Genomic DNA, 67608 nt, shown 5'->3' on the forward strand with positions numbered 1-67608 from the left:
GTTTGCAGGGAGGTGACAAGTGCCAGCCCAAGCCTATAAAAATCTCCCAGCCCCTGTCCCGGCTCAGTGACCTGGTTCCCCCCTCCCAGCACAGCCGTCCTGCAGCGGAGACTGTCCGTCCGGAGTTGAGACACCGAATCCAGAGTGGAGACGCCTGGTCTGGGCCAGGAACCCCATCTTCAGCGTCAAGATCCCACGTCTGGAGGAGAGACTTTAGGTCTGGAGCCGGGACCCCAATCCAGAGCAGAGATCCCAGAGCAGAGACCCCAAAACACCCCCTAGGCTTTGCAGCAATGACTGGCAAAACCGCACCTCCAGCTGCAGACCCGGCTCCCGCAGCCCCAAAGGAAGAGCCAGCACCAGCCCCAAAGGAAGAGCCAGCACCAACCTCAAAAGAAGAACCAGCACCAGCTGCTGAAGAGGCCCCGGCCCCCGAGCATCCCCCTGCTGCGGAGCAGCCCCCGGCCCCCACAGATGAGCCGGCTCCCGTCCCCACGGCAGAAGCGACTCCAGCCCCCAAAGAAGGTTCCCCAGCCCCCCCAGCTGAGCACCCTGCCCCTGAGCCTGAGAAACCCAAAGCAGGTGAGGAGGGGACTGGACACTGAAGTGGGGAGGGGGATGCATGAGGATGGGCTGGGGGGTTAGGAGGTGGGTGGGCTGAGGCCCCGCTGCCCGGGATCCTGCCCTCACCACTGCGGGTTTGTTACAGAGCCGCCCAGCTCCCCCTTGTCCCTGACTGTGGAAGAAGTGAGCGAAAACTCGGTTACGCTGACCTGGAAAGCCCCTGAGAAGACAGGCCGGTCAGGCCTGGATGGATACCTGGTGGAGATCTGCAAAGATGGAAGTAGGCTTGGGCTTTCCTGCCTCGTAAGCATGGAGCGCTGGTGTGGGATGGAGCTGGGCAGAACCTGGCAGTGTGTTTCCCTGTATCCTGTTCCCCTCTCTTTGCCCATTTATTTTTTATTATTTTTTTTTTCTGTGGAGGAGAGGGGCTTCCTGTTTTCTTCAGATAGCAGTGATTTCTTGATCAGGGGGCTGGACCACAGCATCTAACATCACTGCTGCATCCACCTAGAGGGTGGAGGAGAGGCCAGCATGCCCACTGGGGATGGTCCCTGATGGCCACCAGCTCTGCATGGACTTGGGGTGGGATAGGATTATGAGACCTGAGAGGATAGAAGACACATTTCTCCCATGCTCAAAAGGATGCACAGACGGTGGGAGGATGAGGAAGGAAAGGGCTGGGCGGTGCGAGAGAGGCTGATACAAGGCAGCAGGCAAGCCCAGCCCAGAGGGAGATGGGGCTCGAGGAGCCTGGAGGGACGATGGCTGTGGTGGGTTGAGATGGGCTGGTGGCTGGCAGCGATTACCTGTGGCTCTCTGGTTGCATTGCCAGTTGGTGGGATGAGGTAGGCATTGAGAAATGTTTTGGGCACTCTCATGAAGTCCTGCTGGGTCTTGGGGTGAGAGTGAATGAGCTGCGAGACTGGGGGGGTCAGCGAGGGGCAGCTGGGGTTGGTGGGCTGGGTGCTGCATGAGGCTGGGGTGCTTTGGGAGACCTGGGTGGTCCACAGGCCTCGGGGAACTTGAGCTGTGACCCTTGGCTGTTTAGTTTGTGGCAGGCACAACCGACACAAGCTGAGCCACGAGCGTGGCCACGGGAGGCTTTCACCCTTGGGCTGGGGACCGGGAGGTGACCACGGCGGGACTGGGTGTGTGAGGAGGCCCTTGCTGGGAGAAGCCATTCCTGGAGGGAGCTGTCTAACAGCCTTCCAAAGAGCACGGTTTTGGATGCTTTCCTAGCTTGCTTTGGGCTTGGCTGGGTGACAGAAGAGCTGTAGTCATTCAGTGGTCACCACATGGACTCAAATTGCTGTATCTGAGCTCGTACAAGACCATGGTTGGGGGGGGGGGGGGGGGGGGGGTCAAGTTTGAGTGAGGGCTGGTCTGATTAATGCCATTTGCAGGCAATGGACAGACCTTGCTTGAGGATGAGGACGGTCTGGGGACCGTGGTGAGCCCCAGCAAGGTATCCTGGAGCAGCTGGAGGAGAGGATAGGCTGGCAGGGTGGTCAGAGGATCTTAACTACTTCCAGAAATGCACCTAGAAAGTCAGCAGAGACCACGTTTGTTGGCCTAACGCCTTGCAAGCAGCCTCCTGCTCAGCAGTTGAGCATCTGCCAGCATTCGGTAACCCACACCCCTTGCGGAGGGGAGGCCAGCCCCCTCCCTCAGATGGCTTTTTCTCTCACTGCCCCAAATCCAACAGGATGACTCTTTCTGCTTGTGCCTGTGCAAGGAAGCGGTTTTCTGCCTCTGGGTTTCACCCGTTGGGGCTTGATCCTGCTGTTTGGGGGATGTGCATCCATCCGCCTGGCCATGTCACGGCTGAAGTGCTCCGCTGGGTTTGTTCTAGGCACAGACTGGGCAGCAGTGAACAAGGAGCCCTTTCTTTCCACCCGGTACACGATCCAGGACCTCAGCTCCGGTGACAAGCTCCACGTGCGGGTGAAGGCTGTCAGCGCCAGCGGCACCAGTGTCCCGGCTACCTTGGAGCAGCCGGTGCTCGTCAGAGAGATCACCCGTGAGTACTGGGGACATGCACTGTCCCCGTGTGCCCTATCAGCAGGCAAAGGAGTCGCAGCCCATCCCTACAGCCCCAACAGCCTCTGCCCTCTCATGTGTCGCAATCCAGCCTTTCACCGAGATGTTGTCCTCCAGAACTGGGCCCAGTTCCCTTGGGGTGGGATGGGGACGACGCTTCCTGACCGCAAGGCACCGGTCCTGTAGATGGTGAGGCTTTGGGGGAAAAGCGCTGCACCCAAATTGCAGGGCCATGTAGAACATTGCAATGGCTGGGAAATGGTCTCACGTCTCCTCTCCTTGGGCACGCTCACATCCCTAGTATGCCAGCACACGCGTGTCGGGCAGCGGCAGCTTTGTTTGTTTAGCTCAGGAAAGTCGAGAGCGGGTCATCAGGAGCACGGGAACTTTAATCATGCTGAACACGCTAATGAATGACTTGCTCCCATGCTTAGGAGGACTCACATTCCTGCTGGGGTGCTGTGAGAGTGCTGAGGCTGATGTAGGATTGCAAAGTTGGTTTTCACTTATCCAACAGCAAATAGAGCCTTATTTGTCCTTTACAAGGAATTCTTAATGTGCAAATTTTCCTATTATTCAAAGAACAGATTTTTCCTTCTGCTTAAAAATAGTAATAATGATAACAGAAGTTATTCCAGAAACTGTCAGCTTTTCTTTTTTTTTTGTCAGAAAGGGTTTGGAGAGGACTGTCAGTGTCTGGAACGGGTGCTGCAGGGGCTGTGGGCATGGCTCAGCAGGTGCTGTGTCTGCTGCCTTGTCCAGACCCTGGCTCTGCCTGGCAGTGCCGGATCCTTCGGTGGCTGAAGCAGAAATATCAGGGGTGTCTGGCAGGTGGCACCTCTCTCCTTGCCGTGTTCACCTCCAGATCCCAAAGGCATTGCTATTTTCCTTGCGGGACTGGGGAAACCAAGCCATGGGGGACTGGGAGGAGATGCCAAACGCGTGGCTCAGGTTTCCCACTTCTAGTCCCGTGCTGCGCCCCCCAGGCCAAGCTGCCTGTCCTTGCTGCAGACTTTTTCCCAACCACGTGCACCAGCTGAGAGGTGTAAAACTCCAAGAGCTGAAAGACCCACGTGCAACTTGCTCTTCCTCTAAGATTTCTATTTTTATTTTTTTTCTGCTGACTGAAACTCTTTATCAGCAAATGGCACTTGCCAACTTTTGTGTTTTATCTGAAATAGAGCCCTGCGTGTCCTTCCTGGCTTTGCTGAGTAACAAATGACCCCTCCAGGCTGCTGCCGCCCCGTGTCTGCCCCAGCGGTGCTGGTGCATGCTGGGTGCATGAGCCTGCTCCTCCCCGCCCTGCCCTTTACATGCTGGTCTTTACATTTTATTCAGGACTGCATTTTGTACCTCTCCCTAGTTCATTTATAGCGTCACAAGGGATTTTAAATAGCAGCAGTACGGGCGGCAGGGAGCTTGAGAACAGGTGGGTCGAGGGAAGGCGAGTGGGTTTGGGAGGTGGAGAGAGAGACGGGGAGAAACCAGCCAAGGATTCGGCGCAGGAGTTGTGTTGTGCAGGGAACAAGGGCAAGAAAAACACTTTCTCAGCCACGGCCACGCTTCACCTGGGCCACCAACCCCGACCAGCCCTCTCCAGCTGAGCTGGGGAAAACACCCATGAATTCATGCCCCTCCATGGAGGTTGGGTTTCTCTGCCCCGCTGGGATGGATGAGCCCAAGTGGCAGCACCGAGGCATGGATTCCTGCAGCGAACGGCTGCGTGTACGGAGCAGAGCCCACCCCAGCTGTCAGCAGGGCCATCTGGGACCGCCGGGCATCTCCTGGCCCTCCCCAGCCCTCTCACACTCACAGCTGTTCAGGCATCACTCGCTCATGGTTTAATTCTGGCCTCCCCAAGCCCCCTCCCAAGAGCTGAGCTCCGGCACGTTTAATCCAGGCAGAGACACACGGCTCTTTTATGAGGGGCTCACGTAAACCCGATGCCTCCCCAGCAGGACTGTTGGCATCACGCCGGTCGGGTTACGCGGCTGCTATTTTCACCCTGGGAAGGAGATGCGCGCTCCATCGGCATTCTCTGGTCTTTTTTTTTTTTTTTTTTTTTTTTTTTGGCTTATCTTTGTTATGTTCCCTTGGGGATGTTAGCCTTCCTTTTCCAGCCTGGGGCTTTTCCGACTCTGCTGTGTGGACCTGTGAGCCACCTTGGTCTCTGGGCAGCCCTGAGCCCACAGCGATGGAGCTCACCAACCCTCGTCCTGGCTGGAAGCTGGGTTGTGAGTCTCTAGAAAGTCTGCTTTCTTAGCTGGGGGAGAAGTATTTCCTGACCAGGAGATGCTGTCCACTGTTTTGCTGCCATGCGGGTTGTGCTGGTAAAGCCCATGTTGGTCACCACGGGCTCAAGGATGGACAAGGAAGTAATTCTGGGGGTGCTGGCAAAGGGGTTGGCTGGTGTGGCCCTGCAAAGAGAAGCATGGTCCTGGAGATGAGAAGGAAGAGGTGGCCATGGTTCAGGACAGGACATCCTGATGGCCAAGTGGGGGATGTATGGGATGGGCTGGCTTATGCAGGAGTGTGGGACATCTTGGGCTGTGAGCTGGGATCTCTGATTTCCTGGCCCCACAACTTCACTTTCTGGTCCCCAGAGCTCCCGAGGATCCGCATGCCTCGTCACCTGCGGCAGACTTACGTCAGGCATGTTGGGGATGCCGTGAACCTGATGATCCCTTTCCAGGTAGGCGAGCAATTTGGGATTTAAGCTCTTGGGTTTTCTCACCGCAGGTTGCTTTCCGCAGTGACTTTTCTTGCCAGCGTGATATGCCTGGGGCCAGCTGAGGGCTGGCTTGTCCTGGCCCCCATGTCTCATGGGGTCCCATTCCTGCTCAGATCCCATTTCTGTCCTGCAGCATCTTTATTGATGGTGATCCCAAACAGACTAGGGCATGAACTGGATATTGCTGCTGTCTTGGCCCATGAGCCCTGTTTAGATCATACCCAGCTCAGCAGGGCAGGGGCCCAGCCACATGCTGCAGGACCCAGAAGCACAATTTCGGGGCTCCTCCCAGGGAGGGCAGCTGCATTTGGAGCAGGGTAGCCCCAAGGCTCTGTGATGGAGGGACCGAAGCTGATGCTGGTGGACCAAGCTGGAGTTTATCTCCTGAGCTGATTTATTACATGCTGTCTGTGGCATCCCAAAAGCACCTCCACCAGGGCATCTATAAAGTGAAAAAGCCATCCATGAAACACCCCAGCCAAGCAGGGAGAAGCAAGAGGCAGAAAGGTCCCCCTGCAATGTGGGATGTGTCTATCCCATGTCTTGTAGGCAGCTGGGAGCCTGTGCTGGCCATGTTCCAGGCATGAATCAGCCCTGGATGCCAAACTCAAGCCCCTGCCACTGAGTGCCTGGGCGACATGAGCACAGCTCTGTCTGCAAAGCCCTGGGCAGGCAAATGGACTTGCTCCACATGGACTTTGAGGACCAGCATGTGTCAGCATCATCCCTGGAGCCTGACAGATTCCTGGCAGCGGGGCTGGCAGGGATTGGACATAGTTTTTTCCCTGGCCCTTGCTGGACAGGAGAGGCCATATCCAGGCCATGGCTACCTGGACGTAGCGGGGTGGCTATACCCACCCCACCAGGACCATGCCCTTGAGTGGTTCCCAACCTGCCTGCATGGGTTGCTCCAGGGAAAGCCACAGCCCCAGGTGGTCTGGACCAAGAACGAGCAGCCCCTGGACACCAGCCGTGTCAACATCCGCAACACAGAAAAGGACACAATCTTCTTCATCCGCGAGGCGCAGCGCAGCGACTCGGGCAAGTACCAGCTGGCTGTGAAGATAAACGGAGCAGAGGACAAGGCCACCCTGGACATCCGAGTGATTGGTATGGCCCTGGATGGGGTCCTGTGGGGTTGTGCCGTGGCTCTGGGGCTCATTTCTGCCCTTTGGTCAGGAGTGGCACTTGGTCTGGTGGGATGGGACAGGCCCAGCAGCAAGGCAAGGGGCTTTTGGGTCCTTCTAACATGTGAAGGAATTGCTCTGGTGAAGGCTGCAGGGTTTCTACCGGCCCCTTCCCATCGCAGCTTCTCATCCCTCATGTGCTGCAACAGGGTGAGAAGGCATTAAAAGCGAAGCAAAAGGGATGGTTGGGGTGCAGAATTCGAGGGGAGCAAATAAGGATGCAGCCTTATGTGCATTTGTGTGTGTTTGTAATTGCAGAGCCGCCAGGTCCCCCCCAGAACATGAAGCTGGTAGATATTTGGGGCTTTAATGTGGCCCTGGAGTGGTCCCCCCCAGCGGACAATGGGAACTCCGAGATCAAGGGCTACACCGTGCAGAAGTCAGACAAGAAGAGCGGGGTGAGCACAGCCACTCCTGGACCCCTGCTTTCTGGGCTGCCCCATGGGTTCCCTTCCTTTGGACAACCTGTCACTGCTCTTTTTTCCCCCTCAGAAATGGTTCACAGCACTGGAGCGCTGCACCCGCACCAGCTGCACCATATCCGACCTCATCATGGGCAACACCTACTCCTTCCGCGTGTTCGCGGAGAATGCCTGCGGGCTGAGCGAGAAAGCAGCCGTTGCCTCCGGGGTGGCCCACATCGAGAAGACAAGTGGGGACAGAGACACGGCTTGGGGGTGGTGGGGTGGGCAAGAGGGCTCCTGTCCCCACTGGGATTTCCTCAGCATTGGGTTGGTGGTGATGCTGCCTGGGATGAGCCCTGTTGGGTGAAGGCTGTGCATCCTCAGGACAGATGGATAGATGTCCCCTGTCCTCCTTCTCCACCTCCTTTCTCCTTCGGGGAAGGCTTGTGCCATGGGCAGACCCCTGGGAGGGATCAAGGAGTGAACATCCCTGGGGTGAGATCAAAGCAGGTCTCTGCCACCTCCAGAGCCTACTTCCAGCTCCTGTTTCTGTGCACTTAGTTTTGGGGATGGAGCAGAAGGTCCAGCGAGGTGCGTGGCCTGGATACAACCTTCTGCACAGAGCAAGCATCATGGTGCTGGTTTGCAGACGGGTATCTCCCCTGTCACCCCTGGGACTTGGCACAAATGTGGTGTGGTTGGATGAGAAGGGGTCTGTAGACAGGGCTGGTGTGAAGCCAGGACCTCAAGGCCACTCCAGATGCTGTCTAGCTTATGTGAGGGAGAAGGATTTTGGGGTACCTTGGGCTGAGTTCTTGTGACCATGTGGTGGTCAACCCAGGATCCCAAGCTCTGCCTCAACCTACACTTAATTAATTTCCTAGAAACTGTTTACCAGCCAGAGAAGATCCCCGAACGGGACATGATGGAGCCTCCAAAGTTCACCCAGCCCCTGACAGACCGAGCCACCACCCGGGGCTACAACACGCACCTCTTCTGCTCTGTCCGGGGCTTCCCCCAGGTCAGTGGCTCCTCCATGGGCAGCATCACCCCTGCGTGCAGGCAGCCACCAGCTGGGCTCTTGCAAGGTGGCTGGAAGTGTTGGGAGATGGCTGGTCATGTTGGGTTGGGGTTGAATAGGGTTGGGGGGCAGCAGGTGTCCTCCAGGTCAAACTAGGGCAAGCCTGGGGTGTTTCTGCATGTAGAGCGAAGGCTGGTTGCAATTCAAGCTGTGTCCTGTCTCCTTCTACACTAGGAGAGCAGCTGTGGGTGGTGGCTGGGGCTTCAGAGTAGGAGTTCTTGCTCTTCAAATGGCTTCTGACTGTGGATCCCACCATGGCCACCAGCTTCAGATGGAGCAGATGGAGGTGGCTGCATTTTGGGGACAGTCAGATTTCTCGTTTCTCTCCCTGCTTAAAAAAAACCATCTTGCTGCCTACCAGCCCAAAATCATCTGGATGAAAAATCAGATGGAGATACGGGAAGACCCAAAATACATAGCGTTGATTGATCAGGGTGTCTGCTCCCTGGAAATCCGCAAGCCCGGCCCTTTTGATGGGGGCATCTACACCTGCAAAGCTGTGAACCCCTTGGGAGAAGCTTCGGTAGACTGCAAACTTGACGTGAAAAGTAAGATTGGCTGAGGCGAGAGAGGAGCAGGTCTCCCTGCCTGCCTTTCCCTGTCCTTGCTTTCACAGTGGTTCAGTTTGTCCCTGTTTTCGTTTGAGTCCTGGTGGTGGGGGAGCCTTAGGGCACTGGGCAACCCTGTGGGGCTGGAGCTTTGGGCTTCTTGGGTTGACAGTCTTGCATCGTTCCTTGTTCCTGAAATTACCTTCCCACATTCATGGCCAAAGGGTGGGGAGGAAACCAGAGACTGCAGAGGCAAAGGACCAGAGGTGCTGGTGGGGGCTGGGACAGTCGCTTGCTCCTCACTGCATCCACCACCACTTGTGTCTCAAGTCATCTGCAAGCCACACGTGCCAAAATCACTTCACTTGCACCTGGGGTGCCTTGATTTATGTCTCAGGGTCCTGCCCAGGCTTCCCAGCTCCCATTTCCCTGCCTCAGCAGAGCACCCAGCCCTTGATGACAAGCTTGTCCTTGTGCTGGGGACACAGAGCACCTGGCCATCGCCTAGGTTGGGACCTGGGGTCCTGGGGACAAACTGTCCGGGAGAAGGCAGTGCATGCACGTAATCTCTTGGAGCATGTATGCACAGGGATGGTGCACATAGGTGTACGTTGGTGTGCACACGGGTGGATTTGTTGTGCCCTGGCTCACTTTTAGATGTCAGAGGGGAGTGAGGTGAGGGGAGTTCACGGGTTTTACATCTCCCATTCTCTCCTGCAGTACCCAAGTGAGGACAGGTTGGAGGGTGAGACGAAGAATGAGGTAGGTCTGGGCTGGGGCTGTGGGTGGGAGGGAAGGAGGATGGATCACTCCATCAGGGCTGGGGCAGGCTGGGGTCCTGGATCAGCCCTGGTCAGCTGCTGATGGAGCCCCTGCTCAGGGCTGCCTCCTCCCATGGCTGGAGGTGCACTGGTGGGGTGGGATAGCAGAAACCTGCCCCTTGTACGGGTGGAGGGGGGCTGTAAATGGGGCCGGGAGGAAGGAGGACGTGCATGGGGAGACACGTGAGAGGCCAGTGGGCAGAGCCCCTGGTTTGCAGGCAGAGCTTGGAGATGTGGGGCTGTTTGCACATGGGGGGCAATACTGGGGCTGGGGGCAGGTATAAAGGGGTGTGAGACAGAGAAGCAGAGCTAAAGGGTTATAGCTGATTTTTAGGGGGCAGGAATGAGTGGAAGAGCTGGGCTGAGCTTGTCTTGCACTGGAGCCACAGCTGGGCCATGGTTTCCCATCTCACCCTTGACCAGCGGTCTCAAGGCAGCTTGCAGGGCTCAGGGCTTGTTCCTTTCCCCAGGCGGATGCTGCAGCAGCACAGCACACAGCAATGCTCCTGGCCACAGCCCCCCTGCCTGCGGGCCTGCCCCTTCCCCGGCAGTGTTCCCGGGGTCCCGCGCATTGGCCTGGCCATGGCATGGCCCTCCCTGGATGTGTTCTTACCTGTGACAATAAAACAAGCCTGTCTGAGCTTTGGTCCTCAGCAAACACCGTGTCCTGCTTGTTGTGGGGTTGGCAATGGGGGTGGGGTAGGGGGTGGGTGTTGGGGTAGGGGGGAAAGAGCTGCCGAGGACGCTATGGGGTCTCATAGCATCCCACCCAACCATGGGTGGAAGAGGTGGGTTTTGAGCCCGTAAGGAAAGGACCAGATTTATGAAACATATGAAGATGGATAAACCAGAAGCAAAACAAAAAGGGGGAGGAAGGGGAAAAGTTTCCTGCTGCCACTGGAGAGTGATCATGGCTGGGGAAAAAAAAAAGAAATAGCAAGATCAAAACACAGTCATGTTGATGTGTCTTCATCCAAGAGCGATTTCTTTATCCTCACCAGGGACGCAACGAGCCAGCCACGCGCCGTCACCCTGCCAGCAGCATCTCCTCCCCAGGGCACGAAGCCGCGGGGTCCGGATGCGCCCATGCATTATCTGGAGGAGGAATCGGCCCCGTTAGCTACCAATAGCTCATGTGCAAGAAGGCGGCCTCATTACTTACAGCTCTGAGACGGCTCAGGTCAGATGCTGTTTAATAACAGAGAGCCCAGACAGATCCATCAGGGTGAGTGAACGCGCTGCTAACCGGGGGTCAGCAGCGCGGGGCAGCTCCTCCGTCAGCACAGCCCTCTCGGGCTGATGGAGCCAGCACTGGGGCAAGGAAGGAGCATTCCCAGCTCGGCTGTGGGGCCAGACCTACAGCCTGCCCCCGCATAGACATCCTGGCTATCCTGGTGGGCCCTGGCACTGCAAACCTATGGCTAAAATGCCCGGTTCCTCTGCAGCACCCCTCCATCAGCCCTGTGGTGGGAACCCTCTGCCCCAGGTCACCCCGTGCCCTGAAGCCCAGGGGCTCAGCACCGGCACGGCACTGCCCACACCAGACATCGCCTCCACCATCAGAGGGCATTGTCGGATTATTTTTTATCCCAGCTGATGGTCAGGCTGGTTTATCGAGGCGGCTGGGTTAGTGATGCCACCGGGGTGGAGGCTGAGGTCCGGCTGTCCGGGCGGTGGGCCAGGCAGCCCCATCTGGCCGTGGGCACTGACAGGGATGTTCTGCACCCGCCGCAGTGCCCCCATCATCTCAGTGTGTGGCTTTGGCTGGGGAAGGATGGGGCTGGGAGCGGGCTGCACGAGCAGGGGGTTTGCAGCCCTGCTGAACAGAATCAGCATAGCCAAGCCTAGGCAGTGCTGCACCCTGTGCCCTTTTCTGGCTGTTAATACAGTCCTGCAGGGCAAGGAGTGCTTGCAAGCCCCCAGGGGACCGGGGAGGGCAACAGCATCCACTTTTAGTGAGCTCTCCCGGGAAAGGTCCGGAGGGCACGAAGCGGAAAAATCTGCTAGATTTTTTTTTTTTTTTCTGAAAGCAATCATCCAAATGCCTTTTAATTTATGAGCATCCCAGTTGTTAGGTTTCTGGGCACCTTAGCAAGGATCAGGCACAGGCATCATTTCCAGGAAAGCAACCTCTTGCAGAAACAAGCCGCAAGTGGAAAGCTGCCCTGTGCTCGGCAAAGAGCAGCCCCAACCTGCGGCCAAGCTCCTGCTGGGCAGGGAGCAGCGGTGTCTGCTCGGTGCAACCCCGGGGCTGCAGCATCCATGGGCACTAGTGATAAGGGATTTTGGGGTTCTGCACCTAGAGGGGGCTTGGGGGTGGTTGGGTCCCCTTTGCTGAGCTGAGACACAAAGGAAGGATTCACCCCACTCCTTGCCGTTGCTTTTCCGCTCTGCTCCCATTTTGGCCAGCGTGGTCTGAGCCTGGAGGGATTGCAGCTGGCCTGAATATGTTGAGGCCCCTCGTCTCCTCATCCTTCCTCCCACCCTCCCTTGCTGACTCCTCTTCCTCTCAGCTCACTGTATGTTATTGGAGCTCCCTCCAGGCTACATGGGGCTGGCTGCAGGGGTTGTGTGAAGCCAGCTAAACAGCCACCCATAGATCTGACCCGTAAATCCCACGCATATATCCCACCCACCTGAGGTCCTTTTCCTCCCTGCAGCCCTCCAGTCCCTGCAGGAACTTGCTGCGGTCGCTTCGCCATCCCTGACATCCGAGGGGCACGACCCTCCTGGGGCAGGAAAAGGGCCATAGGAAGTGTGCTTCCAATGGGAGATGGGCAAACAAGGGATGCTGATAAGAAAGGAATCCCCATTAACTCAAATTCACTCTTCCCACCACCACTTCAGCCCTGGAAGAAGAGGGCCATCCCCCCGTCACCCCCAGATGGGTGCGAGCTCCTCTGCTCCCCTGGGTCATGGAGGTGGCTGCATTCACCCCAAAACCACAGGCCAAAAGGGTCTGGTGCAGGTGGAGGGGGTAGGGAGCAAGGTGGGAGAGGGATGATGCCAGTGGGGGCTGGGGGAGACTTGCTTCTGCCTTGCACAGAAGACACGGGAGAGAAGAAAGAGCCAAAGCCATCAAAGCAGGAGGAGAGAGAAATCACGTGGAGGGGACACAGCGCCCTGGGTGCAGCTCGCAGGGGTCTGTGGGGAGACATACTGGGGCAGCAAAGGGTGCTCCTTGCTGAGTGTGCTCTGGGGCCACGCTAAAGGTTTCTTCTCCCCTCTGCGGCAGCCTTGGAGTTGGAGGCTGACCCTTTGCTCCGTGGGGATGGTGCAGTCATCGCCCTGTGGGTGCTGGCATTGCAACGGGAGACGTCTTCTCCTACCCCCCTGGCTATAGAGGGGAAGGGCTGGGCATGGAAGCTCTCAGCACAGCTGTGGAAATCACACTGCTCTGAGCTCCCCCAGCTCTCAGCAGCTTCGCTCCCACCAGGGCATCCCCCTGCCACAGTGCTCAGGCAGCCCACGGGCCCACGGATATGGTGACCACCAGCTGCTCCAAGGAGCCAGAGGTTCCCATCGATGTCAGAGGACCCCCTGGGTGATTTTTATAATTTTACTTTATTTGCGTTAAGATAAACCGCGCCTTTGTCTGTACAATTTCTCCTTAAATACTTGGCAACCCTTAAAAATAAAAATCAAACCAAAAAAAAAAAACAAAAACAAATAAAAAGGGAGGAACAGTGCAGGCTACAATATCAAAACAGTACAATGCTTGTGAATAAATAACCCCTGGGCAGCTCGGGGACTCGGCTGTTCAGATTGCACGGGGCTGGCAACCGCAGCCCTGCTGGGTCCTCATCACCCCTTCCCCCGATGGCAGGACCAGCAGCTCCCCCCAGCTCCTAGTTGACTGTCTCAGCTATGGTGTTGCTGTCATTTTTGGTGGTTTTGCAGCAGAAGTACTGGTTCCAGATCTGCAGGAAGGCTGTCCGGAACTTCTTGATCCTGAAAGCGTAAACGATGGGGTTCATGGCCGAGTTGCCGTGGGTGAGGAAGATGGCGATGTAGGTGAGGATGTGCGGCGTCTCGCAGGATGGGCAGAACAAGGTGATGCAGTTGAGGACGTGCAGAGGGAGCCAGCTGAGAGCAAAGAGGAAGAGGACCAGTGCTAAGGACTTGGCGATCTTCAGCTCCTTCCCGTAATACTTCTGGGGGTCGTTGGAGCTGGAGGAGACCTTCTTGTTGAGCTGCTTGCGGATGAGGTTGAAGACTTCCAGGTAGATGAGCAGCATCAGCAGCAGGGGAGGCAGGACCCAGACAAAGAAGTTGAAGTACACCATGTACTCCATGCTGATGACCGTCTCGAACTGGCACTTGATGACAAACTCCGAGTGGCTGGCGTTCAGCTCGTGAGTCCTCCTCATCTTGTTCAGGTTGTTCCAGCCAAACATTGGGGTGAGTCCCACCAGGAAGGAGACTATCCAACAGCAAGCAATGGCCACTGCTGCCCTCCGGGGTGTCACCACGCTCTTGTACCTGTGGAGGAGACAACAACCACAGGGAAGAATTAAACACAAGCGGGAGGTTTGGTCTGGGGGTTAACACTCTCCGTGGAGCCCCGCACTGCCTCCCAACACCTTCCCCAGCCCCAGGGATGGGCAGAAACCTCCGGGGTGGTGCTGGAGCTCCTGGCATTGCTGAGAAGCCAGGAAGTGCATTAGCAACCTGGCATATGCCCGAGCGTTCACTCGATAGGAAGCCACCCCCATATCTAAGGGGGGGGGGAGTCCCCTCACTCTGGCAGCCCACCTCACACCCGAGCACAAACACCCACAGCAGCGGGTGGCCTTTCCCTCCTGTTGTATGCTTTCTCCCTGCCAGGCCGATTCCCTCTGTGCCAGGGGAGGAAATCGCCAGCAAAAGCTCCCCAGAGACCTGCTGGGTGGAGGAAGCATCCAGCGGTGCTAATGGTCCCCTGGGGATGCTCCTGGGCACAGCCTGTTTCATTTCCTAATGTGTTGGCCCCATCGACAAACCCCTCTTTCCTAATGGGCTGGTGCCAAGGGGTGGAGGCAGGAGGCGAGCAGAGCCCCAGCTGGGCTCTGTGCCCTCCCCACTGCTGTGGGCATCGCACTGGGGCTGGTCCCAGCTCTCCAGAGCTTTCCAAGCGGGAAGCAGAGCCTGCTAGATTGATTTCCCCCCTGGCCCTCAGATGAAAGCTTCTCATCAGAGGCCAGGTGGATTCGCAGGCCAAGTGTTACTTTCCACCGGAGGGGATTGAACCAGGAATGGTTTTTTTTTCTGGCTGTTTGTTGGGTTTTGCAGTGATGCTGGTGTTAACCTGGCCATGGGGATTGCTTGGAGGTGGCTGGGGAACCTGGAGCCCTGTCCTGGTGCTCAGAGCTCCCTGCTGCTTGTCTTTAACCTTTAGCTGAGGTGGAAAAATAGAGCATTTGGGAGCTTTTTAATAAATCTACCAAGGACCCAAACCCACTCATTCTGCCTCAAAGGTCTCTTCTCAAGACCCATCTCATGGGCGGGGTGTCAGGGTGGGAGCAGGATGGAGAGGGGACATCAGTCCCCAGGAGCACGGAGGGTCCGGAGCCGCCTGCCCCCAGCGGTTTTCCCAAATGACCCCTCTGGTCTGCGAAACAATTCCCAGCATCTCAGAGGCAGGCAGGTCCCATGGGAAGGAGGTGGCAAGGCAGGCTGCTGTTTCCTCTGAGAGCCGGAGGGTGATTTATTCCTTGTGGGGAGGAGAGAGGGCAGGAGACCCTGAGAAAGCCAACGGGGCAGGGAGAGCTGGGGCACCGGGGGCCCAAGGGGTGGTGGGAGAATGCCAGCACTGTGGGATGAGAGAGGGGAAAGAGGGGACCCATGGGAGCAGCGGGTGGCAGGAAGATGGGGAGGTCCCCATAGGAAGGTGTGCTGGTCTCACATCACCCACATTTGGGGGTTTCGAGAGGCTTCCACTAATTTTGCTGAGGTCCTGGGTGTTCCCCCGGAGCTGGGTGAAGACAAGGCTGCAGGGTGGCAGTGATGCCCCTGTTGTCCCCAGGCACCCTCCTGGAGCTTGGAGACAGTACCCAGGCATGGAGCTGCTCCTGGAACACCGACCCCCATCTTCCCGTGCCCACACATTTGGGCCTGGGGGGCAGAGGGAACAGAGTGAGCACTGAGACCCCAGTTTTAGCCATGAGCTGGATCAGGGGATGCAGGATTCGTGCTTGCAGCTGGAGCAGAGGGGATGGGGAATGGCTGCAGGGGGCCAGTACGGACGGTCCCGGCCCCCCACAGCTCCAGCACGTGGTGTGCTGTTGCAGATGGCTATCAGGACAGCTGCAGAGGTCGCGCAGACCTCAGGTCCCAGGGTGCGTGCAAGCCCGCGTAGTGCAGAGGGTGTAGCACACGCTCAGCAGAGCAGCTGCCCCACAAGCTGCCAGTTGCTTGTCCACCTCCCCATGTCAGTGCACGTCCCTCCGTCCTCCCTGCACCTCCATCTATCCTCCCTGCACCTCCATCTGTCCTCGCTGCACCTCCATCCGTCTTCACTGTGCATCCATCCCTCCTTAACGCACATCCATTTGTCCTCAAGGCACCTCCACCCGTCCTTCTTGCTGCACCTCCATCCGTCCTCGCTGTGCCTGCAGTCCTCCTCAGCGCACACCCATCCTGCTCCCTGCTGCATACCCAGCTCTGTGCCGTGCTGCACACCCAGCCCTCCTCGCTGCACGTCCCTGGCCCCACACACATGATGGTCCAAATGTCTGGACCTCGCCTGCCTACTCCTCGCCCTGCTTACGCGTGGCACTGCAGAAGCAGCCACCGAGAGCAAAACCCCTCTGGTGCATCCCCCTGCACATGTGCCAATGTCATCACTGTCACCGGGGCTGAACCCCAAATCAGCAAACCCATAGAAATCAGCAACATTTGGAGCTGGGGCTTTTGTTGCCTTCGCTCCTTCAAGCAACAAGCCGAGGGCAGTGATGTCCACCAAGCAGAGCACCCTGCAGAGAAATGAGCTGGGGGCTCAGGGTGCCCATGCCGCCCGTCAGCCTGCACAGGAATGATAAAATCTATAAAATGACTCCAAGTTCCTCCTCCATACACCCCATAGGGTCTGGCCATGGGGATCCCATGGGGCTCAGCCACTCTGAAGGCTGCAAACCCTACTGAAAAGAAGGGAAATGCAAGATTCTGCCCATTGCTTGACCCTGCTGCACAGAGTGATTTGTGGGGGCACAAATAGCAGAGGGGCCACGATCAAGCTCTGCTGCTCCCATCTTTCTGCTTTGATCATGCCATCAAGAAAATGCCTTTCTCATTTACCTCATTTTGTATTAATGTGATAGAGACGGAATTCGGGATGGGTCTGGGAGGCAGAAGTACTAGTAAATGCTGATAATGGCTTACAATTAATAAATTATTATCATTGTCATTGGAACAGTTGCTACCATCATTATAATTTTATTGCTACTATTACTTTTATTAACAGCTGTGCCTAAAACATCCAAGATAATGGTCACTACCATCATCATACAATTTTGGTTTATTTCCTTCATCTGTGGGGTTTTGAGCCTGGCCATAATTGCCAGTTTTCCGCCTGCCCTCCCTCACTGGCGGCCTCTGTGCCATCCCTTCCCCACGGTGATGGGCATCACCCCAAGCACTCCTGGACACACTGCCAAGGCCAGGAGAAAGGAATGTGGAGAGACCACAGTGGTTGTCTGTCCTTACTGATATCCCAGTGAACTGATCCCAGTTCAGGAGCTTTGGTTTGGTCCAGAACAAGGATGTCTGTGAGGGTTTGGAAAATAATACAAAGAGCCAAAATATCAATTATTGATAAGGTGCTGTCTGCATCCCCAGAGGAAGCACAAGTGACAGGTGGAGGCAGAAAAATTAGTCTGACTGGTCTGAAAATTGGTCTGATTGAGCTGGAGCAGACTCCCCCGGGAAGAGCCACTGCCCCGTGCTGGGGTGCTGCAGGAGGTGCTGCAGGCAAGCTCTCGAGCTGTCTGGCAGTGGGTGGCCCCATGGCCCTCTAACAGCTTTCAGGACACATCCAAAAAATGCATGAGGAGTGGTGAATTTGTTGCTCTCCTATCAATTTGACTTCTGTCCTGGGGACTGTCCCTCAGGATAGAGAGGAGGGCCTGTCTCCCAGACCTCTAACACACAGGTCAATCCAAATCTAGCACTGAGGAAACATCTCCTCTTGGCTTGATTGAAAAAGCTTCAAAGATTCCAGGTCTGGTTTGAATAATCTGTTTTCTTAGTATTTCTCTGAATACCTTTTACACCAGAAAATACTTGCAGTTGCCCAGCCAGCCCTGAGATGCATCTTTGCTGGTCCTTGCTCTGCTAGGGTTTATTGCAGTGCAGTTCCTGAGGAATTAATTCACTAATGAAGGCAGGTCATTGCTAACGAAATGAAGCTGGAGCCAAAGTAGTAGGAGGAATGGAGACCAAGCTGACATGAAGATCATCTGTATTATGATTGCAGCACAGAAAAGCAGCCAGAGCATGTCCTGATCTAATTGAAAATCTCTAGATAAAACCTCCTCGTATCTTTGCTTCAGATCTCTCAGTGTCCTGGAGGCTGCTGGATGGGAAGACATTGGGTGTTCGAAGCGGCTCAGAAATGTGATGCTCAGAAATACAAGCTGAGAAATGCAAAGCAGCGTACAGCAAGGGGCAATCTCAGCTCATGGCTGGATACGGAGGTGCAAGGTGGGAAGTGTTGCTGAAGGGACATTGTGTGCCAGAGGGACCATGGTGACAGCTCCTTTGTCAATTATAAACCTGGACATGAGAAGTCATTCCTTCTTTTGCCTCTTTTCTTGACTATTTTCCTTCTTCTCTTTAGGGAAGCCCTCTTTTGGGCTTCATTTATTTTAAAAACCTTAAATTCAAGATCTTGAAGCTTATCGAGTATTTGAAAGTATACCAAAACGTCTAAAAAAAGTCAGCTGGCATTGGCAAAAACATCTCTTAGCACCCCTTGCATCGCTTGAGTGCATCTTCCATCTGTTCACATCCCCCTTTGTGCGATGGCTGGGAGCTTTGTGGCTCTTCAGGATCAGCACCAGCTGCTCAGTTCTTCCTGCTCCCAACAGCAGCTATCCAATGACCACAGCAAGCCAACTCGAGAGCCCATGTTGTTTGCGAACATGGCTGGAGCTGCTGGATGAGGTGTAACAGGCTCTCCCTCCCACCACAAATGTATTTCACACCCTCCTGCGTCATCCCTGCAATGCTGGGGATGGAGGTGACAGGTGGCACTGACACAACCGGAGAGGTAAAGTGAGAAAACATCTCGCAGGCAGACAGGTACCAACACCATTTCAGCCCATTGCTCTCGTGGTCTGTCACTTCTAGTTCTCCACCTTGGAAGAAACAGGGGTTTGTGACGTCTGGTGGCCGTGTGGATGGTGGCCTTGGGAGGGATGGATGTCAGCCAACATCAGCCGAAGCTGGTAGCTAGATGGAGCTCTCCATGACAATTTGTTCCTACAAGCACTCCAAAAGGGGGAGACTGGCCCTATCACCATTTCCTTGGAGTTACTTGGGAGATTGTCCCGACCCCAAACTCCCAGACCCGTTGCTTGTTTGATGCTACCTGGCATCTAAAGATCTACAACCTCCAAAGCCCATGGAGAGTCTCTCAGGGGAGCCCAAAGAGTGTGTCCTGCAGACAGGACATTGGTGCTAGGCGGTGATGGAGCCCCTGTCCTGCACCAAAATGGCCCAGCAGCCCCCATAAGCTTGGGATTTACGATGTCCTACTACAGAGCTGCTTTGTAGTGCTCCTAAGGGACCAGGAGGACCCAAGGCGCCCTGTGCACCGTCCCCCCCCAGCATGGCTGGTTGGCTGCTCCATCAGAAATTCAATCTGGGGGAGAAACCTGAGAAGTGCCAGCAAGCCCCTGGAACAAGAGGGAACAGCAGGACATGGTGGGAGAGGACAGGCCAGGTGGCTGCGGCAAGGCAGCTTCCAGCGAGCTGGCCTCAGGCTCCTTGTGTGACCCTGGAGAAGTGATTGAAAGGAGCCGAGGAGGAAAATCCCAGCCTGGCACCGAGCCCGCGTTTGTTTGCTGAGGGTGAGTGTGAGTGCAGCTGGAGGGGGCGGCCGGGCAAGCACCAGGCCGCGCTCGCTGCCGGTGGCGTTTTGCTGGGCCTGCGGCCAGGTCCCATGCAGACGGGGCTACATCCCCAAAATCTCTACCTGGAACCCCTTTGGCACCCCTCAAGAAGCCACAGCCCAGGCCAGGGCTGCCCAGCTCCCACCACCGCCAGCTGCCCCAGTCTGCAGCACGCACTGGGACAGCCCAGTGGGAGAAGGGGCAGCAAAGGCCTGGAGCTCGGCACCGCCGTGTGCTGAAGGAAGAGGCACAAAGCAGGGGCCTGTGAGGTGCTGGGTCCCTCCCCACTGCTGCAGGACCCCTTGTGGGGTCACCATGGCCACTGTGGCTGGAGCATGGCCTGGGACCAAGCCTTGAGACCCCGAAGGACTTTGTCTCCATACAGTGTCCTTCCCACCTGGCACCAGCTCCACAAGCAGCTGGCACCTTTCTAGCCCTACAGCTCAGCCCACACACGGAGTTACAGCAGCTCAGCACCCCGGGCTCAGCACCACCAACCTTCTTGTTTGAGGACCTCTGCTCCCAAAATGCTTTGGTTTCCTCTGCTGCAGCAGGAGGAGATGGCTCCACACCGCAAGGCTTCTTAATGCAAACCTGGCCCAAAGCCACCATAAGCGAGGCAGAAAGCATGTGCACGGAGATTTATAAAGCTGTAAGTGAGATGTGTGCCTCTCAATGAGGTTCCTCCTGGACCAGTCCATGCCTGGGGCTTGGTTTTGCCATGATAAAATGGCAGCTCTTGCTGTAGGAATTACTCTGCAGCAAGTGTCTGCAAAGTGCAGGCCGCTACGACCAGGCAAAGCAGCTAGTAAGCCCGCCAAATGTTTCTAACCACTTTTAATAGCCAGTAATTATTTAATGGATAAAGGCGAGGGTGATTATGAGGTTTATGAGAACAAATCCATCCTGCCAAAATTGACTGGTCCCTGCACACCCAGACGTGATATCCCCAGGGCTTTGGTGAGTGCTTCACTCGGTGGTGGGCGAAGCTGCAGCTGGCCACAGCTCCGGCAAGTGAAGAGGAGGTGACAGAAGAAGGAGGTTTTGTGTTCTGAGCTTTGTACGAGCAGGTTGTGTGTGGGAAGCTGCACCTTGCAGCCCTCCTGGACCCAGACAAGGCCTGGGGAGATGCCTCTGCCTTGGTCTGGGTTCAGCCAGCCTCAACACCTCTCCTGGGCCCTTGGAGGCAGACCTGGGATGCCTGAGGGCTGCAGGGGAATGCAGGCACTTCCAAAAGCAGCCTTAGGTGCAGAAAAAAACCCACAAGAAGCAGATGAAATAAGGTGGAAAATGGCTTTTATGGGCTACAATGCCTGGAAATTGGAAATGATGTTTCTACAAGGCATCCAGGATGTGCCAGGGGTTTGTCACCTCGGTTTTGTGGTGCAGAACCTGAGGGTACACCAGGGATTTCCATCCAGCTGATGGCTCCAAGTGAGGAAAGAGGTGTCCCCCCAGCTCCAGCAGTCCAAGTCCTGGACCCAGAGGCTGGACACAGCCCACCGCCTCTACCGCTCTCCTGAAGCCATCAGCCCTGGTGTAGCCAAGCCCCTGAGCACATATCCCAGCTTGAGCTTGGCATCTCCAGTGGGAATGCATCACCCCCAGCCTCCTGAGGCTGATAAGGGCTCACGTTCTGGTACCCGTATCCATGCTCCACAGCAGCCACCAGGTTTCTGAGGCTAAACCTACCACTTTTCAGGTTCCACCTCAAGAAATGAGTTCAGCCGTCACCTGCCAAGCCAAAAGGCCTTGTATGATCATATCTCCAGTCCCTGGCATGTTAGGAGCAGCCACAACATCACACTGCCCCGGATGAGTTCATTGCCAAGCAATCACAGACCCCTGCCACCAGTCCCGGCAGAGAAGGAGCTGGCTGGCTTTCCTCAGCCTGCTTTGCTTGGGATGTCTGCGCCAGCGAACTCCCTGGGCTCTGGCAATGAATCACAGCCTGTTCTGGGGAACAAACCACAGGCTTCCAGTAACTGCAGAGGTTCTTGCAGATCCCTTGCCAGTTGTGCTCAGCTCAGAGAAAGGATGTGAGCAACCTCTATGGTGGCTCCACCATGGACAGATGGTTCCTGCTGGGACCAGGAGCTGCAGGGGGAAGTGGGACCCTGGGAGGGCTGGAGGTCACAGGGGAGGAGGATGGAAAGCGTGGTGACCTTGCACACATCATTCTCCTTCAGGCTCTGTCTCGGGCATGAGAGATGTTGCAGTTATCCAAAGAAGGCAAAGGAGTGTGTTGTCCACTGCCACGCAGCGAGAAAGGCAATTTTTCTCAGATCCTTCAACAGCATCTTTCACCCAAGCAGCAAATATAAATCCTTCCTGCACATAAAGTTAATTTTGCTTTCAAACTGGGCTTGGTTTATAGCCTGTGGTTGGATCTTGATAAATTCAAGTACTCTCTCACTGCATAAGCAACAATTCTTGGTAAGGAGAGCTCAGCTGCTGCTCAGCCCCCTCATCCTAAATATGTGCAGGCTGGGGCCAAGCAAGGAGCTGGGGATGCCCAGGGCGTACAATGCCTCACGGAAATGGTGGCTTAAACTGTGCCCCAGAGGGCGACCGTGACACCACCCAGTGCCCCCAAGGGTGCTGAGTGCCCATGCTTTGGTGGCCATGCTCTGGAAGTGTCACCTCACTGCTTTGTGACCATCCTGGGCGTGCACACGCTGTCGCCGGTGATGGGGTACAAGGAGCACTGAGCCACAGATTTGCTGCCTGCTTCCTTCTGGGAAAGAGGCAGGATTTGGCCTCCTGCAGCCAAGCCCTGGGACTCCCTCCCAGCTCCGCCATGTGTGGTCACAGCCCTCAGGGGTGTTCCTGGATTGCCGGCTTCTCCCTCCAGGACCTGGAGGTAGTTAGGAGGGAAATGATTTAACGCCACTGGCAACAGCTTCAAAATCATGAAACGAGCTGCAGGATCTCAGAACTGGGGGAAAAAATGTAATGTTCTTGGCTTTTGGCTCCTGGTTTCAGGCAGCAGCATTTTTTGAGCATTTCTCTGTAATGCAAAGCATGAGAAGCACTACTTTAAAAAAAAAAAAAAAAAAAAGGAAAGAAGCAGAAGTTGAGAATCTTCTATTATATCAAGACTCTGGGAATTAGGGCACAGAGGAACAGCCCAGTCCCTGAGAGATAGGGGTGAACTTATGAGGGATGATTACATCGGCTGATGGACAGTGTGATGAGCACGATGGACTGGCTTTCAACATGTCCTACATGCAGCAAAGTCACCAGGTGTTTTTAGTGTCTGAAGAGGTTTGTCATCAAAAAGTGATATTTGATGTGCAAATGTCTCCTTAGAAGGGGGAACGGGTCTGGCTCTGAGATACATCATGCATGCAGAACAGCCCACCTCCAGCAGAAGACAATTTCTGCAGAGCAAGGTGGTTTCGGGACGAGTCACCCAAAGCCCATGTGCACCCCTCTCAGGGTGCTGGTGTCTCTCACCCGAGGATGGGAGCCTCAGGTCCTCAGTCCTCGCTCTGGGCCATCACAAATGTACCCAGCCACTACAAGGGCTTCTATGCATCAGTCCTGCCTCTGCTGCAGCAATTAGCTGGACACTCATTACCCAGCCTGGGCTAGGAGCTGTGTGGTTGGAGAAGTCAGAGCATCCTTATAACACAAGGAAAAGGGGATAAAAGGCAGCTCTGGCTCTTTTCAGTGTAAATCCAGGATAAAGGCAGTGAATTTTTGTATTGCACTTGAATTTTTATATGCATTACATATATTTCTTCTTTATCCAAAAGAGTCCCTTTGAAATGAGGACTCTGAAAGTCAGCCCCCAAAAACGACGAAGGGAGGGGAAAGAGGGAAGGGAGAAGAAAGAAGGCAGCTCCAAAACATGCTCAAAATGCCAAATCTGTCAAATGTGGGCTCCGTGAGAAGCTGAAACAAGATGGCAAATATAAAATGCCTGGTGTGATCAGGCTCTGAGAGCCTCTGTGGCTCTTACCCCAGCCCACAAAGTGCTATGGCTTGCTAGGAGGAAGGCACCAGCTGAGGAAGAGCTTGGTACCACCTGCATGGCACCAGGGCAGGTGCCACCGTCCTTCCCTGCGTGTCACCGTCACCCTCTGTGAATGCTCCAAGTCAAAGGACAAGTTGGTATCCAACTGGGTGAGTCTGGAAAGAACCAAGAGCCGTTAAAAGGAAGGAGCAGGACAGAGATCCCAATTGGGGAGGAGATAAGAGGGGTCTTGAGACCTGCTGTTGGGCAGGATTTTGCGCTCTTCTCCCTGGGTGGAGGGGAGGCAGGAAACCTGCGATAGCATCTCCCATGGAGAGGCATTCACCCAGCCACGAGGCACAGCTGAGGTGGGTCTTTATCTCTCAGCTGCAGAAGGACACTTCAGAAAAGGAGATATCCTAAATTACAGCTGGAACAAGAGATTAGTATCGGCTGTCTTTTAATTTCTTGTTTTCGCACTTCTGCTTGCTAACCCAACTCCTGATTTTTGCAGTCAACAACCAAACTCTTTGGTTTCTTAGGCTACAACTTGTTATTGCTGTCCGGGATCCTTACAGCACAATTTGTCGCTGCAAAGGGAACATTTCCCTTCGTGCACTTCGCCTAGGTCAACGATTAATACAACCAAGGCTGAAAAATTGGCTGGAAGTTTGCAAAGCAGGGGAGGTTGTTTTCTCCACCCAATGTCTAAATGAGAATTAGGATAGCCGATGAGATCTACTGCTTCTAAGCCTCAGAGGACACAGTAACCCCAAACAACCAGTTCAGCGTCTTCTGTACAGTGCAGATTTCCCCTGCTTAAAAGCTCCATTTCAAATACCAAAAGCAGTCAGATTAATTAATCCTTTTTTTTTTCTTGCTGATGAGTTGGCTATATGTGCTTTCAATTAATGAAAACTGTCTCCAAGATGCCATTTTGCGCTATAGCTAACTTCTAACTTCAGTCCAAATGCAACTTGCCACAAATCATGGGTATAACCTGTGTATTTCACCCCTCCGCAACATCAGGGAAACAGGAGAAGGAAGGAAAGGACTACATATGTGTTAAGCCATAAGGTTATTTACGTAGAGATGAATCTGTCCCATGCAGATCTATATATCTTGACCAGCCAAATGAAATACCAAATTGAAAGTGAAGGCTCCAGTTAACACCACAATCAAATGTTCCCTCACCGCAGAGAATTGATTTTTCACCAAGAAAACAAACAAAAAGTTCAAGTGCAAAGCAAATCTGAACTCTATTATTTAAATCCTGTTTCCTTCAGATTTAAACAATGATTTATTCCCTTGGAAGAAAACCGATTGACCTTGCTGCCTGGAAGGAAACAGCTCGGTATTTCCATCAGGAGGGCAGAGAGAAAGAACTGAGACCCGAGACCAGGAACTGCAGCAAAATGCATCAGCTGGACATAAATTACACTCTGTGCATCTTCCTAATTACCCTGGCAATTAAATCCAGGCAAGGAGCAGTGGGCAGATGCAGCCTGGGTCTGCCCAGGCAGCCTGGCTGGTGCAGGGCACGGACTTAAAGAACTCATGGGCCAGGCAGCATCCAGCTCTCCCCGTGCACAAGGACCGCCGTGAAGCCTGCGAGGGACCCAGCGTCCCCTCTTCTTGGTGCTCAAGGATCAGTGCACCGTCTGTGCAAGAGGCTTCCCAGGCTGCTGGCGACAGAGGCGCTTTGCTGGGGCTGGACCAGCAGCGATTAGGGCAGGGGATGGCCCTACGAGGATGGAGCATCCACACTGCCGAGGCTGCGAGCATCGTGGGAACAGGTGCTGGTCACCGTTAAAGTAAACCCACACAGGTGTCCGCCTGGCTCTGCACAGCCTTTGCCTCGTCCATCTGGACACAGGCTGTGCCATCAGCTCTCTCACAGTCCTGACCGCTCGGTGTCACAGGCACACAGAGCCACTTGCACTGAAATAAACCTGTCATTTCTGCATGCTACAGGGTTTAAGTCACCGAGTGTTGTTACCAATGCAGAAAAGAAAGAGAAATAATTCAGTCTGTAAGCCTGTGCTAATTATGGCTGTGTCTGAGGCAGCATTCCTCAGCATCAGCCTCTCGGTGCTTTCGGAGAGTCTGTAGCATCACTCCCTCTGCGAACAGATGGGGAAACTGAGTCGCAGAGGGGGGCTCTGACATGCCAAGTGAAGCAAGATGAACCGAGCTGAATGAGAAAGCATCCCTGGTGCCAGGAGCTGGCACTTCCCTCATTCAAAGGAGGCCAAGAGAAATCTTCCTGGTCTCTGGATGCAGGATGGGGAATGGCCCAGGGAAGGTGAGTAGGCAGCCCTGCCCCAGTGTCCTCAGCCTTCTGTGGCCTGGCCCTCCTTTGACGGAAAGGTCTTATTGTCACCGGGGTTGCGGACCAGGGGATGTCACCTCCCTGCCCCTGTGTCCCTGCATTCCTGTTCAGGCATCACTGGTACCCAGGGCTCTGCACACACGGGCACTGCGGTCGGTCTCAGGGATAGCACAGCCGGAGGCTGGAGAGGAAGACAAGGGAACAGTGCTTGGGGCCTAACCCCCTTCCTTTTTGTGAACAGGTTCTCATTAGAACAAAAACCCAACCAGACCAACCAGCACTGCTCCAGGCTCAGTGCCGGGGTCAGAGCCCGTGCAGGAACCAGGCAGGGATGGGATGGGGGAGGATGGAAAAGACAGCGAGAGACGGGACAAGGACACAAGCAGGAGCTGCTGGGTCCCACCAGGCTCTGTGCAGTGAAAGGAAACCCAGACACCACAAAACTTCCCAGCATCTGATCTTGCTCTGCCCTGCCCGGTGTCCCCAAATCCAGTCCTTCCTCCGCAGTTTGTCCCCCATCACCAATATGGCCCTGCTTCTGTTTTTTGGAAGGAGGAGCCCACCGCTGTCGGGTTGTTTTACGCTCCTGCTGATGGTGACACTCTCTTGGTGACTGTCATCACCAATGACATCTCCTCAGCCCCAGACCTTCCCGTTTGGCTGCCCCCAGGTTGGGAAGTGCTTGGGCAGGCTGCAGCAGGGCTGGGCACTGGTGCAGCAGGAGATGCTCAGCTCATTGCTATTCTGCAGGGCTCCCTGCTGGCTCTGGGGCTTTTTTGTGCCCATCTTACAGAGCATCAATTGCTCTTTCTTCAGTATGGGCGTCCTGTGCGAGAGCCACACGCCTGCCCCGGCAGCTGGGTGTCTGTGCTGCCAACAGAGCCACGCTGGCTCTTTTGACAGGTTAAGCTCATCCTAACACCACGAAGGGCAAGGGAAGCAATGCTCTGGTGCACCCTGGGGTGTACGAGGAGCTGAGGGTGGCCCAGCTGATGGTGACCCCACAGCACACGGCCGATCGGAGCACGGCAGATACCACACACAGGTGCCAGGGGCTGGGCGATGACCCAGACCAGCCCGTGGCTCTGGGGCCAGTGGCTGGGGAGGAGGCTGGTGCCAGCCTGGTGGCAGAGCGGTGCCCGAGCCCACCTGCACGCCTGGCGCCCACCCCGTGAATCATGGGGCTCTGCTCTACCCCCTGCACGGAGCCAAGGTGGGACTATTTCTATAAAACCAGGTGCCGATGGCATCTCCCACCACTGCAGTCGAATTCTTCCCTCTCAGAGGTGGGAGAAGACCCAGGACCCCATCAGAAGACTCCGGCATGTCTGGAGCTGGCTCCAGCGCCAGCTGGCCGCACTGACTGCGCACACCAGGGTGAGCTGGTCCCTGACTCACTCCTGACACACTGCCTGCAGGGCCGGGCTGGGCTGGCGGGCACCCGGCCGGCTGAATCAGCAGCTTGGGCTTTGGCAGAGTCTCCTTCTGTAGAGTTTCACTTGTCTTATTTGCCCCAGCTCTGTGGGGTCCTTGGAAAGCACTGGACACCAAGCCCCAGTGTGCGTCATCATCGCCTCCACCAACCCAGCACTCTTGGAAACATCCGAGTCGCTCCAGGAAAGGGAAAGCCATCTCCAAAGCGTGTGGTGGGGCTGTTGGAAGTGTGACAGAGACCATCTGGACGTTCCCAGTGTTTTTGGGGCTCTGCTGCTCTACCACAGGTCTGACGGACCCATCATACTACAGACCTCTCTCACCTCCAGGGTTGGACCTCCCCGTACTCACAGCAGACATCCCTGCCCACCCCACCGAGCCCACGTGCTCCACACCTTTGGCTCAGTGGGCAGTCTGTATAGCCATGGGATGAAGAAACTCAAGCGTACTGACTCCCTGCTGGCTAGCATCCCCACCCACCCGCTTCACAGAGCAACTCCTCTGGGGTTGTTGGTACCCAACGTGCCGAATCAGTGCTGTGGTGACGGCAGAGCCGTGCTGGATCTCCACATCTCCACCTGGTCTGGTGGCTGTGCTCCCTGCAGGATGAACTCATGAGTGGGAGCCACCTTACTGAGGACATTGTCCCCATGGATATGTCTCAGCCCCTTTTGACTCTCTTGGCGTGGAGATGCTCCTACATTTAGGAATGAACCGTGGCTTTTGGCACTCAGCTCCAGGCTTTTCAGACCAGAGACCTGCAGCCCAAAGGACCGTGGATAACCCTTGTTTCACCACGTTACCCCAGCACTGATCACCATGGCATGGGCTGGGGCCATGGAGGAACCTGGTTGCTGGGTGCCCTGGGGACAGCTGAGACACAAGACCAGCTGGTGCAGGGCATGAGCAGAAAGGCCAGGTCACCCTGACATATCTCAGCTTCCACATCCATCCAACCCTGCTGTGCCCTGGCCTCTGTCCCTGCCTGCTGGGGTCACCCTGAGCAAGCCATGGCACTGCTCCGTGCCTCAGTTTCCCTGCCTGTAAGTGTACTGTTGCCCTTGCTGGGAACATGCCTTCAAATTTACTGGTGATGCATTGTCAAGGGTCTATGTTCTAACCTCAGACTTACTGGAAATCAGAAAGAAAATAGTGAAAATCTTCCCAGAGTGTGATTTTGGTGTGTAGGTGGTGAACACCAGCAGGGAGCTGCTTGTTGTTCATCTCCCTGCAGAACGATGCTGCAGAGGGAAGCTCTGCCCAGGAGACAGATGTCGGCTCCAGCTGTCGGGGTCAGGGCAAAACAATCCCCTGGGCAGCTTACCCAGCACGGGGCCTGCACCTGGCCCTGTTCAGAGGCTGGGATGAGATGGGGTGCTGCTGTCCCGTGTGCCCATCCAGGGTCTCCAACAGCCACACACTTCCCCTTGCCCTTTTAGTCCAAAAAGTTTGGGAATAACCCCTAATATCAGCAAACCCAGAGCATCCCTGTTCTTCCCCCCTCCCCTCTGCACTGCTGAGTATGGAGCATCCCATGGTTGGACCCTTGCCATGTTCCGAGGAGGGGACATCCAAAAAGCCAAGCTTTTTTTCCCCAAAATCTGAGGATCTGGGAACACTGCTTGCAGCCCAGGTTGCTCCCCTCTGGCCAGCACCGCAGCGTCTGTGGCTTTTTCGAGTGACCTGATTTTGGGGCTGTCAGCAGGCGTCTCGTGGTGCCACTGCAGCAGCTGCGCGTGCTCCCAGCGAGCCTGATCCAGACATCCCCTCGCCGAGGGAAGATCTGCGACTTAGCATGCGCTTGGCTGAAAGTTACTCTGCAGATCACAGAGTCATGCTGCACACTGGCTCACCCGGCTATTCGCAGGATCTAAGGCTGATATAACCCGATGGGAAATCCCTGCCCATTTCAGCTGTACAAGGGTCAGGCTCCGGGTCCAGGACCCGCACGGCCCATCCGTGCCTTCGGGTGTAAGCAGAGCTCTTGGTGTGAAACGTCTGCTCTGATTCAGCGCCCACATGCTGAGCTGCTCGGGGGAGGGGGCTGGGAAATACAGCTCGGGAACAGCCCCAGGTCTCCAGCAGCCTCTCCCAGGCTGTTTTCTGCCTTTTCTCCTCCACCCTTGGTTCTGATCTACCTGCTCCCTGCTCATGAAGCTCGCTGCAGGTCTCCCTTGTCTGCTAAAAATAAGCTTGGCAGAAGGCAGCAAGGGCAGAAACAAAATTGCTCTAAGAAAGAGGTGGCTGCAAAGATCTGCCAGTCCCCCAAACCTCCCTGGTTTAGGAAAATGGGAGTGTTTTCCTTAGAAATGCAGCCTGCTTTTGTAAAGATGGATGGTGCCTTTTCGTTGACTAACAGCGTGAAAGAAACCTCGATGAACTCCTGGGCACGAGAACCCCCCTGCAGCTCTCCAAGCTCCCGCTCCCACTCTGAGTCACCTGGATGCTTTTGAAACCTTTCCTCCAAATTTAAAAATAAGCCTCAGATGAGCCACGGTTTGGTTTATTCACTTGCTTGGCTGGGCAGGATCACTCACCGTTGCCCTCACATATCGTCTGCTGCTTTGTCCAGGCTGGTTGGAGCCATCTCCAGTCACCCTTGCCTCCCCGGGGACACGTGGGACACATCACCTCGGTAGCAGATTGCCCTCAGATGACGCATACATTCCTTTTTCTTAATTTCAACCCATTGCTCTGGACTGATAACCTTACAACAGTCTGAAATATTGCTTCTGAGGTTTGAAAACTCCCCTTTTCCATGGGCATCATCTCCAGGGGAGCAGGTCCCGCAGGGACTGGGGCCACTGCACACCCCAGCCTGGTACGAAACCTCTCCGTCTGCACCCTGGGCACGTCTGCTGCCTCCCGGAGCCCAAATATCTGGGGAGATTTCCCAGCATTAAGAGTTGGGAGCACTGCAAATATTTCCTGCGTTCCTTAGGTGCTGTGGTGCTCCCATTTCCTGGGAATTTGGGCCAAAGCAAGGTTCAATGCCTCCCTCGCCCCCTTTCCCACAGCAGCGGGGTGCCCCCAGCCATCCTGCCAGGACCCCCCATGAACTCCCCATGGGGGGAAGAAGGGAAAGCGGCTCGGCCACGCTCCCTGCTCCGCGCCCCAGCTGGCCAAGGGTGACGGCGCCTTCCCCAGCTTCCCTGTGACCCAGCCCCAGCTGGCCCCGCGCCTGTGGCTCTTGGCAGGCCCGGGGAGAAGGGGAAAGAGCGCTGCAATCCTGACATGAGCCAGCGCTCAGGCAGGAGCCTGGAAAACGTAGGGTCAAGGAGGGGGAAGCTTTGCACCGCCAGCTCCATCCAAAGGCTCGCAGGTTACCTGCAAGTCCTCGTCGCTTGCAGGAGCTGTGGTCCAGGCCCAGATGCTCCTGCTGTCCCTGAGCTGTTTTATCTCCTAGGGCTCAGGGTATTTCTGAAACAGTGCAGGGTGCCAGCACTGTCCCCAGAGCCACCCACAGACCCTGCTCCACCCTGGGCTCTCCCCGTGCTGTGTCCCAGCTTCCCATCTCTGCTCTTGTCTCTCATTTCCGAGCAATTTCCAGCCTGGTTTGATCTAATTTTCACAGCTCTGCAGCCTTGCACATGTGCTCAAAACACACAGAAATGCACATGCAGTTTGCTCTGGCGGGATGCTCCTCGGGGTGCCCCAACACCTGGGTGTTGGGGTCTGGGCAAGAAGGGTGGTGGCCCCCCATGTGCAAGGGCTCTCTGTACGAGCAGATTTTCCCTGGTTTTCTTTTCCTGGCATGCGTTTCAAACCATTTGAGGAAAGAGCTGGTGGTCCAAGAGAAGCAGGAAGAGTAAGCCCCTGGATGGAACCAGGCTGTGTCCCTGCCTCCAGCTTCCCTGGTCGAGGGGGCTGTGGTTCAGCACAGGCTGTGGTCCCGAGAACTCCAGCTCCTCCTGCCCCAGCCCTCTCCAAAAAACCCCATGCAGAATCTCAGGGCAGAGCAGAGAACCCTGAATCAGCCTCACAGCAGAGATGGGCGCCAAAGGAGCTCCATCCCCCTGCAGACATCCCTCCGGCACCGTCCCCTCCTGCATCCTGCCTCTGGCCACCGCTGCGGGGATGCCTGGGGCCGGTTCCTGTCAGACGCCCCTGGCCGGCTGTTTCCCCTCCCTTTGAACTCGTTTCATCTTCCCTGAGTGTGGCTGCGAGGGGAAAACATGGTCTGGCCCGGGGACCCTGCTGTGCCCGGCGAGGAGAGGCAGCACGCCAGGGGTGCTGCTTCACCGCCGGGAGGGGAGGAAGGATGCGAGAGGGGAGATGTGAGCTTTTCCGCCAGCATGAAGGCAGCGAGTCTATTTTAGGTGGTTTCCAGCTGTTTGGAAAGGCGCCTGTTGGGGCTGGGAGCTTGGGACCCTCTGCTCAACCTGAGCAATGCTTCTGCATCCCCGCGTAGTCGAGGAAAGGCACATTGGGGGATGCAGCCTACTCTGGACCCCAGCAGGCAGGAGGGGTGCTACCCAGGGGCTTGGGGCAGAGGCAGAGGGCTCGGTGGGATAACCCCAGTCCCAACCACACTGGGGACACAGGGCACTTAGAGGGCACAGGCTGCTGGGAGGGCATAAGGTTTGCCTCCAAGAGCAGGAGCCAGGAGCATCTCCCTCCCCAAAATCTGCCTCTGCTTTGCACGGATGGCCCAAACTCCTCAGTGTTCCTGTGTCAATGGGAAGCGGGGCCACGGGAACAAGGAGGACTCCTGAAATGGAGCAGAAGCTCTGTGGGTGCTCAGGCATCACCCGCTGCCCCGTTACAAACGTCTCGGGGCACGATTTGCTCAAGACACAGCCACACCAACATCAGACACCCACCGCCAGGGCACCAAAGCTCCCTGGCCCCGCAGGACTTGCTGTCTGCAGTGAGTGTGTGGGGAGCGGACAGGTCCACGTTTGCTGGATGAAAGCACAACCCTTGTGGCTCCGGGGCCAGGTGCGTGTGGGTAGCCAGGAGCTGGAACCGGGCTGCGCTGCGCCGTGTTCCCCCTCCCTGCCAAGCTGCGCCTCCAGCCCCAGCTACCTAATTAAATAGAAAGCCCGGGAAGCCCAGCGGTGACTTTGCTTCTCCTTCAGACAACTCTCTGCAGCCAACAGCCCTGTTGTCTGCTCGCCCCAGGTGGCCAGTACGTGACGGGGACTTGGGAACCCTTGTGCTTCGCTTCAGGGCTCCCAAAATGCAAGCAGTATCTCCAGGGGATCCTGGAACGGTGACAGCACAAGGATGGGGAACAAGGATGGAGCAGGGCCACATGGAGCCTCTCTGCCTGCTGCTCCCCATCGCTGCCAGCCACCTCTGCAAAACGCACGTGGGCACGGGGCAGACGCACCTCCTGCACTATGTCCCCTTGTCCTGCTTCCCCCATCGGTCCCCTCTGTGGATACCTGGCCATGGAGCCCGAAATGTGAAGGTGGTGGGCTGAGAGGGAGCTCTGCTAGACAGCAGCTCTCAGTGCCATCAAAATGTTTCAGTACCTTTTTTTTTTTTTTTTTCATCATCTAGCAAGAAGTTGGGAGAAATTTGGGCATTTCAGATTTGGGAAATATTCTTTAGCGACGTTTTCTGTCCTATTTGTCATTTCTAATATTTCGCTGCTCTGTCTAGGGCACAAAATCACCTACACTAACTGCATTTGCCAACTGCCAGGAATTTGTGATAGGGACGAAAGGAAACATCCAGGGAAAAGTGAGCGGGAGAGCTGGCGCAGCTGAACGCTTCTTGGCGAGGCCATGAAGTTATTCAATATTAAAGAAGGGTGGGAACCGTAGCAAAATCTCACTGTGCTGAGTGGTAGAGCACGAAACAGGCTGACAAAATACAGGGTTAATATTGCATGAGAAAAGCCTGCCCAAACTATACACAGTACAGAGGACTTTAACTTAGTGTTGCTCTCAGGAAAGTGCCTTGAGTCAGAGCAGAAATCTCCCCAAAAAGGCCCATTGCATGCTCAGAGGGAGTGAAGGAGGAAAGAAACTGTATTTGGTAGGAAAAAGAGACAGACGAGCTCGGCAGCATTGCTATGTATAAACCCGCAGTCCTCCCACACCTGAACCTGTCCCCACCACGCAGGGGATGCAGAAGGACCAAAAAAACACCGAAAGCAGTGACAGGGTGCGAATCGCTTTGGTACGCCATCGGGCTGAAGGATGAGGATTTTTCAGGCTGGGAAAAATCACACTTGGGGAGGAAGTCGGGAGCCGCCTGCGAAACTGTGTGTGGCGGGGAGGAGGTAAGCAGGGGCCGTGTTTTTATCCTGTTCCACCCCTCTGCATTACGCTCCTTTCCTGAGCAGCCTCTCTCAGCCCCAGATAGATGAAAAAAAACAGCAAACCAACAGATCCTTGTGGATCCAGTGGACCTGAGCACTATGAGCGCTCCTGAGCAGCCAGTTGGTCCCGATGCAGTTGCCTCCTGCCCCAGAAAAGCAATTCCTGCCCTGGGAAGGGTTCTGCTCCCACTGGCAGCACCCAACACAAGGAGGTTTGGTCCCTTTTGGGGGGGTCTTTGTGTTTTCACGGGGCTGTGCTCCACCGAGTGGCCCCGACGTGGCTGTCACATCCCGCCCAGCCCCCAGACACCACTGGGCCCACCACGGCTCCCCAGCCGCGCACCGGAGGGCAGGGAGCTGGCCACAAAGCAGTTAAATATTCACTCCTGGAGCAACGGAGTTAAAACAAAGTGCGTCCCCCAGGTGTTTGCTGTGGGCTCGGCTTTCCGGGCAGATACAGGTGATGGGAAGGGGAAAGACACGTGGAGAGGAGTCATCTGTGGGGCAGCCCCACAGCCAGGGCTCACTGCTGAGAGGTGAGCCTGCCTGAAGTGACGTGCCGGGCTGTCACCACTGTCCCTGCAAGCCCCAGAGCCGTGTCCCACAGGTCCCTGAGGCTGTCAGTGCCAGGGTCCTGGTCCCCACCTTGCCAGGAGAAACCTGGCCTGAGGACAGAGCTATTGTCCCCCTGCTGCTCTCCTGGGCACCCCACAGGATGGGACGTGGGGATCCCACGACCACCCCCAGAATCCCCCAAGCAGAACAACCGAAGGCTGTGGGACCCCCCTGGCTCAGCCCACCCCGATCACTGCCGCAGCCAAACTGGCACTTCTGCTGCTTCTCAGAGAGCCTGGGGCATCCTCCCTGCTTCTGAACCTCGACAGGAGCCACCCTGGACCCGTTCCCAACGTGCTGTCCTACCTGACAGGGATCTTCACCCGCAGGTACCGATCCACGGCGATGGCCAGGAGCGCCAGGATGGAGCTCTCAGTGAGGATGAGGACGGGACAGGCCACCATGAGGCAGCTGTAAAACTCCGTCTGCGGTCCGATGTTGATGATGATGGCCAGGGGGATGACCAGAGCCCCCACGGCCACGTCAGCCACCGCCAGCGAGACGATGAAGCAGAAAGTGGCGTCCCGCAGCGCCTGGTTCATCTTCACAGCCCAGATGACCAGGATATTCCCTGGCACGGACACCAAGGCGATGAGGACTTCGATGGAGATGTAGGCAGCCTGGAAAGCCGAGACGGGGTGTGCCATGATGCTCCCGTCCCCTCCCAGCTCCTTCTGGGGTCCCTCGGTCACCTGCAAACGCAGAGGGAGGCGATCAGCGACTGGCATCCTCGGCGGCGCTGCGAGCCGGGACGGAGCCTGTGCGGCTGGGGGGGGGGGGGTTGGGGGGAGGTTGGGGGGGGAGGTGGGAAATGAAAGGGAAAAAAAAAAAAAAAACAGCAAACAAAAAAACCAAACAAACAAACCACAACCTCCGCTTGTGCCGGCCCCCGGGGCTCCGGCCCCCCCCTCCCCAACCCGGCCCCCGGGGCTCGTCCTTCCCCGGCCCTCCCCCCCCCCCCCCACCTCCCGCCCGCAGCCCGGGGCCGAGCCGGGCCGAGCGGCCAGGGGGGAGCAGCGGGGGCTCGGCCGCCCCCTCGGGGCCGCCCCGGGGCCGTTTGCCAGAAGCGTGCGGCCGAAGCGACCCCCCCCGGAGCCTCCGCTCGGCCCCGGCCCCGCCGCCTCCCGCTGCTCCCCGCAGCCGCCCCCCCCCCCCCCTCCCCCGGGAGCTCCGCAGCCAGCCCCGCGGGCGGCTCCTCACCGCGTCCGGCGGCCTGGGGGGCTTCTTTTGGGGCTTCTCCCCGACCCCGGAGAGAGCGCAGAGAGGTGCTCAGCCGCCGGGCAGGGCGGGGGCCATGCTGGGGGCGGCGGGAGGGATGCTCGGAGCCGCCCGCCCCGCTCCGCCTCGGCTCCGGTGCCCGGCCCCGCTCGGCTCCCGGCCGGGACCGAGCATCACAGGGGGGCTCCCGCGGAGCTTTAAGGAGGGACCGAGCCGGTCTGGGGACGCGGGGGCCGGGGGGGAGCGGCGGGGGGGGGGGGGGAACGGGCTGGGAAGCGGAGCCCGGCTCCAAGCCGCCTCGGTCCCGCTCGCAGCTTCCAGAGCCGGGGGAGGCGCCGGAGCCGGAGCCGGAGGCGGGGAGGAGAAGCCGGAGCCGGCCCGGAGAGAGCCGGGAGCCGCCGGGCACCGGGCACGGAGCGGCCGCTGCCCCCCGGGCTCGGCCCCAGGACGGGACCGGGAGCCGCAGGGGGTGCCCGAGATGCCCCCGGGCTCGCCCCAAAGCAGCGCTGGGGGGGCTCGGGGCTGAGCCCCAGAGCACCCTCGGAGGGGCACCTATGGGTGCTGGGGGCTGCGCACCCTCCCGACAGGGGGAAGGGCAGCGGGCAAGCAAGCTGGGCTGGTTTATCAGTGCTGCAGGGACTGGGACCGGCTGTGACCTCAGGTTCGGGGCAATGGGACTCTCACAAAACCTGTCCGAGGCTCTCCCCATCCTTTCTCCCTCCTCTGGTGGGATATGGGGCTGGATGTGTCCCCTTCTGCTCTGCTTTACCTTGGTGAGAGGTGTCCCAATGCCTGGAGCTGTCCCTCGGGGCCGACCTCCATCCGAGCCTGCAGACCCCAGGTGGGGATGGGGACGGCTGTGGGGACATCACAAACCCAGTGCTGGACCCCTCCGTCGGCTGGTGGCCCAGGGGCTTCTCCCTCACCACCAACAGCGGGGCAGCTGGCCCAGGTTTGGGGTCAAGCACTCAGGGGCCATCCGGGGACCATAGTGATGTGCCACCTTGGACACTTCAGCTGTGCCAGCGCCAGGGCAAGGAGAGCTTTTATGGATTTAAAAGATCTGTTTGCTCTGCAGGGAGAAAAATAAACCGGGGATGGTGAGTTCACATAAACACTGTGCTATTTATGGGAGGCTGCGTCTCGCTGCGCATCTCTCCTCGCACATCCTCTGCCGCCGGGAGGAAGCCGTTATCCCACTGCGGGGCTCAGCCTGCAGCCAGAGGCGACGTGAGGCAGACCCGCCTGGTGCACGGCCCCATCCAGCCCCAAAGGGTCCCCCTGCACGTGGCATCATGGAGCAGGGCAGCACCCAGGGGATCCCCTGGTTGTCACAGCCAGCCCTGGGCTCTGTGAGGTGCTGGGAGCAGCCGGGGCATCCCCGGGGAGCCCCGAGCCCCCAAGCCCACCGGTGTCCCAGGGTGAACGTCCTTGCAATCAGTTTCTGGCTGGGAGCAGAGCAGGAAAACCGGCAGGTTCATCACGGGAGTGAAATGCGGAAGCAAATGCGGGCAAGTCCCGGCCTAATTGTATGCAAATCCCCCAAACACTGCGATTAAAAACCACTCCTTTTCCTAAGTGCATTGGCAGTTTGCTCTCCCTCCCCGGATTTGCGCCCCAGCATACCTAATCTTAGCAGCGCCCCTAAAAAAGCCCGGATTGTGCCAAAAATGAGCCGCATGGCTGGGAGCGTGCCAAAGGGAGGTGGGTAAGAGCTCTCCTGCCAGCCCAAGGAAAATTTCTCAGGGCTTTGGCAAAGGCTGAAAATATTGAATGAGCAAATGTGGTCGCTGGCTGTTGCAGGTGGTTGTGCAGAGCCCGCTCGCGGCGGACGTGGCGTCAGCTGCTCGCCCTTTCCAGGTCGCCCTCCGGAAACCGGGCTGGGGCTTGTATTGGAGGCTCCTTAAAAAAAACATGGAATGTAATTTTGTGGTGAACATCAGGTTCCCAGCAGGTTGTTCAAGGTCTTCCAGGTTCTTGCTGGGGTTCGGAAGGAGAAACCCAAGCAGTGCGATGGGTCATGATAAGCCTGAGGAAGTGTTGGATGGGGCCACTATGGGCAAATGCCCACAGAGATAGCGAGGTGGGACAACGGAGGGCAAAGAGGTGACACAGGCACGGCACGGCTTGCGGGGACAGGTCCAAACCTGGGCTGCCATGGGAGGGGATGCACAGCGGGCTTGGCGTGCCGGAGCAGCACCCAGCCCCGCTGCACCCCCAGGGCTCGGCAGCAGCCAGGAATTGCTGCTCCCAGGAGGCGAGTCGGGGCGTGGGGAGCTCCTCTCCTCGCACCGCTTCTCTGCAGAACCCCTCCTGCCTCGCTTTCCCTGCAGGAGGAGCAGCACCAAGCTGCCATCGTGGGTGCTCAGTGCAGGAGATGTTGAGGTTTTCTCTGCCTCTTCAGTTCTGGGAGCCAGCCCAGAGGCCTTCTGGTCATGGAAAGGGGCCTCTTAATTAGGGAAGTTAATTAGGAACGTGGCCGGTGCCAGCAGCACAGGGCTATGTGCTCGGTGGGCTGACGTCTCCGTGCGATATTAATTAGGATGACCCTAAATGCCACAGGCCGGTGGGTCTGGAAAGGCTGGCACAGGGAGAAAAAGATGGAGCAAACAAAGGGAACGACCGAAGCTTTTCCAAGGGTGCCTCCGTCGTGCCACAGTGCCGCAGATCAATGCTTGCCCATAGCACCTGCCCCGGGGCCACCCGTCCCCGTGTGACACAGGGCCCCGGTGGGACTTTGCTGGGGACACGGGGCTGCTCCTGGGCTCGTCCCCTGCTTTAATGCTGTCTGATGGGGTGCACGGCCCTGGGAAGCCATTTGGGTGCCTTGCAGGGCGCTGATCCCCAGCAGCACTTGGGACTTGCAGCAGATGCTCAGCAGCTGTGACACAGCTTAGAGAGAATTCCTGGGAGACAATTCCAAATATGAAGTCCCTTCATTTTTGTTTGGGATCTGGAGTGGGAAGGTCATGCGCCGGCCACATTTTCAAGCTCTTTTTTACACTGCAAAGGCTCTTTTTTGCCTACAGAAGCTGAGCTTGCCACCGATTCATGGGACTCCCAGATTTTGCTGGGAAGCACCCTGCCCCACAGGACGGACGGAGGGACGGCTGCTTCCCTGGGGACTGACGCTTCCCACCAGGCACATCTCAGCCCTGCAGCCTGTTTTACAGCTGGTTGGCAGCAGGGCTGGGGAGCTGGGGCACACAGGTCCCTGTTGCTGGGTGCTGGGAGGATGCTCACGGGGTTTTTTGTGCTTTCCCGGCACCAGCCTGAACCTGGCAGGAGAAACTGCTGAGACATCACCCGATGGAAGGGAAAACAAGTCCCGAAGTGCCGAAACCCGTCAAGCTCTCCACCAGTGGTGCCCTTGGCACGACAGCGGGGTAGAGCAAAGGTCTGCCGGCTCGCTGGCCCTGCCTGCACCCCATCCCAGGCCCTTTGCCTCCTCGCCGCCGTATCTCCCCCACCACGTGCGGGACCTATTTTAATCCCCAGGGAGCCCCTTGAGCATTATCGAGCCGGGCCGCTGGCCAGGAGCTATTCCTGCGCACCCTTTCCAGCAGGCTCAGCATCACGAGCAGAGCAGAAGGGGGTTAAATATTTCCACTGCCGTAAGTCAGAGGACTGCAAAACCCCTTTGGCCTCCGTGGCCAGCCCCTGAGCGAGCCAGGCGCTGTAGGAAGAGCTCCTCTTTTCACTTGAAGCAGCCCGTGTCGAGGCAGGATGGTGCTTGCCAAGCCGTGCCCGGGGGAGGAGGAGCCGGGGCTGTGAGCGCTGTGGTGCAGGCGGCAGCGATGACAGCTCGCTCTGGGGCAAAGACTTGGCAGAACCACAACTTCCCAGAAGAGAAGAGAAATAAAAATAAATAAATAAATGAAAAGGAGGAAAGCATAAAAAGAAAAATGTGGCCCCTGCAAGTCTTGCTTTGCTACAAAAGATGAATGAGGGGCTGAAATCTCATCTCTTAATGGGCCCCCAAGATGGTGTAATCACTTTCTGATCAATCTTGGGGGAAGTACTCGGGAGGGGATAAAGAGCCAAGCAGGGTGCTGTACGCGGAACACCCCAGGGTCAACCCCAGGCCTGGGGCTGTGGTGGGCTGGGGATACCAGCCATTGTCCCCCTGCTCTCCATAGGGGTGGCGGAAGATGAGGATTTGGGTTGAAGGGAAAAGAGGAGGTGAAGGAATGGCAGCAATGAAGGAAAGCGGCTGGGGAGAGCGGGCTGGGCCAGCTCAGTGCCGCCTGGAGCTGTCCCCTCGCGTGGGCAGCCCCATTGGGAAGGTCCCATCCCCATGGCTGCTGTTCCTGAGTTTTGTGTTTCTCACTTTAGAAATCTGTCCTGTATTTCTATTTTGAAATCCTCCGGCTTTAGCTTCCAGCAGCCTCTCACATCTTCCTCAGGTGGCTGGGCAGCTCTTGATTTCGGTAGCAGGGCTTTTACCCCACTCAGACACTTCCAGACCCCAAGCCCATTGCCTCCTTCCAGCACAGGAGCTCCTCTTCCACCCAGCTCAAGCTCAGGAGGCGACGCCGGCCGTGAGCCCTGCTGCCGCCAGCGCTGTTTCCTTTGAACCTCCCCAAGCTGAAAGGTTTCTTGGAGTTGTGCTATTTCCAGAACTGAAATCAGGACAGAAATTCATTGGCTAGCTCCCCTATATTGCAGGAAAGGCTGCTCAGATCCTTCCCATGTGCCTAAACCTACAGATTCCTTTCAAAGATGTGGAAAATTCCTTATCAGCGCAGGGGATGCATCTTCTGCCTGGTTCCCCCTCCTCTTCCAGCTGGGACCCGTTCCCCATGGTCCCAGAGCAACGCAAACATTACCCAAAATGTCTGAACGCCAGAGAAAACAGCATCCAAGCCCCCGTCCCCGGGGGACGGCTCCTGAGGAGCGAGCAGCACTGCCGCTGCCGCGGGACATGTGATTTTTGCATTGCGCGGAACAACACCGGCAAGTTCGGGAGGGACGTTCCCACAGCTGGCTGCCTTCCTCGGGAACGCGCTGCCAGAAGTCCCCGGTGGCTTCTCCTGCCTTTCCTCCCCTGGGCTGGGAGGGTTTGGGGTGCAGGGCCCAGCCTGGGGCTCACCCCACTGCTTTGGTGCCCCAGGACATGGTAAATGCCCAGGACCCGCTGCCACCACCAGATGCTGCATGGCCCCGGTGCTCAGTGCCTGCCGTGAAGGAGGTGGTGCAGATTTGGGGTGCCAATGGTGGCCTTTCAGTGCCACAGGGGACAAAGGGTCTCAGCCATCTGGCTCCTATTGAAGCTCTTGGGGTGCTGAGAGACCCCAACTGCACTTGTAGGTCTTGGGGAGCAGAGAAGGGGTGAGGGGGGATGCAGGCGTTGCCTTTGGAAAGGTTGAGGAGGGATGGGATGGGACGGGACGGGACGGGACAGGACGGGACGGGACGGGATGGGATGAGATGAGATGGGATGGGATGGGGGAAGACCAGATTGCAGGGCAGAAACCTCAGACTTGTTCCGAAGGCGTCAGGCTGCACAATTCACTATTTCCTCTACATCTGAGGGTGCAAAAGCTGCGTGCACTCTGTGCATGGGTGCCCTGAGCACCCGCAGGGCCATGCACGAAGCCACCCCAAGCAATTACCTCCCCCCCCAGATGGGCTTGCTGGAGAACACCTGGGAGCAGGGCTCAGCCCCAGCCCCAGGAGCAGCCGTTTCCCACCAGGAGCTGAAGCCGCGTTTGCCGACCGTGTCTGTCTCTTCTGTCCAGGGTGGAGACACGGGGACAGAGCAGGGGAAGGAAGCTCCCCCTGTGTCCCCATCCCTTGTGCTTTCCTGTGGGGATGAAAGAAGTGAAACCTGGCCTCACGTCTGCTCTGCCTTCCCCAAATGTCACGGAGGGATGGGGAGGTGGAATGAGCGCACCTCTGCATGTCCCCCGGCCTTAGAGGGGACCTGGCACGGGCACCAGAGAAGCACTGGGAAAGGAAAATGCAGATACTGGGATGCGCCCCAGGGTGCCCTCCGAGGGCCAAGGGACAAAGCAGAGGTCCCAGTTTTGGCTCCCTAAATAAATGCTGCTGATGTAGCAGCAGAGACCAGCCCGAACACCGGTGGCTGAGCATTTCAGCCCCCCCCCCAAGCCATTTCACCCCTTCAAAGCAACAAGGTCGATGGGGCCAAAGGGAGCAGATGTGACACAGACCCTGGCCATGAGCACTTGGTGGGGGGGCAGAGGACACAGCTCCTGCAGGAGAAATATAAAGGATAAGCCCCCTCAAGGCACATTCCTGTCCCTCCTGATGGGGCGGATGCTGAGATGACCCCAGGAGAGACCTGAGGGCAAGCGGAGCTGGTAGAGCCCAGGGCAAAAATTCCTCCCCCAGGACAGTTTCACGTCCAGCAAAGCACGAAAACGGTAAAGGAAAGGGTTTCCGGGAAGTCCCCCCGCTTCCCCCGAGACTCCCCTCCCTGGATTGGGATGTTTTGACCCAAAAGAGGAGCGGGGGCCTGGGAGGGGTGCAGGAACTGGAGGAAGCCAAACCCCGGGCGCTATTTTCAGCTCTTGGGCAGGAAAAGCACCTGCTGGGGTCATTACGCCGCGGGAAAAAACAAACGTCGAGATTTTTCTCCCTGGGGGGTGGGAAATGAATAGCTGGGCTCATCCATGGCGGGTGCCGGTGCCGGACCCCAGGGCTTCGCCCCAGGGACTTCCAGGTCCCGGTTCCCCCTCTCAGCACGGGTACAAGGGGTTTGCACCCCGGGTCCTGGGGAGGGAGGTGGGGGGGGTCTTCCCTTTAAAAAAAGGGGATTCAGAGGGGTCCAACTGCTCTCGGTCTCCGCTGCGGTGCGCGGATAACCCGGCTTCTGGTGCCCTCTCCCGTCGGTCTACAGCAGTCCGGGCTCATCAAATCTGCACAAAATAAGGCATTTTTACCCACAGGGAGCCAGGAGTTGGCTTTGCTTTGTGTTTTAGACATACTGGAAGGAGCTCGCCCCCCCCTGCAGGGATGCGGGGACCCCCCCGGTTAAATTTACCCCATTTCTAAAGCAAAACCCACAGCCCCCCCACCTCCCAGCAGCAGCTTGACCGGGCCTGACACCGACAGCTGAGCACACAAGAGAGGGACCGGGGGTGTCGGAGGCACGGCCCCCCCCGGGAAGGGGGAAAACCAGCCCTGGGGGGGCCAGCCTGGGATTACACAGGAGGGAGCCTCCCCAGGACGGGACTTTGCAGGGTGAGGGCATCGCCGCTGCCATGTCACAGGGGGGGCACGAACCCCTCTCCCTTTCCACCATATCCCAAAATGAGGAAATTCCCGCTGCCCTCCCTCCCCCCTGGCTCTCTGAGTTGTCCCCGTGGTGGGGGGGGGTCACCCCTTTTTGTGCTGAGATCTGGTGTCCCGCGGAGCTGGGGCAGGAAAATGCAGCAGTGAGACATGGCCCCAAATCCCTGCGGTGCCGATCCCTTTCTGCCCCGCTCACCAGACCCCAACCCCACAGCATGAGCCCCCAGGGCCATTGGGGCCACTCGTGCCACTCTGGGAACGTGCCCAGGATGGAGACAACTCGATGGTCACCCCGCCACGGGACCACCCCCCATGCTCCCCACCACGGGCTGTCCACTGCCAAGGGACACTGCTGTCCCCAGTGCCCGTCCCCGGGCCGTGCGCCATCCCCTGTCCCAGACAGCTGTCCCTGCCGGGGGGTCGGGTAGCCACCATATGTCACTGCTGAATCCCTCGCATTCATGGGGCTTCCTCCAAACCCCCCACCTGTCCTCCTGCTTGCCGAGCCAGAGCCCCCGCCCCACAAAACCAGCCCCGTTGTTGACAACCCGAGCGCCCCGGACCCTGGAGGAGCTGCCTCTCACGTGCTGGAGATGCTCCTTGGATAGGGGGGGGTCCTGCAAGAACCTGCAGTGGGGTTCCCTGGTCGGGGATCTACTGGGGGGGCCGCATCCTGCTGCAGTTTGGGGCTGGGGGCTGGGAATGGAAAGGGCCACATCCAGGCTGTGGGGCCACAGAGCAAGGGAGGGGCATGGGGGTGGCAGAAATGCAGGAGGTTTGGTGCTGGCAGTGGGGCAGAGCATCGCCCAGTGAGTGGACTGGTGGGTGAGGGCACCCAGCATGGTCCCTGGACTGGGATCCTACAGGCAGGGGGGTGGAGGGCTGGGCCTTATACTTCCAGAGATATCAATATCTGATTTCCTGATGGGGAAACTGAGGCACAGAGCCTGCAGGGCTGGCAGGGGAGGGGAGGCAAGGATGCTGAGCACCATGGGGGCACGAGCAGCCCCATCCCGTCACCTCCCAGCACATCGGTGAGCCCAAGCTGGGTGAGCTGACACCTCGGGGTGAGGGAGGTCCTGCCACCGCTGCTCCCGTCCCAGCTGGGGACAGGCAGCAGGATGCCGTCCCCATGGGCCGAATAGGACCAGTCCCAAATCCCCAGCAGGCCGAGACACGGCTCTGCAAAGCCACCAGCTCTCGGGGATGGGGCCAACGGGGCAGGCAGTGCCGCAGCCCCATCCCGGCCAAGCAGCTGTCACCATCCCAAATCTCCGGCGAGCAGGCACGTCGGAAATCCCGGGTGTCGGAGGAGAGGTCTGCTCCGCATTCCTCGGCCGGGAGCGGGGAGCGAGCCAAGCATCTCCCCACCGACTGCAGCTGCTCCCAAATATGTTACGACTTGTCAGGGCCGCAGGAGGGGATGTCGGCAAGCCTGGAAAGCAAGAGGGGATGCGGGGCAGCGGGGTGCTGGGGGGCGGTGGGGAGGTCGGTCCCGCCGGAGGTGGCCTTTCGGTGAGAGCCCTTTGCGGGGCAGGTCTCCTCCCAGCACAGCGGGGTGGTCTCTGCTGTGCTGCCCTCTGCCTCTTTTCCCCATCAGTGCCTTCACCCAGTGGGGTAGATTCTGCCTTCAACTTGGACATCCCCTAAAACAAGCGAACTTTCCTCCCTTTTCCTATGGAAGGAGCCCGCCGGTGCCAACCCCACCACCAGTGCGGGGACCGTGCACCAAGCCGTGCCGTGCTTACGGGCTTCAACAAAAACACAGCACACCGGGACCTTTGGCCATGGTGGGAGAGCAAAACAGCCCCCGGGCACCTCTCCCCGGCTTGGGAAGCGGCGAAGACGAGCCCTGCTCACGGAGATTTTCTCAATGGGGCGGTATTTTTAGCCCGAGCCTCGTGGCTGCGGTGACGGGGTGAGCCGTCCCCGCGAGGCCGGGGGCCCCCTCCTCTGCCAGCCGGGGAAGGTCACCCCGTGACGGATCGCAGCACGTTCTGCCCGGCGCGCACACAGCCTCGCCTTTGTGTGCGTCCCAGCCGCCGCCATCCATCACGGGCTAACCTGACAGCCGGCAGCAGAGCCCTAAGCCCCCGACGGCTCCGAATTACCTGGGGCGCAGCCTGCAGCCGCCATTGGGCACCTATGGGGAAAAACTGCCCAGCTTCGGGGCCGTACGCAGGGTGCTGGGCGCTGCGATGGGAGCCCCCGGGGCCCTTTGTGGGGCTGGGGAGAGGATGGTGGCCGTGTGCCCAGCTGTGGGGGTGCGTGAGCCTGCTTTGAGACTGCGCTGTGTCCCCACACTGCGCCCAGGACTAGGGGGACCCTGGGCAAAGAGCATCCAAAGAGCACCTGGGATGGAGGAGCAGCACCGTGGGCAGGTCCCCGTATTGGTGACAGCCTGGATGGGGGCCCTTAAAGAGCTGGAGTGAATGTGAGTGCTCAGGCTGGCACCCCAGCCCAATGCCTCTTTCCCCGTGCCCATCGCAGCTGACACCATCGTTTGTCCCCCTCTCCAGGGTTGGGTGCCCACAGGCTGCCTCCTGGCTCTCCTGCTGTGGGGTTTCGGTGACCCTGGTGGTCCGTGGGGGCTGCCTCGTCCCCCGTCTCTCCCTGCTTCCCTCCTGGCTGGGAAAGCCCCTGCGCCGGCTGCAGCGCTGCCGCCCCTGTTTTATGAAGTGCTAAATGCTTGGCCGGTCTGCTGCACGGCCCTGCCACGTGCCCAGCAGGGCTGGCTGTGTCACCGCTGCCGTCCTCATCCTCCAAACACACTTTGGCAATTAAAAAAACCCATCCACGTGGTAGAGTCGGGCTGGTTCCTGTCGTGTCCCTCACCCAGGAGCTCACCAGGGTTGTGCCCACCAGCAAGTGCCCCCAGCACAGGTCCCCATGAGCGAGCCACTCTGCTCCTCAGCCTGGCTTGGGTTCTCCCCTCCTAACAGCTTTGTGCCAGACACTCTCCAGGCTCTCAGGGATGAATCCTGCCCCTTTATAACCATTTAAATAATTTTGCCTAATACAGGGACCAACCCTGAGACCTGATTTCTTTCCTTCTCGAGTATTTAAGGGTTTTGGCTGAGCCCAGGATGCTCAGGGTCTGTGCTGGACCCATGGCTGCAGTCCCTGCTGTTATAACTGCAGATATTTTCTAGGTTGTAAAAATGTGGCGACAGCCATTTCCCAGTGTTGAGAGCCCAAGAGAGCTGGCAGCAGAGCTAGGGGATGTTTCAGGGCTCCTGGCCGTGAAGAAATCACTGCCCCTGCTGGTAAACGGATGTCCCTTGGGAGGAGAGCACCATGGTGGGCCCCAAAATGGCTAGAAATGAACCCAAAGTCAGCCAGGGCGCCAGTGGGTGGGCGCAGGGAATGCGCCTCCCCAGGGAGGGGGATTTGGGGAAGGAAAATCCCAGCAGGGTCGGCCCTGCTCTTGGCTGACATTCTTTCCACTGACCGATCCCTCGGCTGGAATCTGGCCCAGAGCAGGAATAGGAGGAGGTGGGAGATGGTTTCTGACGTTCCCAGTGGAAAAAAAAAACCCTCTGGATTAAAGACAAAGCTGGGGAGATGCTGCTGGTGTCCTGGGAGGGCTGGGGAAGGGTTAAAATCCCAGCACCCCGCTGTTGTTCACAAAAAGCCCATCACTGTGCCTCAGTTTCCCCACTGGGAAGGTGAGAACCACCCCTCTCCGGGCTGGATTCCTCCCCTTCCCCACGGCTTCAGCAGAAGCGGGACCAGGCCTTTACACCCCGGCAGGATGCGGCCGTGGGAAACGCGGGGGGCACGGGGCAGCGACGGGGAGAAGCTGAGCGGAGCTGGGCTCTGCCCGCGGGGATGGCGCAGACCCGGGGTGCCACGAAGGGGTGTGGGTGCCGGCCACGTGGCTGCCCCCACCCCGACCACCCCGTAACTGAAGGGACCAGATGACACCGGAATGCGGGACGGAGCTGGCAGCCACCCACCGGCCCCGGTGCCACCCGCGGGCGCAAACAAAGCCCCCGTTTGCCGAGCCGCCCTCCTGCCGTGCCAGCTCCCCCCCGGGGAAGCGCAATCCCCGCGGGGAGGGCGAGCGCACGACCGCAGACGGACAAGTTTTGATGCGAGGAAGCAGCTTAGGGTGGGCTCAGGTTTCCTTTTTAGGTTCGCTATATTTATCTCCGTGATTTAATGCCAGCGCCGGGGTTTAAATGGCACCAAGCAGTTGGCGTGGGGAGACGGAGCAGCCGTCCCCGAGCCGCACGCACGTCCCCCCATGGAGCTCTTCGAGACCAACCCTTACTTTTTCCCGGACCAGAGGTTTTACGACGGGGAAAACTTCTTGGGCTCCCGCCTGCAGGGCTATGAGCCGGCGGCTTTCCCCGAGCGGCCCGAGGTGGCCCTGTGCCCCGAAAGCAGGGTGGCTTTGGAGGAGAAGGACTCGGCCCTGGCCGAGCACTGCCCCGGGCAATGCCTGCCCTGGGCTTGCAAGATCTGCAAGCGCAAGACGGTCTCCATCGACCGGCGGCGGGCGGCCACGCTGCGGGAGAAGCGCCGCCTGAAGAAGGTGAACGAAGCCTTCGAGGCGCTGAAGCGCAGCACCCTGCTCAACCCCAACCAGCGGCTGCCCAAGGTGGAGATCCTGCGCAGCGCCATCCAGTACATCGAGCGCCTGCAGAGCCTGCTCAGCACCCTCAACCAGCAGGAGCGGGAGCAGAGGGACCTGCGCTACCGCCCCGCCGGCCCCCAGTCCGCCGTGAGTGCCGCGACCCCCCCCCCGGGATGGGGCTGGTGGTGGGGGGGTGCTCGGTGACAGAGGGGGGGCTGTGGGGTGCTGGGAGGGCAGGATCAGGACCCTGTGCGAGGCAGGTGCTGCTGCTGCGGGTTAGTGAGCGCAGGGTGGCTCAGGTTGCTGGGCGAAGGGGCTGAGAGCTCCCTTTGTTGGGGGGGGGGTTGTGGCTGTAGGAACGGGCGCAGCGTGGGCTGGAGCTGGGCATTGCACTGAGCGTGGTGTGGGTGCTTGGGAGGGAGCCTAAAGGCATAAATAACAAAGAAATGTAAAATAAAGTAACATAAAATTAAACAAAATAAAGTAAAATTAAATTAAATTAAAATAAAGTAACATTAATAAAATAAAATAAAATAAAATAAAATAAAATAAAATTAAATAAATAAAATAAAGTAAAATAAAATTAAATTAAATTAAAAAAAATAAGAATAAAAATAAAATAAAATAAAATAAAATAAAATAAAATAAAATAAAATAAAAGTATGACCCCCCCCCACACACACACATACTTCCCTGCTGCTGAGGCTTTGTGCATGGAAGTGCCAAGCTACAGACGTCGGTGTAGGTATGGCTGGTACAGAGAGAGGTGGCGTGGTTAGAAGTGATAGGCAGAGCCATAGATGAGGCAGCTACAGCTGATGCATGTAGATATAGATTATGTACATTATATAGATATCTAGATTACACAGGTATTACAGTTACATAGCTATCTAAATCTACAGCTGGATATAGGTGGACATAGATACAGACAGAGAGGGACTTTGCAGGAGGCACAGAGAAGTGGGCTTTGCAGACCCACCTGCTTCCAGACTAAGGGGTGCCGGGGCAGCCCCGCGTGGTACCCCAAGAGCTGCACAAAGAGCTAAGGGCAGCCCGAGGCTCTGTGCCAAAACATCCTTGGGACTTCCCAGCACAAAGCCACCGTGCCCACTTGGGTTTAATTCAGCTGGATTTGTCGGCTGCCCCCGCGCCCCTACTGATGGAAGTGCCCAAAGCAGGACCCGTGCCTGCATCGGCGCTGCTCCCTGCGGGCTGCTCTCCCAGGCAGGGGCAGGGAGGAACATATCGAGCACAAAATGCAGGATTCTGGGCAAAAAGAAAAGTCATATCCTTAAGAATTTCCATTTTTTAGTGGGAAATGAATCGAACTGTTAACAAACTAGCTGTGTCGGCAGCCAAGACCAAGCTGGGACCCAAGGTTTGGGGGTTCACCAGCGAGGTTTGGAGGTTCAGCTCCGTGGTGCTGGGTGCCCATGGGCTGGCCCTGGCAAGGTGAAGCCCCCTGCTGTGTCCCCCACCCACAGCCCGAGCATGACCACCTCCCAGAGCCAAATTCAATTTCTGAGCTGCTACAAACAGCAGATGGGTCCTGCGGGTTGCTCCCACAAACCCCATTTCAAGTTTAACCCAGGCCAGCATCTGCTTCTAGACCGAAAGATGAAGACACACACACACACACACACACACGCAAGATTAATTCTGAGCTTTGCTGAGTAACGCTCTCATTTTTCAGGCTGTCAGTTATTTTCTGTGAAATCTTTTCAGCCCCAAGTCCACAAATCAAACTGCAAAAAAAGATCGTCTCCAGAAAGCCCCTTGGGACAGCCTGAGGGTGCCCAGCCCATGTGACATTTTTTATTTAACTTGATTAGATGATTTTCAGCAAAAAGCTGTTTTGCCCAAGGATGTTCATCTGCTTCCAGCACCTTTCTCAGTTATTGGGTAAAGAGACACTTTTTTAACCTGTACTGAGAGGATGGCCACTGGTCCAGAGCCCCTTTTTTTTTTTTTTTTCAGCCCTTACAGTGGTTAATGGTGCATCTGGCACTGACGGGTCCCCGGGGACCCCGAATGTCACTGGCTGCTTTGCAGGCAGGGTGAGGAGGGCCGTGCCCATCATCCTACATGGGCATTGTGCTGCTGTGATGGGGGCACCCCGGGGTGTTTCGGGGGGCAGCCGGTGGGGTTTGGCTGGGCTGGAGGTGAGACCCACGGCCGGCATCTCGGCTCCTTGCAGGCGGCCAGCGAATGCGGGTCCGGCAGCTCGTCCTGCAGCCCCGAGTGGAGCACCCAGCTGGAGTTCGGCACCAACCCTGCGGGTAAGGTCCTCCCTGCCTCGTCCCTGCATCCCGCAGCCTTGCTGGGGGGGACACCACAGCCCTGGGACGTCACCGAGCCAAAGCTTCCCCTGGAGGATGCTCGGGGTGGAGGACAAAAGGAGCCTTGTCTTTTCCCCACCCCGCAGACTTCTGCTGTCCGGGAGGGATGAGCCCCGCCGAGGCTCATAAATCCTCCAGCGCCGCCTTGGCGCAGTGCTGAGCACACTCAGGCTTCTCCCATTGCCTGATTCCCCAGGGACGTTGGCTCCCTGTGAGCCGAGGAACTGGACGGCAGCAGTTCGGCGCCCCAGAACCCATGAGGGATTTTTTTCTGTTGCCGTCCCGTGGCTTGGCTGCCCATCGCCGCCCTGCACTACCTCGCCCTCCCCATGTCCCAGTGCAGCTGCTGGTTTATTTTCAGTTTTGCAGTTAACCCCTTCCAAATCCGCGTTTTCTTTTTCTTTTTCTTTTATCATATTATTTATTTATTTTTTTCCCCAGAAGATGAAAACTTAAATCTCATTTTCCAACTGGGAATAAAACCAAAAAATTTCCAAAAGTTTCACTCTCCGTTGCCATCTCCAGGAGGTCTCAGCCCTCAGGGTGGGAGCTGGGTGCAGGTCCCTGAATCACTGCGGCCACGTGGGGAGGCACGGGGTCCCCTGCACACGAAGCAGGAGCCGTCCCTGTCCCGCTGCCATCCCCAGCAGACGTCACCCCTGCTTTTCACAGATCACCTCCTGCCTGACGACGCGGCGGAGGACCGCAATCTCCACTCGCTCTCCTCCATCGTGGAGAGCATCGCCGTAGAGGATGTGGCCGTGACGTTCCAGGAGGAGCGGGTTCAAAACTGAGCCGGCACAAACCCCGGCGGCTCTCCGAGCTGGTAACGGGGCGGGAATGAGATGCTGGAAGGATCCAGCCACTGGAAATTGTATTTATCCCTCCGGCGCCGTGGACTACACCGCTGAAACCACTCGATTCCTTTCCCAGCTCTTCGCCAAAAGCTCCCGCCAGCTGGAAAAAGAAAAGGGGGAGAGGTGGGGTTGCGGCAGCGCCGCAGCTCCCTGCTGGCAGCAGCCCCCGGTCCCCATCACCAGCGTCGGGCACGGCTTTGTCCCCCCGGCCGGGGGCATTCGCTCCTCGGGGGCCACTGCGTGTGCTGGGGTCGCTTGCTCATTTTTTTTCCAAGATGCTCTTTGACCAACGTCTCTCTCCGGCTGGCACCTCGCGGGCTGCCCTCGCCGGCTTTTCTACTGAACGCTGTGTGGATTTGCCATTTGTTTGTTGTTTTTTTTTTTAATTATTATTTTTGCTAACTTATTTGGATTCTTTTTTTTTTTTTTTTTTTAATAAAGGCATTCTTGTTTGAACTGCTCAGGGCCTCCTTTACTGCTGTTTCATGTTGTGCAAAACTCTCCAAACCCCCCAGGTTAGGGGGTTCTCCATATGAGAAAATCCTAGGGCACCGTTTGGACCTCAGTGATGGGTCCCACACTTCAAATCAGCCCTGTAGAGACCAGTGAGTCTGCTGGTTTACATCTGGGACTCAGTCCTGTACCTCAAAAGCACTCAGGGGAGCAGGCGATGCTAACTCTGGGCTCCAAAGATTAATTATATTTTTAATTTGGGCTCTAGAAAGAAGGCTCAAGCCAGCACTGCTTTAAAATCCTGTTTATTGGAACACACATACATCCTTTCCTGACCCACTTCAGGGTTTGGAGTCCATGCAGTACCAATAATATGACGAAAGAAAGAGGGCATCGATATAAAGGGCTCACCGACTCTTCAAATTAAAAAAATATTTAATACTGTATTAGGCAAATAATACACCGAAAAGACATCGTGACTGTATAGCCTCTCAGATATTGCACTTCCAGACAGCACATGATAAGTATAGGTCATTCCAGCCATCAATAAATATCACATCAGAAATAGGGGCCACACAAGGCAAACGTGGCATGAGGAGACGAAGAGATCCTACCCTACGGGGGAGAAATGGGAAGAGCTGAGAGCCTCCTGGATTGATCCCTGCCCGTAGCCTGGGGGCAGGAGGGGAGAGCATCTCCTCTGCACCTAGAAGGGAAGGGATGGGCACGTCCTGGGGTGCTGGGTGCCCCCGTCGCGTCTCCCCGGTCCCCAAGGACGGTCCTGGCACCGTCCTGGCTGGCAGCGAGCCGGATGGGGCGGTCCAGCCCTTCCCCACGCAGCCCTTGGCAGAGCTGCCGTGTGAGCACCCCGAAATGCCCCGACTGCCTGCTCCTCACCCCCACGGCAGCCGGTCCCTGCCCCATCCTGCGCAGCACCCACCCTGGCACTGGCCTCAGCCCCCGTGTCCTGTCCCGGGGGCAGCTCCTTGCCCATTCACCCCAGTGTCAGGATTTTCGCACGAAGACGAGCCTGAATCCTCCCTGGCTTCGAGTCCTGTGGGCAGCGGTGTCCTTGATGCCTGGAGGAGCTCTGGTGTGCCGGTGCAGCAGCCTGTGGCATATTGGCAATGTGAACCAGGCAGGAGAAACGTTTCCAAATGTCGCAGCCCGCTTTCGGGGCGTCTCCGCATCTCTGATGGGTTGCACCACACTTCCACCAGCGACGGAGCTGGCACCCGGCGAGTGCACCTCTAGCCTGGCTGGTGCAGCGTGGGGTGGGCAGAAAAGCCACGGGTGGGAGGCACGGGGAGCCGGGGGAAGCAGCGGGGTGCACAAGCAGAAGGGAGAGCATCCTTTTCAGGCCGTGGCAGGAGCACTGCGGCATCTGTTGGTCTGGGCCGAGGAACAGGCACAGGCTGGGCTCTGGCCTTGTCCTGAAAGGCAGCCAGCACGTGGCTGAACGGATAGTGGGGATGTGCTGAGAAACAAAGTGGGAAAGGCGCCATGAGGACAGTGGTGCACCTCTGTCTGGGGACCCACAAGCAGACAAACCCAGCCAGTCAGTGGTGCAAGCTTCTGGCATGGAGCTCTGTGCCCTGGGGCACAGCAGGGTCCCTGGAGACTCTCCTTCCCTCACCCCACTGGGACCCCCCATCTAGGGTGGCATCCTGGGGACCCCAGGGACTGGACAACTGGTATGTGCTGAGGATGCTGAGCATCTCTTCTGCATCATCTCAGGGTCCTGTGAGCATCAGGTAGCAGCAGGCTGTTCCCCCACCGCTGAGGTCTCCATACACCCCCACAGCGAGGCAGACCTTGGTGACAGCAGACACCCTGCCCGGGTGACACCAGTGAGGGACACCGGGTCCTCCTGCTCCCCTCTTGGCCCCCACCCAGGTCAGAGGCCTCAGTCCTCCTCGCACGTACCCAGGGCCGGGCTGGTTCCCGTCACGCTGACCCTCAGCAGGAGTACGTCCGGACCGTGGAGGTCTCCAGCCGTGGCGACCCAGAGGCACCAACTGGAAGCAAATCAAAGAGCGCAGCATGAAATTAGTGACTGCCCCAATTAGCCCTTGGCTTCCCAGCAACACGTTTATTAGGCAGCATCTGTGCACTAAAGCTACATGAGTCAAAGGAAGAGGTATGTTTGGCCTTCACCCAAGGCTCTAGGGTATTTGGAAAGTTACCACTTGCCATCCTTCCTTACTCTTGGGCAGCGAGCACCCTGCTGTCTGTATCTGGGGGCCGTCAGTCGTTGGGATTTCGCCCCAGGTTTTATTGTCTTTGGCCAGCTGAGAATTGCATCTTTTAGGGATGGCATGGAAAATACAGAAAAGACCTAAACCACCAGTAGAAAGCTGTGAAATTTGAGCAAATCTGGAAACAGGAGGAGAACTGAGCCTTGGACTTGGAGCTGGAATGTGAAGCACAATGTATAATTCTCATTCACACGTTCATTGCTGAGCCTGCTGAAGCTGCCTCTGCATCTCAGGCGGTTTGGGACAGTGGCACAGGGGTACCTGGTCCAGGGGACAAACCGGGGTGACTTAGCCAGAGCTTGTGCCTCCCTACAGCTTCTGAAGGGACCGAGACAACTTGTAGAAGGGAGTTGTATGGTGCTGGGGCAGAGCCTGGGACATGTGCTCAGTTAAAACCCACATGACAGCCGGCAGCAGGGGCAGCAAGGGTGTCAAAGCAAGTCCCTGCCAGCCCGTCGCTGCTCAGCAGCGCTTGGACTGAGTTGGCCTGGTTATTTCAGTCCCTTTGGGGATGGCTTCCAAAAGGCAGGATGGACAAGACTGGCTCAGGTCAGGCTGCTGCTTCCCTCCAGAGCCCCCCAACAGGCTCTGAGCCAGGTGCCACAACCATGGTGGGTGAAACATCCCCATTTCATGCCATAGCCACCACGGCCCCCATCCAGCCCTCACCCTAGTTCTTGCAGTTCAAAACAAAGAAACCATACGGCAGAGAAGGGTCTGAAATAACCCTCCAGGAGTACCATTTACAGCAGACAACAGCTCTGCTGGCTGAATTCAGCATCGCAGGCAACCAGCAGACCTCTCTCCCTCTCCTCTCCCAACGGCACGCCATCCCCACACGTGCTGTGAGGTTCCCTGTGGTGGAAGAGGACCCGAGGGGAAGGGGGTGACCGACCTTCTGGGGGCATTTTCTTGGCAGGGGCGGATGGGGGTGGCAGGGGCACCAGGCTGGTGACACGGAAGCCGGCGGGCAACGTCTCGGCCGAGCCACTGAGCATGTTGATGCTGTGAACATCTCGTGGGCGGAAGCGCTTTCGCCAGGACGGGGTTCGCCGGAAGGTTTTGTCATCACCCTAGGAAGGAAGAGCGAGTTTGAGCCCAGCAGCCTGGACCTTCAGCCCTCGTGAGATCCTGGCACTGCTTTCACCTAACTGAGTGCGTGCCAGTATGCCAAGGCCATCCCAAACTGTGCAGAAGTGTGTGATCAAATTGGGCTAAGGACATAGGAGCCAGCTTGCCTCTCTCTTCTCTTCACCCTGCCTGCAAAGATGCCCTGGATACATCAACACGGGAGCCCCAGCAAGGACCCAAAGAGAAGCATCTAATCTTGTACAGATGATGGCATCTGGAAGTGCCTGCTTGTTTTCATGCTCTAAAGAGAGTCCTGACCAGGTCTGCTATCATACTTCATGCAAGGAAGCTGGATGTAGGACAGATCTAGATGAATTCCCACCTTCAGTGACTCAATGCGAACAGCTTTCTGTCTGCATCATGGGGCATTTCCAACCCACCAGCTTTACCAGCCACAGATGTGTCATGCACAGGATATCTGTGCCTCTATAAGGCAATATTAAAGCAGCTGGCAAGGAAAGCCAGTTGGGTCCTCTTCAAATTCAGCCCACCGAGCACTAGAAAAGATGCACAAGACCCTACCTCATCTGCCTCCACAACCAGTTTTAAGTTTTAAATAATTTAGTTCTAAATTATTCCACTGCTCCTGCAATTGCTCTAGAGTCTATGATGCACTGCTTGACTCCCCAGGACAAGGCAGGAGAGAGCAGAGGTCCTGTCAATCCTGTTTCTTGAACAAGAACAGGCACCCAGCATGATTCAGGCCTGGGCGGTTTGGTACTCACATCATCCAGCCTTCGATCTGTGCCCAATGCAAGCAGATTGTTGAACTCCCTCTCCAGCACTTGTCGAGCCTGAAAATAACATCAAATGAACACTCCCCATCGATGGGAGCAGTTCCCAGAACAACTCCCCAACCCAAGAAACCCTAGGAATGACAGAGAAGAAGCCTGTGCACCACCTGAGTGCTCTGCTCGGAGCACAGCAGGGTTGGTGGCACTGCTGGAGTCACACCACAGCCATGTCCCGTGCCCACCACCCACCTCCAAAACACCCCAGGGATGCTGCCCCTACCTGCGTGTTCTGTGTGGGGATTTGCAAGACGAGCGCCAGGCTGTTGTGGTCGAAGTTTTCGTCGAGGGCCAGGAGCGCCCCGTGCACCCCGCTCTCAACGAGGTTGTTCGCGTACTCGCGAAGCCCGATGGACTGGATCCAGTGGATGACCTGGTCGTTGGTCCACACCAGCACGTCTGCAAAAGAGCAAGGACATGTCTCAGGGCAGCTCAGACCGTGCTCGTGGTTGTGTGGGGACCTGACAATGTCCTGGAACCCCGCCTCACAGCCCCAGGCTGATCCCGGGATGATTCTTCCTGGGCCAGCAGCAACACCACGTACCCAAGTGCCAGCAACAGCTCGCTTCGATTTATCAAACTGAACGTTGAAATAACAAGCAGAAAGCAACTGTGAAAATTAATCCTAAGAACCCAGGGTTGCTGGTTTAATTAGGGGCATTATCAATAATGAGTTGTAATCTAAGCAGCAGCCAGATGCACGGGAAATCTCAGGACAGCCAAAGGAGAAGGGGAGGTTGAGCAAGCTGGGGAGTGTCCTGAGCATCTGAAAGGGGCAGAAGTTGATCCGAAGCTCGGGCTAGATCTTTCCTGTCTTGACAACCTTCCTTTTTCCTCATGCCTGACCAGGGTGAGCTGCTCAAAGGTACTTGGAGCAATCTGTTGGGGAATACTGCAAGGAAGTTCCCCACAGAGAACAGCCCTACGGGCATGGGTGTTGCTCAGAAATACCGATTTTCCCTTGGCAAGTGCTGTGATAAGAATACAGGAGAGGGACCATTTCTGGGCATCTCTGGAGGTTTCCCATCAACCTTCCCAGAGCTGGGTGGTGTACGTGGCTGCTGACCTTTGATTTCATGCTGGGTCTCTTCTCGCCTCCTCTCGAGCTCTTTGCGGTCATAGTTGAGCCTCTTCAGGCACATGATGCCGTACTGCAGGCTGGTGCTGCAAGGACACGAGACACCACTCAACCTTCAGGAGGGCTCAGCATCACTGGGGCAGGCACCTTGGAGGGACCCTGCAGAGGGACCCCCCTCCCCACTTGTTTTCCATGTGCCCAAAGGATGCTTCAGTGCAGCACTGGGTCATCACAGACACAGCTCAAAGGGAAAATCTTAGCCAGAACCTGGGGAACATCCCTCCCTTTCATCGTAATTCCTCATTCCATCCGTTTTACCCTGTTCTACCTGTCTGAGAGTACCTCAATACAAGCAATGATACCTGGGGCCTGGGGAGGGAAGGGACAACCTGCCCATGGGAGCTGCTCCAGCCTGAAGGGTTCTGGCAGCCTCCACGGACACAGGGTGGGGATCAGATGGGATGAGCCCTTTTTTTTCCGTCTGTGGTTTGTTCCACAGCCAGAAGAAGGCTTGCTCCTCTCCAGTTTTGCTGAAGGAGCTATTTTGCCCACACCAGCTGTCCCAGGTGCCATCCTTCAGTACTGAACCTGCCCAAGACAGGGGAAAATCCCTCCAATTCCCCCATCCTCTGCTCCACATGCAGGCGCTGCACCCCAAGGACCTCCCAAAGGAGGGCACTCACCGGTGGAAGCTGTCCACCATCTTCAGGTGCACTCTGAGATCTTTCTTGGTGAGGTGGTCCAGCATCCGTGCATCGACGAGACACTCCATGAAGTAGCTGCGATACTGCGGGAGGCCCAGGCTGGGCAGCCACTCATTCCCAATCCACTCATGGTTCATGTCCCCATAGGCCAGTGTCTGTGAAAGCGAATGGACAAACTAGGGAGAAACCAGGGCTTGGTAGAGCTGCAGATAATCCCAGAAGACCGGTGACAGGTCAGTGCTGCAGCCTGGGGGTCACTGTCCTGAGGACTAAACATGGGCTAGAGGAGATGAACCCTAGTTTGGACTGAAGGAGCTGGGGGGAACAGTCCTGTTGGCCATGGTCCTTGTCCTGCTGATGTGCCCCAAAGAGACAGGGCAGCAGCCACGAGGCAAGCACAAGGGACTTTCTGACCGACTTCTTCTGGAAAAAGCACATTCATGAAAGCTGAAACAACTAGGTAGGAAATATATTTTATTGCTTTCCCAACCGATTTTTAGAAATCACCAAACTTTCTATTTTGTGATTTCAAAATGATAAAAGGTCTCTTTTGGGCAGCAAAACATCCAGTCACTTTCACTGCAAGCTGATTCTGGGTCCAAAAAGGAAATAAAATCCACCAGAAGAAAAGTAAGACAACTGAGAATCATTGAAACCAGAAGAGATGGAACCAAGCAGGACTTTTTCCTCCCACCTTTTCAGTCCATGAAAATGTTCTGTATCCTGAACTCAGGGCCAATAAAGGTGAAACCTAAACATCTGTGCAGCTTGAAACCTGCCCCCCACCCAGGGTGGCTGGTCAGTCTTAGGTGGGGATTTTTAACACCAGAACTGTGTCTTACAGAGGATGGCCCAGGAAAAAAGTCACAGCTTGAAGCAGAGAAGGGCACTGCTTGGTGGGAGGTCCCAGGAGGACCATCCTATGCTCAAGAGATGGCTCAGAGGAGTAATCACCGGGTGCAGGCTCAGCTCCAAGCAGGACTTGCTGAATACTGATGCCCCAAGCTCATTCCCTGGGTGTCCCGTGGTGTCCATCTCTCCCTCCCATGCCCACCCCACCGAAAAAAAGTGCAATGGGGACCTCACCTGTGCCCAGCTGCCTTCCTCTGTGTCCTAAGCATGACACACGCAGCATGTCAACAGAAAGGACAGGTAAAGTCAGTACCCGGCGGCGCTGTGCTGTGACAGTGCAGGGGACCCTCGGCACAGCGTGACCCAGATGGGCCTGGGGGGCTCAGCCTTGCCAGCAGGGTGCTGGGGACAACCCGGCCCCACGGGGCCCAAACTTCACCCCATCTCTCAAGCAAGCAAGGAGGATGTAGGATGGGGCTTTATTTACAGGTCTTGGGCTGGAGTTGGCACAGACCCGGGGCTCATACGTCTGTCCTGGGTAACATGGGTACCTCTTGGGTCATCCAAAGACAGATGCAGAGAAATCTAAGCTTCAGCTCATGGATCACAACCTCCCAGAGGAGCTGCCTAACCCAATCTGCCCATTTTGCAGCTGTTTTTCCTTGTCACCTTGAACTAGTTTCTCTCAAACTTGCAAAACCTGCGAGGGAAAGGGCTGTAACCCCTGCTGTAACCCTGAGCTCGCTGTCCCCAAAAGGCACCTGCAAGTTACAAGCTCTGTGTTTCCCAGGCAGCAGGCATGAGCTTCAATAAAATGTCTCATTCACACAACAGAGCCAAAATGCTGCCCCTGCTCCGAGACGTGAATATGGGGTCATTAAGTTGCAGATAGGGGAGCATGGATACCTCTCTCCAAAGGGCCCAGAGGTTTTGGGAGCATGGCCACATCCCCCTGAGGGACCCCAAGCTATCAGCCAGTGGTAGGGACAGACAAAGGGGACAATATTTGGGTGCACTAAAGTCGATGGAGGTTAGACGGTGACTTCTCTGGGTACAGGCTGACCAGTGTGGGACTCAGACTCATGCGTCTGTCTGAGATCACCCTCGTTTTTGTCTTTCCTTTCTGTCTAATTCACAACCGACAGACGAGCTATGCCAGAAACCCAGAACAACCCACGGGGGCTTGACAAAGGAAAATGCATCTGACGGTTTTTAAGCCAGCTTTAGAAATTGTTGGGATATTAAAGGCTGAAAGATGGTTTCTAGACAGGTGCAATGTGCTGGCCACGAGCTGACACATGAGACACAGCAAAGATCCCCTTCCCTCCTGGGGTTTGGCGCGTTAATGCACGCCCAGAGCTCAGCGTGGTAACCGATACGCCGCGGCGGCAGCGGGGCGCCCAGCCTCACCGTCTTGGTGGACGTCGCCATGTTCTCCATCTCCTCGTGGGTGACCCAGACGTTTCCAGAGGACTGGAGGAGAAAAAGGGCAGAGCGGTCAGGGTGACCCACCATCGCCTCAGCTCACGATGGAAATGAGCCTGGCTCAAGATGAAGGAGGACCAGACCACCCTCACACCTGGGATGGCACTGGGAGGCACGTTGCAGCATCCCTGTATTCTCCTGGGCTGGTGGCACCCCACTGCCCCTGTGCACCCTGGGCTGTCCATGCAGCCACGGAGAGCCCAGCAAGGACCACTGGCCCTCTGGCTGCCTTTATACTTTGGTTTTATGTTCACGGAGCCTGCAGGCTTGTCTCTGACAGCTGTGACGCCAGACAGGGCCATCTGAGGGCATGCCTGGGGCCTTGCTTTCTGCTGTCCGTATTTCTACAGACATGTCTTGACTGACTGGAGCATCATTAACCCCTCGGGGGCTTTAGGGACCAGCACAAGACATGATCCTGCCATCCGCTCCTTGTTCTACCCAGAGCAAGGCTGGGATCTGCAGCTACTCTGACTTGCCCCAGGAATTTTCAGATGGTCTTGGGAAAAGTTTTGTATTGAAATGACTGAAAAAATGACTGTGCATAACCATGCTGGCCCTGCAGATCAAACTGGGTGGGATTTTATCCCCTCCAGAGCATACAGTCCCTGAACTTTGCTCTTTGCTGGCTGCTCTGCAGTCAGCCTCTTGCTGACAACCCCTGTGGGTGAGGGTGAGGGCGTCTGCTGGGCCCTCAAGGCAGGAAAGTGCTTCACACTTGATGGCAGTAAACTATCTTTGTGCCTGAGGACACGTGTCTGGTGGGTTTACTGGTCCGTGAGGGGATGTCACCCCATCCACAGCCTGCACTGAATGCTAGAGAACCCCTTCTTGCTGCACTTGCCTGCAATACTGGGGCTCCCTGGGGAACAACGAGCCACAGTGGTTCCAAGGAGCCAGGGAAAGGGGAAAACCAGCCATGGGATGAGGCACTTACTGTCCGTGAGGTGGGTGGTGCCGAGGGGCTTGTGAGCGAAACCATCTCCTGGATGGCCAGGCGCAGCTTCAGGCGATGCAGCGCGTTGCTGATGCCGATCTCCCTCTGGATCTCAGTGTCGGACAAGGCTGACATGATGGCTCCACTCTTCACGTTGGCTCGGCAAGCAGCGACGTACCAGGCAGGCATTCCCACCCAGAGCTGCCGAAACAGGGCAAAGCTGGTGACTGCCCAGGGCACAGACCCTCATTTCCTCTGGCAGGGGTCTAGGACGCCCAGTTTATACGCAGTATCAAAGCTGGATATCCACGGGGGGCTCCTTTTTTGTTTGGACCTTGCACAGATGGCTTGCAGGCAGAGCAGCATCCCTATATCTCATGGAGACAGCACAGCGAAAGAACACCCACGGAGCCTTTCAACTCAGAGCTTGAGGACACCCCAAAGTGCAAGCCTGCAGACCACGACAGATCTGGGGATCTGCTCTGCTCCCCCAGCTCCACTCACTTGGACCCACAAATGGCTCCACAACCGCTCCTTTGCCACCTCCCTACTCAACCAGGGAGGACAGAAAACATCTCTGTGCCTCGGGAAGTGGTCCCTACTGCCACTGGCACCGAACACCTATTCTACTGGGCATGTTGAGGGGCTCGAGGCTTTGCCAGGTGAAGAAGCTGCTGAGCATGAGCTGTTTTGCAATGGCCATGCTGTGCATGGACCAAGCACGGCGGGACTGTGGGGTGCTGTACCCCTGCCAGGGGAGCACACTGCAGACCAGCAGCAACTGCAAAGCCATCGGCTTGTGGGGACAATGCGCGGGTGTGCTCTGCCTCACCTCCAGCCAGGAGACAACGGTGGGGCCATCCCAGTGGGCAAAAGGCAATCCTTTCCTCCGGGCCTCTTCCAGAAGTTCATGCCTGGAGGGAACAGAAGCAAAAGAGTGGTTTATTGGGAAACAGCTCTCAAAAGGGAAGAGAGTGCAGGCAGCAAGAATCAGCTGGCAGCAAAGCAATAAAGGAGCTAATAGGGTTCATGAGAGTGTGAAGGCAAGAAGGCTTTTCAGCGATTCCCAGCCCTGTGTCATGGCTTAGCAGCCACCAGGCGGGACATTTTCTTGCTGGGGCACAGAAGGAGGTTCACTCACTTTTTCCGCAGGCGACGATCCTTCTCAGCCTGAGCACCCAGCTTGCCGAGTCCCAGAGGGTCCTGGATGCCCACCTCTGTGTCGGTCAGCAGCACTGTTGGGCAAAACACCTGTGGGTCAGCGTGATGTCCCCAGCGTCAGCGTGATGTCTCCAGGGTCAGTCTGACAACCCCCAGGGCACTGCACTAGGGTGTCGGGGATGCACCATCGCAGCACAGAGTTTCAACCCACCCTCATAGCCCCCCGCATCCTCAGGGAGCCCACAGGGATCCCCAGCTGCCAGCCCTCCTGTTTCAAGATGCTCGGCATTGACGCAGTAAAGGGTTTAGGCGTGGAAAAGCAGCTCCCACCAAAGGGCTGTGCAAAATCAGGTGCCACGGGGAGGGAAAGAGATTTGGGCCATGCTCAGGCCTGAAAGGTCCATGGGGCTGAAAGCACCAGGATCTGACTGCCCTGAACCTGCAGGCAGCCCAAAGCCAGTGGCTCCAACGTTCCCAGGGGTGCCCAGCAGGGGTGTCCCTGCTCCTCTGGGGTTACAATCCCAACAGCACCCCAAAGCCAGACAGTGCCAGGAGGCATGCAGAGAGCCCAGCCCAAGAAAATGCCCGCCCGGCCCGCCTGGGAGCGGAGCTGCTCACAGACCCTGCCCTGTGGCCCCTTCTCTGCTCAGCTGAATCAAGCGGCCCTTCTCTTTTTTCCCAAACAAGCGCCCGATGGAAGATTTGATCCCCTTCCTCTTGGAGCCCTTGTGCAAGGAGTCCTGGCTGCTGTTGCTGCTGAGGTTGCTGGCCTGCTCTTCCAGGGAGCTGGGGATGGAGGGGGGAGAGGAACAGCAAAGCCTGAGGTTACTCCTGAGCAGCGCACAAGCCACAGCAAACCCCAGCCCATCCCACAGCCCCACACTTCCCCCCTACAAATCCTCAAACAAGTGGTTTGAGAGCCAACGGGTGCTCCACTTACCTCTTCCCGTCCTCCTGACTCAGCGCGGGGTGACCCAGCTTCTCCAGCCGCAACGTCCTGGGTGAGGACGGGGGGGAAGTCTCGCATTTGATGGTGGTTTTATCCTCTCGGCTTTCATCCCGAGCTGCGGGTGACTGAACAGGCACAGGAGCCATGAGGTTGGGTGGCTCCAGCTCCACCCTTGTCCTGCTGCCTGCCCCAGAACCTACCCCTCTTGCTCCATGGAGGCATGGCCAAAAGAGCCACCGGGGCCCCGAGGCCACACTCCAGGATTCGCCTGAAGCAGAGCCCTGGTGGTGGCTCAAGGTGCCCAGGCAGATGGGAAGGATACAGCCGTAGGGCCAAGATCCTGGGAATGAGGGAACTGGGGAGGAGAGAGGAGGTAGCCCCATGGTCCAGGTCAGGGTGTGGGGACTGAAGCTGCTGTTTCAGCAGAGGGCTCTGAGGAGGACAGATGGGAATGTCCCAAATAAGCCCTGTCCCCAGAAGGGACACTCAATGTTTGAGGACCCTCCCCACGTCCTGCCAGAGCCCCAGGCTGCCAGCCAGCATGTCTCCAAGCACCTTATGGGATCCCCCTGATCCTCCTGCTGAATCCCTGGGGTCCCCAGCTCCATCCCACGCCTAGTGCACCCTGACCTGGTGTGGACAAAGCCAGGAGCAGGCTGGAAAAGGGGCTTGGACAAAACCCAGCAGGGTGGGAGCCACTCACTAGCAGTTTCCTCCGGTGCTTCCTCAAGTCACTGGGCTGATTGCAAGGGAGAATGCGAGAGAGACACAGAAAGGGAGGCAGTTAATGGAGAAACCCCTCAGCAAACACGGGCATCCCGTTCCACATCACGCAGCCGTACCGGACACTTGGGGGGCAGCCACATGCACCCCCCTCCCCAGGCTCCCACCTGCCCCAGGCACCTCCTCACCAGCGTCATGATCCCCATGCGGTCGAGGTCCTGAGCGGCGCTGCGGGAGGTCAGCTTGGGGGTGGAGCGGCCACTGAGCGGCGGGGACGAGCTGGCCAGGGACAGGGCCGTCAGCGAGGTGGGGATGGAGGCCCTCTTGCACAGCTGGGTGAGGTTGAGGCCCTCCATGCTGCCGCTCGTCACGCGCGTCTCCAGCTCCTCCGCACGGAGCTCAGTGGACTCCTTCTCCTCTTGGATCATCCTGGTGGAGGAGTGGGGTCAGGGCTCCAGGCTCCCCACCTTTTGGGGGGGGTCCCTGGCCATCTGGTACCTCCCAGCCATGGGATTGACCTGCTCTAGGGAACCGCAGCCCCGGTGCTGACTCTAGGAATGGCAGCAAGAGCCATCAGAATCCACACAAACCATGGCTGAGAGGTGTCCCAATTCCTTTCAGAATTTATGGGGATTTTTATATATTTTTTGCTTTTTTAAACAAAGATCCTTTCTGTAAGCCCACAGTGGTGCGTCCAGAGGACAGAGATCCCCATGTAGGAAGGACCAAGCCCTGTGGCTAAATGTCCTCGAGCCATTTCCCTGGCTGAATCTGGACCAAGACATCAATTTTAGGGCATCAAAGCTTCCTCCCACTGCCCGGTGGTTTGTGCCACCCCCCCAGAGCCATTTCAGAGCTAGGCAGTGCTGGGTTTTGGCCATGGCCGCTACCTGATCTCCTCATTGATGGCGTCCAGCTGCTCCTGGAGCATCATGGCCAAGGTCTGAGCGTCCGAGTGCCCGCCAGGGGAGAGCACGTCCATGGAGCTGAAGAGCGTCTCGCGGTCATCCTCATCCACGTCGGAGATCTCAGGGTCGCTGTCAAAGGCGTGAGGCCCCGTGGCCAGGACGCTGCCTGCCTGGGCCTGCTCCCAGTCCTGGAGGAACAAGGTCCACTGGTCCCACCTGGCACCCCCACATCTCCAAAAGCCAAACTGGAGGCCTCAAGCATTCGTGCTTCAATGCAACCCCAACGGGAAACCCTTCTTGTCACGTTACCCCCATGCCGGGTGAATGAAACTGCCCCACGTCCCCAAATCTAGGACATGTGAGACCAGCGTGTGGGGCAGGTGGAGACCCTAACCCTGACCCCGAGCCCGGCCCTGGCCCCGTGCTGGCAGGACGCTGGGTTACCTTGGCCGGCTCCTCTCGCCGGGCGGCGAATCGCCCTTTCTGCGCCCGAGGCAGGCCCGGGGCTGTCCCAAAGGGCTCAGCGGGGGCATGGACCACGGCGCTCAGCGGGAAGCGCAGGTCCGTGGCACTGCCCATGTGGGACCTGGGGAGAGAGAGCTCTGCTGTGGACATTGCCTCTGCAAGGACGCTCCCCTGCGGCTCCCCTCACGGCCCAGGCTCGCTCAGGACAGAGGGGGAGGACGGGGCCGTGCTGGGATGTCCACCACAGTGACGCCTCCCTGCTCTGCGTGAAGTGATGCAAAAGCAGGGTCCGGAGGAGAAGGGTGCCCTGTTCCCCCTATCCGGGCCCTGGAGGTGCGTTCACAGGCAGCTGGAAGCCCAGCCCAGGGCCCTACCCAAGTGCTACCTCCCGCTTTGCCCCGGTACCCACTGAACACCCAGCCAGTTTTGGCCCAAACCAGCAGGTCTGGGGGCTGCAGTCCCCTCCTGGCCTCCCCTCTCCAGCACAGCTTCCACTCCTCTACACACATGGCACCAGAGTCCTCTTGTGCCTGTTCTCCCCATCCCCATGATGGGGGCTAGACACGGAGCTTTTCTTCTGTTTACATTTTCTTTAGTATTTCCGTGAAAAAATCCCTCACGAATAAAATCCCATTTGAAACAGATCTTCCAGGTGCAGGGACATGAGCGTTGGGATCTCCCATCGGAAACCAGACGGGACTTCTTTCTCCTCCTCCTCCAGGTTTGTGCCGGTGCTCAGGAACACAGAAATGCGTCAGCTCCAGTTGGACACGAGGCCACTTTTTGTTATTTGTGATGCTCACTGCACGTCTCCATGTCACCCGGTCACACCTCCTCACCCCGAAGACCCATCCGTGTGGCAGAGTGAAGTGTCGTCCCAGAGAACGGGGTCGTTCCTCGCTATACGCATTGCAATAGGAGGCATGAGGGCTTGATTTAGGATGACAAAAAGCATTTGTCCAGAGAAATCAGCAGATTTTCCACCACGGTGGGGTCTGGTTTCCAGCGGAGGCATAGATCTGGGCTCCCCACCCCCAGCATCCTGCCGAGCCCAGACAAAATCACTAACATGAGCAGCTCAGCTTGGTGTCAGCTCAGTGCTTGCAGACGAAGGCACAGCCCAAGTTTCAAGAGGATTTAAGCTGTGGAGCTGCTGACAAGCTGCTCCTGAGCTAAAAACAGATAAAGGTGCCTTAGACAAAAGCTGACATTTCAACTGGGGGATTATTCTGGCCTCTGTAACTCAAGCTTTCTGCTGAATTGTCCTTCAAGAAATTAAAGAGAAAATAAAGATTGCCTGTCTTGTTCTTGCAGACCCATACAGACAGGTCCCACATATGCTCCAGACCCTCCTCCACCACGCAGCTGTCCTTCAGCCTCACTTTGTCGTCGCTCTCCCCGTTTCTGCCTTCCAATGTGGGCATGGGACCTCCAGGCCCTTTCCTCTCTGCCATCAACAGACTTGAAGCTTAGTCACTAGCTCCTTCCCTTCTTTTCTGTCCTCCCAGAGAGGTGAGGTTTTGCAGCTGGTGGTCACTCCCAGCAATCCCTTGTAGCACCTAGCCCAGGTGGTGAGGGCTCAGGTGAGGACGTGGGCTCCCATGTGGCCACAGCAGTGCGGAGGGGTGCACGCTGCCTCAGCACCCTCCTTTCCTTACCTCCTGGGACCACTCTTGGTTTCCTGCGGCTGTGCTGGCTCCCCTGGCTGGTGCCAGAGGCTGAGACCCGATGGACTCACCTCACCTCCTGGAGCACTGGGCTGGGATCCCCCCACCTCCCAGCCGACTTTAAATGGAAGGCTGTGGGAAGGCCAAGGGAGAAAGGAAGGAAAAAATGGAGGGGGGTCTTCTGCTTTGTCTGTCTGACCTCCAAAGCACCATAGCAGAGCAGAGTGCTACGTGGGAGTCTCTGCACTGATGGCCATCATGGCAAACAGCTTCCTCCTTCCTCACCAGCCCATCCCAGCACATCGGGGGAGGAAAGGTGGGTGGTGAACATCTAGATTTCACAGGGACTGAAAATGAGCCAAAATGAAGAAAATGCTGCATGGTCTGCAGCACCTTGAGCTGGGCAGCAAGGATGGAACTAGATAAAGCCACCCCTGGGTGAAAGAGCTGAGAGAGAGGTTGCACAAGTCCCGAGCCCTTTGTGCAGAAAAAGAAACAATGCCCAGTGGTTTTTTTTTGTCATTGGAGAGTAAATCTGGGGCTGTTTGGTTGGGCTGGGCTGTTCTCAACAGTCCGTGTCTCACCCCAGGACAGATCTGCTGCGGGGACAGTGCAGCCAGAGCCGACCCTGCTGTGACGAACTGAGTGAGACTGAAATGCCCAGCACCAACAGCATTTTGGGGCCCTAAAAAACAAAACGCCCTGAAGACATGGGTGTGGGATGAGAGCGGGGTGTGCACTGGCTGGCATGGTTTTGGCAGGAGGCTCTTACCTCGTGTGCACGCCCTCCACGAATGTCCCACTCCTGGTCTTGAGCTGATCGACCTCCAGCCGCAGTTTGTCGATCTCGTCTGACAGCCGTCGCTGTTCAGGGCAAGAGAAGAGATGGGCAGGGGTTGGCTTTGTACCGAAGACTACAAAGAGCCAGGTTTGGGGCAAACCAAGCAATTTCCAGGTTTATATTCCCTTTAAAAGCCCCCATCCCAGCTTCAAAGCACCAGTGAAGAAACAGCTCATGCAGGCGATAGTGAATGACAACGCTGGGGTGATGCCAGGGTGATGCGAGAGGGGGGAGCGATCACAGGGCAGACAGACACACACGTATGTGCTCGAACCAAGGCTGCTTTGTGAGATGAAGGAGAGCCAGTCCCACCAGGATGCTCTGGCTTTGCTCCAGGCTGCACGTGCACATTCACCGTGGCAAAGGGCTGCCAGCGTGGGACCCGCCAGCCAGATTTGATGCTGGGCCTGTCCCCCCCCAGGCCAGGACCCTGCACCTGCACTATGTGGCCGTGCTGCCCTGTGGCAGATGCTGTGGGTGGGGAGGGAGGCAGAGGGATGGGATCCTCCAGGCACAGCAGGATCCGATCCCGTGGGCAACTGGGGTTTGAAGTGGGCTGAACTGGGGTGGGCAGCATGCAGGCGGCGTCACGCAGGTCTCCGGGCTCTGCCTCTGCCCGGAGCTGAGCAGCTGTGGCTGGGGAGCACAAGCAGTGCCTGCTAACCCTTGCAGCAGGCAGGGAGCATCTGGGAGAGCAGAGGCTGCAAGCAAGGAGGAAAGCAGCCCCCCAGACCCTCCCGTCATGCACAAGACATGGGGCACGTCCCCAAAGCTCCCGTTGCCTCAAAAAGCTGCAGCCCTCTAGCTTTCTGGCACAGGCTTGCGTGGGCTCATCTTGCAGATCCTACTCAGGTGCTTTATCTGAG

At 57.1% G+C, this 67608-nt stretch overlaps 4 protein-coding genes across 4 annotated transcripts in view; 2 read left to right on the top strand and 2 right to left on the bottom strand.

Moving 5' to 3' along the window:
- Positions 1–293: 293 nt before the first annotated feature.
- On the top strand, positions 294–9297 carry MYBPH (myosin binding protein H). The gene is made up of 10 exons (XM_035561355.1): positions 294–582; positions 710–844; positions 2417–2584; positions 5208–5296; positions 6250–6445; positions 6781–6920; positions 7015–7174; positions 7811–7947; positions 8369–8555; positions 9276–9297. Exons 1-10 carry the CDS (start codon positions 294–296, stop codon positions 9284–9286), a joined length of 1512 nt encoding a protein of 503 aa, XP_035417248.1. The 3' UTR covers positions 9287–9297.
- Positions 9298–12922: 3625 nt separating this feature from the next.
- Positions 12923–35382, bottom strand: ADORA1 (adenosine A1 receptor). Its single transcript, XM_035561494.1, has 3 exons — positions 35284–35382; positions 34390–34775; positions 12923–13858 (listed from the first exon to the last, which is right to left on the bottom strand). Exons 2-3 carry the CDS (start codon positions 34728–34730, stop codon positions 13225–13227), a joined length of 975 nt encoding a protein of 324 aa, XP_035417387.1. The 5' UTR covers positions 34731–34775; positions 35284–35382; the 3' UTR covers positions 12923–13224.
- Positions 35383–46810: 11428 nt separating this feature from the next.
- MYOG (myogenin) lies at positions 46811–50276 on the top strand. The gene is made up of 3 exons (XM_035561575.1): positions 46811–47290; positions 49341–49422; positions 50155–50276. Exons 1-3 carry the CDS (start codon positions 46811–46813, stop codon positions 50274–50276), a joined length of 684 nt encoding a protein of 227 aa, XP_035417468.1.
- A 947-nt stretch (positions 50277–51223) lies between these two features.
- The window catches only part of PPFIA4 (PTPRF interacting protein alpha 4), a 32429-nt gene continuing 16044 nt past the window's right edge, over positions 51224–67608 (bottom strand). Inside the window, exons 12-29 of the mRNA XM_035561409.2 lie at positions 66674–66765; positions 64214–64355; positions 63752–63957; positions 63050–63290; positions 62842–62877; positions 62130–62263; positions 61812–61975; positions 61170–61263; positions 60861–60942; positions 60029–60229; positions 59017–59079; positions 57841–57867; positions 56734–56909; positions 56039–56136; positions 55196–55371; positions 54907–54975; positions 53946–54123; positions 51224–52269 (exon numbers count right to left, since the gene is read on the bottom strand). Coding sequence (XP_035417302.1) covers positions 52043–52269; positions 53946–54123; positions 54907–54975; positions 55196–55371; positions 56039–56136; positions 56734–56909; positions 57841–57867; positions 59017–59079; positions 60029–60229; positions 60861–60942; positions 61170–61263; positions 61812–61975; positions 62130–62263; positions 62842–62877; positions 63050–63290; positions 63752–63957; positions 64214–64355; positions 66674–66765 — 2406 coding nt within the window. The 3' untranslated portion in view covers positions 51224–52042. The remainder of the gene's footprint in view (positions 52270–53945; positions 54124–54906; positions 54976–55195; positions 55372–56038; positions 56137–56733; positions 56910–57840; positions 57868–59016; positions 59080–60028; positions 60230–60860; positions 60943–61169; positions 61264–61811; positions 61976–62129; positions 62264–62841; positions 62878–63049; positions 63291–63751; positions 63958–64213; positions 64356–66673; positions 66766–67608) is intronic.

Source organism: Cygnus atratus, chromosome 24 (assembly GCF_013377495.2).
Source record: "Cygnus atratus isolate AKBS03 ecotype Queensland, Australia chromosome 24, CAtr_DNAZoo_HiC_assembly, whole genome shotgun sequence".
NCBI classification, from domain to species: domain Eukaryota; kingdom Metazoa; phylum Chordata; class Aves; order Anseriformes; family Anatidae; genus Cygnus; species Cygnus atratus.

Bases quoted from the DNA above. Each gene is read 5' to 3' on its own strand.
- MYBPH (XM_035561355.1), top strand. From the start codon at position 294: ATGACTGGCAAAACCGCACCTCCAGCTGCAGACCCGGCTCCCGCAGCC. The intron at 2,585-5,207 runs GTGAGTACTGGG...TCTGGTCCCCAG, and splicing joins GCTCGTCAGAGAGATCACCC to AGCTCCCGAGGATCCGCATG. The intron at 7,948-8,368 runs GTCAGTGGCTCC...GCTGCCTACCAG, and splicing joins CTGTCCGGGGCTTCCCCCAG to CCCAAAATCATCTGGATGAA.
- ADORA1 (XM_035561494.1), bottom strand. From the start codon at position 34,730: ATGGCACACCCCGTCTCGGCTTTCCAGGCTGCCTACATCTCCATCGAA. The intron at 13,859-34,389 runs GTAGGACAGCAC...TCTCCTCCACAG, and splicing joins CGGGTGAAGATCCCTGTCAG to GTACAAGAGCGTGGTGACAC.
- MYOG (XM_035561575.1), top strand. From the start codon at position 46,811: ATGGAGCTCTTCGAGACCAACCCTTACTTTTTCCCGGACCAGAGGTTT. The intron at 47,291-49,340 runs GTGAGTGCCGCG...GGCTCCTTGCAG, and splicing joins CCGCCGGCCCCCAGTCCGCC to GCGGCCAGCGAATGCGGGTC. The intron at 49,423-50,154 runs GTAAGGTCCTCC...TGCTTTTCACAG, and splicing joins GTTCGGCACCAACCCTGCGG to ATCACCTCCTGCCTGACGAC.